The 72,089-nt window shown below is 42.2% G+C and overlaps 3 protein-coding genes across 3 annotated transcripts; 2 read left to right on the top strand and 1 right to left on the bottom strand.

Annotated features, from left to right (window-relative positions):
* Positions 1–15,591: 15,591 nt before the first annotated feature.
* On the bottom strand, positions 15,592–18,157 carry LOC137828636 (heavy metal-associated isoprenylated plant protein 30-like). The gene is made up of 3 exons (XM_068635292.1): positions 17,899–18,157; positions 16,633–16,708; positions 15,592–16,054 (listed from the first exon to the last, which is right to left on the bottom strand). The coding sequence occupies exons 1-3, from the start codon at positions 18,049–18,051 to the stop codon at positions 15,732–15,734; spliced, it is 552 nt and encodes a 183-aa protein (XP_068491393.1). The 5' UTR covers positions 18,052–18,157; the 3' UTR covers positions 15,592–15,731.
* A 10,248-nt stretch (positions 18,158–28,405) lies between these two features.
* Positions 28,406–29,062, top strand: LOC137829153 (uncharacterized). Its single transcript, XM_068635949.1, has one exon. The coding sequence runs from the start codon at positions 28,406–28,408 to the stop codon at positions 29,060–29,062; it is 657 nt and encodes a 218-aa protein (XP_068492050.1).
* Positions 29,063–37,508: 8,446 nt separating this feature from the next.
* Positions 37,509–37,817, top strand: LOC137829152 (uncharacterized). Its single transcript, XM_068635946.1, has one exon. It carries the CDS (start codon positions 37,509–37,511, stop codon positions 37,815–37,817), a length of 309 nt encoding a protein of 102 aa, XP_068492047.1.
* Positions 37,818–72,089: the final 34,272 nt, after the last annotated feature.

Below are 72,089 nucleotides of genomic sequence, written 5' to 3'. Positions count from 1 at the left end.
TCTTGAGAATTTCTTTGCAATACTTTGATTGACTCAAGAAGATCCCATCCTTCGTTTGCTTAACCTGCAATCCAAGAAAGAAAGATAGTTCTCCCATCATAGACATTTCAAACTCACCTTTCATTGCAGCCACAAATTCTTCACACAATCTATCTTGTGTAGCACCAAAGATGATATCATCAACATAGATTTGCACAAGAATTATTTCTGCATTTGACTTCTTGATGAAGAGAGTCTTGTCTACCATTCCTCTTTCATATCCATGAGATAGCAGAAAGTTGCTAAGCCTCTCATACCACTGCCTTGGAGCTTGTTTCTGTCCATACAAGGCTTTCTTCAACTTGAAGACATGGTTGGGATACTTGTGATCTTTAAATCCCGGTGGTTGATCTACATAGACTTCCTCATTGATGTAGCCATTCAAGAAGGCACTCTTGACATCCATTTGGAAGAGTTTAAAACCACTCATACAAGCAAAAGCCAGCAGTAGCCTCACAGCCTCCAATCTAGCAACAAGAGGAAAGGTTTCACCATAATCTATGTCCTCTTCTTGATTGTAGCCTTTTGCAACTAGCCTTGCCTTGTTCCTTGTGATCACACCATCCTCATCTAGCTTGTTCCTGAAAACCCATTTCAAACCCATAATATTCATTTCATTAGTTTTAGGGACAAGAAACCATACCTCATTCCTTTCAAACTGATTTAGCTCTTCATGCATAGCTTCAACCCACTTCTCATCCTTGAGAGCTTCCTCAATTGACTTAGGTTCAATTTGAGAGACAAAAGTTGTGTGCCTGCAGAAGTTTGAGATGGAGCTACGTATGGAGACAACTTCCTTTATCTGCCCTATGATGTTATCCATTGACAGATCTCTAGGAATCCTCCACTCCTTGGGCAGCTCACTCTATTGCAGAATTTCAATCGGTTGTTTCTGCGAATCAACTGGTTGTTTTTCTGCACAGATTTCCAGCTTCTCCAAACTGATGCTCTGTTCATCTTCTTCAGCACTGTTCTTTGGGGTTTGATTGATTCTGCGATCTACCTCATCAAAGACAATGTGAACTGATTCTTCTACAGTCATCAACCTCTTATTGTAGACTCTATATGCATGACTTGTGAGTGAATAACCAATGAAGATACCAAGGTCCGGTTTCTCATCAAACTTTCCCAAGCTTTCCTTTCCATTGTTGAGAACGAAACAGCTGCAACCAAAGACTTTGAGGTGACTGATGTTGGGCTTCCTCCCATTGAAAAGTTCATATGGAGTTTTCTTCAAAATGGGCCTTATAAGCACCCTATTCATCACATAACAAGAGGTGCTCACTGCATCTGCCCAGAAATACTTAGGAAGTGATGATTCACTAAGCATTGTCCTTGCAAGCTCTTCAAAAGACCTGTTCTTCCTCTCTACAACTCCATTTTGTTGTGGTGTTCTTGGAGCAGAGAAATTGTGCAGAATTCCCAACTTCTCATAGAATTTGCTAAACTTCTCATTCTGAAATTCTCCTCCATGATCATTCCTTATAGAACCTATGTTGCTGCTCTTTGTGTTTTGTAGTCTTCTTGCTAGCTTTTTGAATGCAGCAAAGGCATCACTCTTTGATTCCAAGAAAAGAGTCCAAGTGTACCTAGAGAAATCATCAACAATAACAATAGCATAATAATTTCCACCAAGACTCATAGTTCTTGAGGGTCCAAAGAGATCCATGTGAAGAAGTTCAAGAGGTCTCAAAGAAGAAACAACATTTTTAATTTTGAAAGAAATTTTCACTTGTTTCCCTTGTTGGCATGCTTCACAAATGTGATCTCTCTCAAACTTGAGTTTTGCAACCCAATCACAAGATCCTTTGAGATTAGCTTGTTCAAATGATTCATGTGAATATGAGCAATTCTTCTATGCCAAAGCCAAGATTCATCTTGCTTGGATAGAAGACATCCAATTGAACATGGTGAAGAGATATCTAGAAGATACACATTATTAACTCTCTTACCTACCAACATTACCTCTTTGGTGTTGGGTAGACAGATTTCACATGTGTTTGACTTGAACATCACTTGATATCCCTTGTCACAAAGTTGGCTAATGCTCAGCAGATTATGCTTTAGGCCTTCAACAAAAAGCACATCATGGATTACCAAGATGTTCTCATCTCCTATGGATCCTCTCCCAAGGATTCTTCCTTTGTTGTTGTCTCCATAGGTAACATGACCCTCTTGCTTAAAGGAGATACTCAGGAACTTTGATTTGTCCCCTGTCATATGCTTGGAGCATCCACTATCCAAGTACCATAGTTGCTTGCTCTCCTCCAAGATTTCCTACAAAAGAGATTTTCAAGTACAAAGATTTGGTCCCCTTATGAATGTGGGTCCATCTGGTTTATACTTATCAATTAAAGCTTTATTTCCCTTAGGAATCCACTTCATAAGCCCTTTAGGAACTGCATGTTTTCTGATTTTACAGAACCTCACAGAATGGCCTCTTTTCATGCAATAGAAGCATGTAACAATCGGTTGTTTCGATGGTCCAATCGATTGTTTTTCTGGCATTTTCGAAAATGATTTTGAAAATCTATCTTGTTTGTTTTGTGGATTAAAACCTAATCCAGATTTTCCAAAAACACAGTTTTGAGATGCTAGAACACTCTCAAAGTTGGATTGGCCTTTAGAAAGCTTATCCACTGTTTTAACAAGATAGTGGACCTTCTTTTCAAGATTTTCGCAATTTTCACAAATTAGAGTATCATACTTGCAAGAGGAGTTTTTGTAAATGATTTCCAGATTTTCAAAATCTGTTTTTGAATGTTCTAAATCCTCTTCCAGTGTCTTTACTCTGTTTTCAAGCTAGCTGTTCTTTTCTTTTAACCGATTGTTCAAGAGAGCCAATCGGTTGGCTTCTTCATGCGTTTCTTGAAAGGCTTGAAGCAATTGTCCATAATTTTCAGAGTTTGAAGAGTTTGATGAACTTACACTACTTAAGTTATCCTCCCTTCTGGCCATGAAGCAAAGATTAAGGCTTTTCTTATTTTGCCTTCTTTTCCTTCTTGCTTGACTCTTTGTCATTGCTTCCTTTGGTTCATGAGCAGCCTTGAGTGTCTCCCACATTTCCTTAGCAGTTTTGCACTTTGATATCCTGAAAAATTCATTAGTATCTAGTGCAGAAGCTATAATGTTTTGAGCAGACCGATCAAGCTGGGCCATCTTACATTCATCATTTGTCCATTTGGACAAAGGTTTTGCAATGAAAGAATTATCCTTTTTGAACTTTGGAATGAAGGACCATTCTCAATTGAATCCCAAATTCTTTTATCAATAGATTCAATAAAGATTTTCATTCTTGCTTCCCAAAACTTATAATTCAATCCACAGAATAAAGGTGGTTTGTAGATTGAAGCACCTTCCTCAAAAGATAGTTTTCCAGCCATAGAAAAAAGGTTTTTGATCAACTTGAATAACTTTCAAGAACCAAGCTCTTGATGCCAATTGTTAGAATATATGGCCTTAAACGAGAGGGGGGGGGTTGAATTGTTTAAGAAAGATTTCCGTAAACTTTTAAGCTTAGAATGAAAAATACTTCAAGAAAACCCTGATTAAGAATTCAGTTTTTCAAAACATAAAGCAAAAGCACAATACTGGAAAAACAATCGGTTGTTTTACCGAAACAATCGGTTGTTTATACCAGTTATCAATTAACAAAACTGAATTTAAAGAGATAAGGATAGAGAAATTGTACACAGTTGTTTATACTGGTTCACTCCAAATCCAAAGCTACATCCAGTCTTCTCAGAAACCCTGAGGAAATCCACTAAGCAATCACACCTTGATCACTTACACAACAGCCAAGAGAATGACCTTGAACACCTCAAGAAACACACTCTCCTTGGTCAACACACAAACACTAAGGTTGTTGATCTTGATCCCCTCAAGAACACATAGCCAATCTCAACAAACACAGAAACGAATACTTGTTCAACAGAGTACAAGGATTACACTTATTACAGAAGATAATCTGAAATCAATACAAGCATAATCCTATTTCATACACTTTGATCAATCACAAACTCTTAGTAATCTTAGCTCTTTGAAAAACTCAAAACTCTTAGTAAAAACTTTGTCAAAGATTCTTTAAATCTCAAATCTGTTTTTCTGAATATATTCAAAGATGTAGTTTGTTATCAAATCTTAACAAACTCTTAAATTGCATTAAAAGATTGGTCAAAGCATTTAATGACTGGAGCGTAAGCAGTTAAAACATTTAAAGCTCAATCAAACATAAAACAGTTTTTCTGTTATGGTCCAAAAACAAACAATCGGTTGTTTCCTCGAATCAATCGGTTGTTTTGGTACTTAACAGTTCAACCATTTTAAAAACAGTTTTCAATCTTTTTTCTCAAAACACCTAAGTATAAACAATCGGTTGTTTCGACAAAACAATCAGTTGTTTTAACTTAGTTTGAAAACATTTTACTTTCACAAAGATTGAGAATGCTAATGCTTTAGATTTAATCAAAGGGTGGATTACAACATATAAACTACCCCAGAACTAAGCTAAACTAGCACAACAACTTCAAGCACAACCAAGGCTTAAACATCCTTCAAAGGGTTTGGATTCTTCAAAGCTTGAACACCACTTGGTTCAACACTAATTTGATGGTAATCACCTTTCCTGTCAGGTCCGGTAACTTCATCTTCATGTGCCTTGTCGACGGCACCGCCCCTAGCCTATTTAGTGTTGGTCTACCCTACAACATATTATAAGCAGAGAAGGCGTTGGCGACAAGGTACCTGATGCTCTCCGTTCGTGACGTAGTGCCATCTATAAAGGTGGTTCTCAACTCCAAGTATCCCCGCACCTCTACCTGGTCTCCTGCGAAATCGTAGAGACAACTGTCATAGGGCCTTAACATGTCGAGGGATAGTTGCAGTTTGTTGAAAGTCATCCAGAACATTACATCTGTTGAGCTTCCCTGATCTACTAGCACATGATGCACCTTCCTTCCCACGGTTACCGTCGAGATTACCACCGGATCATTGTCATGAGGAATAACATCCTCTAGGTTGGCTTTGGTAAAGACCAGGTCAACGTCGAAGGCATCGTTGGTCCTCTATGCTTCCACCAACATCACTGTTCACGCGTATCTCCTTCGATGAGAGGCGGTACAGCTTTCACCCGAGAACCCTCCCGTGATGGTGTGGATCTCACCGTGTACGGGGACTTCATGCCCCGGCCCACCCCCTATTGCCGCCACGTCCTCGTTCCCCTGTTTTTCTTGCAGATAATCTCTTAGGAGATCGTTCTTCACCAACTCCTCTAGTTGGTGTCCCAGTGCTAAGCAATTGCGTATGGGGTGGTCGTACGCTTGGCGGAACTCGCACCAGGCGTTCTTGTTGGGCCTGAGCCTCTTGTCGGTCTTGGGAGGCACCTTCAGCCTCTTCGCTATGTTTGGGATAGCGATGAGGTCTTTCAATTCCACTATGAAGTCATGCCTTGGCGGCACGTTATCTCTCCCGCGCCCCCTCGTATTAGGCCTTTGATAGGGCTGCTGCTTCACCGGGGCCTTCATATCTGTCGTCGCCTCGTTGACCCTTAGGGTTTGAGGACAACCTGTCGTGCGTGGCCGCATGGGGACCACGCATGTGCGCTTTTCACTAACTTCTTCCTCTGCCGCTATATGGGCCACCACACGACGCCTTATCTCGACGAAGGTCTTGGGGTGGTTCCGAATGAGTGACTCGTTGTCCCGACACGATGCCCTTCCTAAACGCGTGCACCATCATCTTTTCTTCTGTGAGGTTCAACCTCACCACTTGTGCTCCAAAATAGTGGAGGAACTCCTTCAAAGACTCTCCTTGATACTGTTTTACATCAAAAAGGTCATAGGATACTGACGGGGGGGCTTGATTCGCGATGTATTGTGCCCTGAACAGCTTTGTGAGTTGCGGGAACGATGTTACGTGGCCATCAGGGAGGCTGACGAACCAGTCCATGGTCGTTCCTACCAAAGTGCTCATGAACAACTTACACCGCTCCGCATCGGAGCCCTCAACCAGCATCATTTGTGTATGGAAAGTCGTAAGGTGGGCCTCTGGTCTTCCACCCTGGTGAAGGTCACCTTGGGCCCTACGAGCGTGGCGGGTATCACTGCATCCATGATCTCTAGCGAGAACGGTGTTGGGAACTCTTTGGGTGGAGTTTCAGGCTCCTGATCTGCACCCTCTCGTTCAGCCGCGTGGGATTGCAGGTCTCTGCGCAGTTCCTCGTTTGAACGACGTCGTTCTTCACTCATAGCTTGCGACACTACCAAGTCAGCTTGGATGCGTTCTTGGTTTGCTCTTTACACGGCCACCTCTTCTTGAAGGGCTCGCATCATCTCCATAACCTGCTGCAGGGCCCTCACCCCCGTTTGGTGCAGCAGGTCCTTGCCTCGTACTTCTCATCTATTGGGTTTTCCTGGTTCTTGCTGGTGGGACAGTGTTTTATTTCGTGCCCCACGATGGGCGCCAAATGTTCCTGCCGGTTGACTCGAAACGCCTTCGTACGCCTACGTCACTCTTACCTCAAGAGTCCTTGCGCTCGTGTGTGCCTTTCTTGTGATGAACACCTGAAACACAAAGACAAAGGGCGCCCTAGCGGCCGTTTGCACTCCGACGCTCAAGTCAGTACTAGGGATAGGAAACACCGAAAATTGTATAATCTTGCTACTGTGTGTGTGTTTACGGCGCAAGAGAATTCTCTCTCGTCAAGTTTGCTAACTTACTATTTATAGACTGAAACTAGGGTTTCCTGTTTACTTGAAATGGGCCATTCTGATTGGCAGGCCCAACACTGTTGTTACCTTACTCTCAGGATAACCTAGCGCGTGGGGTCCCTAACTGGAGTGCAACCTCTAACGGATGACCACCTGGATGCCTCCTCGTGCACCTGATCTCTGGGGTCACCCACCTCTGGGAGTGCCCTAGTTGTTCACGTACCATGCATGCAACTCACCCCTGAACGTGACCCTTACAGGCCTATCCTTCCAGTGGCTTTTATACTTTGTGTCACACCTGAACGCGTCGTCCACTCTACACGCATGGGAACTCGTGATCTAGACTTCTCCATTACTGATGAGTGGTGTGTGATCTGGGATTTAAGAATGTTGAAAGAAGTATGTAAGTGGCAAGTCGATACATCTTGATGACCGATGCCTAACCACTCTAGGCTCCTTGGCGCACGTGCTTAGCAAGGTATTGGTCCGCGCTGCTCGTGGGTCCCGCTTACGTGGCACCAACATTACCAGTTGTTAGTCAACGCCTGGGGACTGGTCGGTACAGGGCTAAGATGATGGAAACCATTCAGCCACATACATCCACATAATGATGATGAAGAAGAAGCATTGGATTTGAGGACAAATCCTTTTCAAGAGGGAGGGGATGATGGAAGAGGCCCAAGGCCATGATAGAAAAAGCCCAAGCCCAAGCCCAAATACAAGTTCAAGCTTCAGCTCAAGCCCAACAAATAGAAGATATGGGCCAACTAAGCATCATTGGATGTCTTTCTTATGTAATTACTTTTGAGTATTTTTAGTAGAACATAAAGGGAGGTGTAGATATAAATATAAGAGGGCTTGGCTCATGTATTTGCAAGATTGAATAGAGTATCGTTATGCTGCCAATTTAGTGTCATACATTACTCCTTGCCTAACTTCTAGGTTTTAATCTTCATTTCACCACCTTCAAAGGGGCTGGCCGAACCTCCCCATTTCCACACTCTTCATGCACCTTCAAGGTCACCACACCTCTTAGGAGGACCTTGTCCATCACCTCCATTAAGCTTCCGCACCATCTTCAACAAACATCCAAGAAGAGCTCATAGGAAATCCATCATTTGGTATCATAGCTATGGTTCTTCAAAGATGAGTATCTCTTTGTGTCTTTTCTTTTGAGTTCTTCTTATTTCCTAGTTGTTCATCTTGATTCCATATTGTCTTGCTATTTTAATTTTCGTTTTGAATTGGTGTGTTATTTGGAATTTCCAATGGGTGCATCTTGTTCAATTGTTCTTGAGCAATCTTTGTGCAATTTTTGGTAGGATTCCATATAGTTTGTGTTGCTGTTTTATTTTAGGTATTTGAGTCCTCATTGAAATTTTAATTGGTTCATATTGTGTTCATTTGAGTCTTTTAATTTCTGAATCTATATGTGTTTTGTCTAGTCATGTTTCTTCCAAAAATGTCATCAAATCCTAGTAGTACTTTTTTTGGCTTATTTGTTTCTTGTTTTTGGTATAAATGCTTGATCTGAATCTGCTGTGTTTTTTATCATTTGGTGCTTTTTATTTTTAGTTTGAGTTCATATTTGTGTGTTAGATCCACACAAATTCCTTTCACTAATTCCATTGTGTTTCTTTTGGTATATCATTCTGTTTTTATTTTCCAGATTTACAGAATCCTCTGTTTTCCACCATTCTGTTTTGGCTGATTTTGCTTATGAAAATAAAAATACACATAAGAAATTTCTGAGCCTCTGGATTTTGCAAGATTGAGGTGTTATCAAGAGGACAAAAAAAAGAATCAGTTCAAAAAAACAAATAGAAAAAAAATGATAAATATTACAAAAATAGTGTGCAATCCTGACGCTACAACGGGCGAATCTGAGCACTGATTTTAGAAAATTTATTAAAAACAAATGGTGCATGCGTTTGGAGTGAAACCAACGCCAAAAATTTGTTGCGATCTTGATCTGTTTGAATATAAATTTTCAGAAGCAAATATTAAAAGGCCAGCTCAGCATAAATCTGTGAAAATCACGCTTTCTGGACCACAACAACTTGTTTCAGTGGTGCTGTTTTTTTATTTTGAAATCAAATCTAGTGCTATTCCATAGGTTCCATTTTGTGTGCCATCCTTTCTTTGAGTACCTTTTATTTGCTTGTCTTATATTTCATTGAAACTCTTTCTAGTTGTCACATTTAATTCCATTTGTGTGGTACTGTTTTTCAAATTAATTTGTTTCTTGCTTTAATTCTTTGACCTCTGAGCTTGGTGGTGGATTAATTATCAATTGGTACTTGATTGAGTGGAAATTGACTTGAGGGGAGTCTAGTTTGCTTAATAGGTGCTGGATTGAAGAATTAATTACCTAATTCCAAGAGGAACAAAGGCAAGGGGCAGAAACAAACACTTTCTAAATACACCACATACATTGGAGGGCTCAACAAAGAGGAGATAACAAAGGAAGTGCAAATAGAAAATCAACAAAGGGAGTTCCATCTAATTTCTTTGCAACTTAACTCTTGTTAATTACTTGTTAATTACTCAATTAGACGGTGAGTGTGTCTTCAAGGGCTCCAAGTGTCCAAGAAGCCTCACCTAGGGCCGACTAGCTTAAAACTATCTAGCTTAGCATTTGTTAATTGCATCTTTTTACCTTTAATTAGCTACGCTTATCAAACTGTTTTGTCTTGTTTAAGCTTTGGTAATTTTGCTTGGTTGATTAGATAGTTTGCATTGTTTTCTTGCATTAAAATTTTGATTTCTCCAACTTAATTGTGTTTAAAGTGGTTTACCAAGAGAAAGATTTGTGTGAAGACATTGAGGGATAGTTTTTGGCTAAGGCAAGACTTGGTATTTAAGTAGTCCATTGTGACTCACCTCTCTTACCTGGAAAACTACCTTCTTTAACTTCCCTAATTTTTCTCAAAGTAAAACACTTCTATACACAAAGCTCTAGTCATCTCTTCTTCTTCTCATTCTTCAAAGTCTATGGAAAGTGATGTGAAATCTATCAAATCCCTTTTAAAACAACTTTCCAAGGATATTCAATCAATTTCATCTAAACAATTGGAGAATGAGGCCAAAACTAATGTATTGACTAAAGAAAAGGATGAGAATTCTCAAAAATAAAAAAAATTACATTCTCATGCATCTAGCTCTAAAAATCATGATTCTCTTGGGGAGGAAAGTCTTAGAATAAATGAATATTATCAACCACCCCCTAGGAGGAATAGAAGGAGAGAGCAAGAAAGCCCAAGAGAGGTTAGGGTAGACCTACCCCATTTCCATGGAAAAGAAAATATAGAAGCTTGCCTAGATTGGGAAATGAGGGTAGAACAATTGTTTGCTTCCCATAAAGTAAGAAAGGAAAGAAAGATGCAAGAGAAAAGATCAAAAGAGGAAGACGAAAGGAAAACTAGTGAGAGTCAAAGAAAATGAGAAAGAGAAGAAGAAAGAAATAGAAAAGCCAAGTGAGGGGTTGTGTGAATCTAGAAAAAATGAGGAATATCTTACAACATCCCTTGCAAGCCTAGTGAAAAAGGAATCCTTAGAGAAGGATTGCCTAGACAAAAAGGTAGTAAATTATTTTGAATATGTACTAAGATATCACCAACAACTGAAGGTCAAGTTATCTATAGGCATCTACAAAGATAATTTTTTATGTGAGGTAGTGCCTAAAGAAACTTGTTATGTCTTATTGAGACAACCATTGCAAAGTGTTAAAATTTCCATGATCAATGGTTGTACCAACGAGACTACCTTCACAAATAAAAGAGAAATTCTTCATGAAGGAGAACTCATGGGCCAATTTAGAGTTGATAAAATTCTAGAGCTTTTAAAAAGAAAATTCTTTTGGTCACCCATGAGAAACGATGTTCAAAGACATTACTCTAGATGCATTTCTTGTTTTAAAACTAAAATTAAGGCAATGTTTCATGAACTCTATACTCCTTCACCTTTTGCAAATGTTCCATGGGAAGATATAAGCCTAGATTTTATATTAGAGCTTCCTAGGACAACAAAAGGGTTTGAATCTAATTTTATGGTTATGGGTAAGCTCTTCTTTAGAGAAGTGATAAGACTTTATGGTTTATCTCCAAGCATAGTGTTAGATAAAGAACCAAAATGTGAAAACCATTTTTTGAGGATTCTTTTGGAAAAACTTGGAACTAAGTTGAACTTTTCAATTTCTTATCATCCTCAAACAAATGGCCAAAATAAAGTTGAAAATATCATTCTTTCTGCTATGCTTAGAGTAATCATGAGAGACAATCACAACTCTAGGGATAGTTATAAAGTAGTTCACAAGACTACTAACATTTCTTCATTTGAAGTTGTATATGGGTTTGATCCTCTTATTCCTTTAGATTTATTGCCCCTTCCTAATACACATACCTTTGTGCATAAGGAAGGAGTTACAAAAGCAGAATTTGATAAAAAAATGCATGAGAGGATTCAAGAACAAGTACAACAACAAATAGAGAAATATTATGAGAAGTTGCCAAAAACAAAAGAAAAACAAAAGGAATGGCAACTTCCTAAAGATGATTTTTATACAACTGCTCCAACTAACTCATTTGATTTGTTTGATGACTCACAGAGATGGACCTTTGATCCTGGAGGACGAGCCTAGTTTTCAAAATAAGAATAAGACTGTTGTTCGAGATCAAACCTGTAGATCTGAGGACAAATCCTCTCAAGAAGGAGGGGATGATGGAAACCATCCAGCCACATACATCCACATAATGATGATGAAGAAGAAGCATTGGATTTGAGGACAAATCCTTTTCAAGAGGGAGGGGATGATGGAAGAGGCCCAAGCCCATGATAGAAAAAGCCCAAGCCCAAGCCCAAATACAAGTTCAAGCTTCAGCTCAAGCCCAACAAATAGAAGATATGGCCCAACTAAACATCATTGGATGTCTTTCTTTTGTAATTACTTTTGATTATTTTTAGTAGAACATAAAGGGAGGTGTAGATATAAATATAAGAGGTGCAAATGTATAAAGCTAAGCCACACCTTCCACGTGACATAAAAATAAGGTGTAGGTGTAGATTTAGGAGGTGCCAAAAAAAAGAAACCAAGTCACACTTTCCTTGTGACTAGGAATTGGCTCCAAATTCAAATGCTTCTCATTTGAATTTCCCTCCACTTTCTTTTGAATTTCCAGCCCTCTAAACACTATAAATAAGAGGGCTTGGCTCATGTATTTGCAAGATTGAATAGAGTATTGTTATGCTGCCAATTTAGTGCCATACATTACTCCTTGCCTAGCTTCTAGGTTTTAATCTTCATTTCACCACCTTCAAAGGGGCTGGCCGAACCTCCCCATTTCCACACACTTCATGCACCTTCAAGGTCACCACACCTCTTAGGAGGACCTTGTCCATCACCTCCATTAAGCTTTCGCACCATCTTCAACAAACATCCAAGAAGAGCTCATAGGAAATCCATCATAAAATGTTATGGTTCAAAGATGGAGATCGAAAAACTATTTTTTCCATGCTGTGGTGAAAAGGAGAAATAATTCTAGTGGGATTCATCGTCTACTAATTGATAATGAGGTTACTGAGGATCCTAAACTCATTGAGGATCATATTTTGGAATTTTATAAAAATCTTTATGCCGAGTCTATTTCTAATGTCCCGAATACAAGTAATATGGAGGATTTTATCGGTTCTTATATTCCTGAGCTAGTTTCATCTGAGGAGAATACAATGTTGATTAAATGTCCTGATATTTTGGAAATCACGACTGTTGTTTTTAATCTTAATGGTAATAGAGCTCCTGGTCCTGATGGTTTTGGTGGTGTTTTCTATCATTCTTGCTAGGACATTATTGGGACATATATTTGCAATGTTGTTCAACTGTTTTTTAAACAAAATTGGGTTCTCCCTAGAATGAATAGTAACGTGGTATCTCTTATTCCTAAGGTCCAGGGTGCTAACTCCATTAAAGATTGCAGGCCAGTTGTTGTTGCTAATTTCAAATTTAAGATTATTTCCTAGATACTGGCAGATAGGCTTGCGCTTGTGGTTGCTAAAATCATTTCTCTTAATCAATACGGGTTTGTGCATGGTAGAAAGATTCAAGAATGCATTGGTATTGCTTTTGAAGCTATTAACATGCTTTCTAAAAAGGTTAGAGGTGGTAATGTGGCTTACAAAGTTGATATTCATAAAGCCTTTGACACTCTAAGTTGGAAGTTCTTATTATTAATTTTGACACGCTTTGGTTTTCACCCCTCGTTTTTCGGTTGGATTAGTACAATTCTCTATTCAGCTATGTTTTCTATCAGAATGATGGCAGTTTGGTGGGTTTTTTTTCCTTCAAGTAGAGGTGTTAGACAAGGTGATCATTTGTCTCCTTTACTTTTCTGTCTTGCAAAGAAAGTTCTTAGTAGAGGTATCTCTAAGCTTGTGAATGATAGGAAAATTTTACATATGGCTAGTCCACAAGGTTATCTCATCCCCTCTCATATTTTATATGTTGATGGCATATTTGTTTTCTGTAGGGGGGATATTAAGTCTCTTAAAAATTTGAGTCTTTTTCTTAAAACATATGGTGTTTTTTCTGGTCAATATGTTAATAACTCTAATAGTAGTTTTTTCACCATGGATAATTTTGCAAGATTTGTCACCAAAATTCAACGTATTCGTTCTTGTAGTCATGGTTGTTTGCCTTTCAATTATTTAGGAGTGCCTATATTTGTTGGTGTTCCAACGTGTCGATTTCTTCAACCTTTGGCTGATAAAGTCAAATTGAAGCTAGCATCTTGGAAAGGTAAATCTCTTAGCATGATGGGTCGAATTCAGTTGGTCAATACAGTGATTAATGGCTTTCTAGCTTATAGCTTTAATATGTATAAATGACCTATTTCACTTCTTAACCAAGTTGAGAAATGGTGTCGAAATTTTATTTTGGAATGATAAATGGTGTTCTACTACCTCTTTAGCAAATATTGCAAGGTTATCTGATGGTGCTAGCATTCTAGATATAGTCTCTCAGTTTTGGACTAGTTGTGATTGGAATATTCCCCTATCTTTACATCAGATGCCTAATTTTTTTAATCATATCATGGTTAGGGAGGAATAGTATATTCCTAATTGGATTCTAGATGAGTCTGGTCGTTTCTCTCTTAAATCGGCTAGGACTTTTTTCTTGGAACCAGGAATTCCCTGTGGTTGGGGTAAATTCATTTTGGTCTTCATCTATTCTGCCTTCCAAAACTCTAGTACTCTGGAAAGTTTTTCATGGGTGGCTTCCTAAAGATCAACATATTCAGAATAAAGGTTTGCATATATGTTTTATGTGTACGCTTTGTGAAAAGCATGAGAAATCTATTCATCATTTATTTTTTGAATGTTCTAATGCTTTGCATATTTGGAGTTGGGTTTGACGGATCTTTCTTACTTCTCATTTCTCTAATAAGGATGATCTTCTTTCTTTTATTAAGAGTGATAGTAGTCCTTTGGTTAAATTGATTAAGTTTGTTGTGGTAACTTTTTCTATTTGGATGATATGTCGTATGAGGAATTATGCTAGATTTCAGGATAAGATTGAGGTTTCTAGAACTATTTCGGTAATTAAAGATTTAACTTGTCTAGTGTAAAAATTGTCTAAAGCTTCAATGAAGAATGATATGTTGGATTTCAACGTGATTAAGTTTTTTGGTATTAATACTCGTAGTGGTAAAGTTCTTTGTCCTCTTCCTGTTAGATGGGAGTTTCCTTCACCAGACAGGGTTAAAATTAACACTGATGGGGCTACTACGGGGTATCCTGGTCTTGCTACTCGTGGAGGTATTTTTCGTGGGAGTATAGGGGAATTTATTGGTGCTTTCTCTGTGTTTCTTGAAGTTCAAACTGTTATGGTTGCTAAGTTTTATGGAGTTATACATGCTATGGAGGAAGCTCAAAAGACGGGACTTACTAATGTCTGGCTTGAATGTGATTCTGCCTTGGTTTGTGCTACGTTTACTGCTAGGACTAATGTTTCGTGGATGCTTCGTCATTGATGAAATACTTGTCTTAATTACTGTGGGAAAATAGGGTTTAGGTTTACTCATATTTTTTGTGAAGGGAATGCGTGTGGTGATAAGTTGGCTAATTTAGGATTTATTCATAGAGAATCATTTCATTGGTATAATAGGCTTCTATCTAGTTTGTTATTAGAATTCTTTATGAATAAGTATAATCTACCCATGTATCGTTTTCGTTAACATATGGATTTTGGCCTAGTCCCCCCATATTTTTTCTATTTATTTTTTTAATAATATTTTTTTCTTTTTTTCATGTGATGATAGATGATTGTTGTTACTTGAGGTATCAGCCTAGCTGAGTTGCCAAGTTGCATAGTAATGCCTAACATGAAAGTATTTTTATATTAAAAAAAACTTTGTTAAGTTTTAAAATAACTTTTAAGAAAAACAATAATTAAACATGATAATTTAATAATTACGTTGTTAAATTTAAAATAATTCATAAGTTTATGCCTACCTATAAAAGTAAAATTACTTTTTAACAGTAACAATTTTAGAAATATAGTTAATTTTAATAATCATAGTATTTGTTTATTTTAATTAGAAATTAATGTTATAAATTATTATGTGCATTGGTAACCGTAGATTTTATTTTTCTATTTAATTATTAAAATATCAGTTATAAACAAATGATCATTATAAATAAGGATTTTATAGATATTCAATTTTATTTAAGTAATAAGTAATAAAATTAAGAGATAAATGTTGAAAGAAGTATGTATTTATTCTTATTTTTATTAATTAGTAATGATAAATCTGTGTGTGCATGTGTTGCGAGATATAATTGTGACATGAAATGTTGAACTTGGTTCTTTATTTGAATCTACATTATTTACAAAAGCAGGAACTAAGTTTGATGCATTATATAGATAGCAATTAGTGGAAATTTACATATGAAGTGTGATGAAAGTTTTGGCGATTAGGTAGAAGGTAGTAATTACATGACAGAGCAAGCATTGACATTGTCATCGTTGAACATGTTGCTAACGTTGTCATCTCCTCGGTGAGAGACATGAATGGTGCCATGTTTGTCTGGGAGGTTGTAGCCATGTCTGTAGTAGTTATAGCTTTCTTTGAACTCATGGGTGGTGTCTTTGAAGTAATGATCAGCAGTGGTGAAATACAGTGGTGGATTAGGGTATGGCCAGAACTCTGCTCTCTTCCCTGCCCTCCTCACGGCCTTCAGCACCTTGTTCCGATCAACATACCCTCCAACAGTCACCCTTTCCATCTCTAAGTCAACCTCCACCGAATCAATCCCTATAAATTTCAACAACCTATTATCATTCTTCTAACTCTTCCATCACTCACATTCACTCACTTTTTTTTTTCTTCTTCACAACATGTCACAAAATGACTTTTTTATGCTAACTGATTTACTCATATTATCTTCTGGGTTTTTACTTTCTTATCCCAAATTTCTATCATTTTTCAAAATTAAAATACAAATTTCAAAATAAAATAAAAACAGAGTATACTATATTATGACTTTCAATGCCATAATTTAATCAGAAATTATTATTAATTCACATTATTCACTTTAGCATTAATTATCTTAATAGTACGTATAGTCATATATATATTAAATTCCAAAAATATGTTTTTGTCCTGTCCAAATGTTCCTATCTTTTTTCCTTAGCCCATTTGAGTATTTAGGATTTTTATAGAATAAATTAATAAATTGATATATAGCTTATGTTATGAAAGTTTCTATTTATTCATTTTGACAAACTATATTTAATTATCTTAATTGATTAAAAAACTTATTCTTTCTTTTATTTTTCTTGAAAATACATATATAATCTAAAATTGTGAAAAAAAAATAAAATTAGACATACCTTTGAGCTTGTAAATGGCGTTTTTAACAACTCTCTCGCAGCCCGTGCAGCACATCCTTACTTTCAGCTCAACTGTCTGGAAGGAATAAGTATCTCACGAGTCATTTCAGTTTGCATCTCACTTTTTTCCTAACTATATTGCTCATACTTCCTATTCTGATTCTTTAACAACCAAAACCTCTCTAAAAAAGTAAATGCCATATAATTTATTTCAATCGCTATATTTTTGTTAAGTAATTACCATTTAAAAGCAAGTAAATCAAAATATGTTGACCAGTACAACAAAAAATATATGACTTTTTTCATGAAAGTAATGAACTTTTTTCATAAATTACGATTTTAGGTAAAACAGTTCTTATATAGGAAAATGGGTAAACAATTTTAAAGTGAAAGTGGTTTATCATAGATACAAGATAAAAAATACTCTACATGCAAATCGTAACTTACACTTTGTCAATTTTATTATACAAAACTTATATAACATCAATAACTTTAATTAAATCTAAAATTAATTTTAAGTGGATCATGCACGATTTAAATATAAAAATACAATCAAAGTGATACTTATGTACGACTTTATTTTTTACACTGAAATCATATATGATTTTTCACTCTAAAATGTTCATATATGGTATATGACTTGTCTATTTTTCTTAAAAAAAGGAAATTTATTAAAAAAAAATGCACTATTGCAAAAACAGAAAAAAATCTGAGAATAGGAACCAAATTCTGATGGTTGTTTTCATATATTCTCACATACTGATCTGAAAAGTCACTTTTTTCACTCTTCTACTTCTTCTGTCTGACAAGATCATTTAATCTGTCCTATAATAAATCATATTCTTACTCTCTTTTATTCTTCACCTTCAATCTTTTAATCAAAAGGGAGATGTTGTATGACATCGCTTTCTCTTGTACCGATGAAAGATTAATTTTTGCAGTAAGTTCGAATCCAAGACCTTACATAAAATTTCCAGGTTTCCAAATAATCATTAAAACCAAATTCTGATTAAATTTAACATCACAATATTGAACACCCAGATGAAATCATCGGTTTCATCGTTCCAATATTTATTTAATATATAACATCATAAGATCATGTGCTGAAATGAAAAAAACGCTGGGTGGAGAAAGATTGAAACATATAACCAAGGAGAATATATATATATATATATATATATACATATATATTAGTTATATATGGTGCTATTCCACTTTCAATATGATCAAGGAAAAGAAACAAAATAATTAACGTTGAAAGCGAACCTGCAAGGAAAGTGGTCGACCCTTCTTTGGCATGTTGAAGTTTCTGTGGACGTCTTTGTTGTGATGATGATGATCTTGATGATGATAGATAAAAAGGCGATATATAAACGAAGAGATTTCAAAGCCGAAAGCTTTCTCTAGCAAGGAAGCCATGGTAGATAAAAGGAAGCAAAGAAGAACAACTATGGAAGAAACCAGCGATGGAATATATTCCTCTGAGCCATTTTACTTGTCTTTGAAATGATAATATTTTGTAATCAAGGTGAAGCTATATAGTAGACTAACATATATAGGGAACACTAATGGCACAAAAAGAGTATCAATTCTTTTTTTTTTTTATGTGTAGATGTAGATATTTATATGAATGTTGATATGTTAACAATAATACAGCAAAAGAAAAATAATTTTTTATTGAAATTAAAGACTTTTAAAATTATATTAATCAAATCAATCATAATTATGAATGGGTATATTTGAATGTGTAGTTATTAAAGTAACATTCTTCTATTTTATATATATATATATATATATATATATATTATTTTGTGAACTCAACTAATCCAAGTGATGTTACAACCTTTCAGACAGGAATGGTATCTAGGTGTGCATGGTTGATGAAATGGGAATAACAAGTGTCGTGGAATATGGATGAGCTTAGAGAAAAGAAAGAAGAAAAAATATTCTGGTAATCTCCCTTTAAGACACCATCTTTGAAAATGGCTAAACAATGTGAGATAAATATCTAGAAGGTGAACAAAGTTATATTCCCAGATTTCATTATTTAGTTAGTGTTTCAACGCTGGCCATATTGTTTCCCATATTTTACAGGAGTTTCGAATAAAAGAATATATCTTTACCTATAGAGTATTTTCTGGACTTATCAATGATTAATCTCTATTACATAATTTCATTCATCAATGGAGTTTTCACTTCATATGCTGATTAGAACCACTCATAACGGCACATTATTCCCTAACTTCTCACTGGTAGCCACAAAAGCATGCATCAATATTTGTCATCACAACTCTTGATGCATTTACAATTAGTTACACCATATCTTTAGAATATGTTGACAAAATAATCGATCTTCTACTTTTTTATGGATACCATACTTAATTATGTATGTAATATATATATATATATATATATATATATATATATATATTTGGGCTATTAATTCTTTATTTTGGAGGAGTGATCATCCGGCCTTATGTTATGATGATAAAGGTAAGCTTGTTTTTAAAGTCTGATAAAAATCTTATTTTAAAAATATAAGAAAATAATAAGATAGCTTTCACACAAAAATAATTTATTTAATATTGTTAGAGTCAATTTAGTCCACATTAATAGGGTCAGTTTAATTTACTATAAGAGATAAAAATAATTTAGATTTATTTTTATTAAATTAAAAAATATAAAGTTATTACAAAATTAGTTTTCTTTTATTATATATAAATTCTGCGTCAACTTAATTGATATTATTTTTAAAAAATAAAAATAAAAAAGTTATATATGTTAGAGTTAATATTAGTTTAGTCCATTTTTAATCTTATTTAATTTTAATATTTATATTTATTTAAGTTAGTGTCACTTTAACTATTATATATTTTAAATAGACGTAAATGGAATATATTTTAAATATTTATTTAATAATTAAGTTGACGCTAATGAAATCTATTTTAATATTTATTTTAATTTATGTCGGTTAAATTGATGTCTATTTTATAATTTGTTTGATTTGTACGTTAGAATATTATGGACTGTAGATAACATTTAATCAAATGTAGAAAAATATTGATTTTGGCATCATACCCGGAAAAAGTAAATGTCAAGCAACAATCCACCAACATATTTTTGCATGGCATAACTTACATAGTTTTAAAAAATTTGATGGCTCAGCTACATAGTGTCAATTTGGCTAACGCTACATAAAGTCGGCATAACATTGTCTAAGTCAGAACTATATATAGAGTCGATATTAAGTCAACACTATATAAAGTCGGTCTTCAAAAATTGATGTTAGAGAATTAACATCCATACTTTTAGAGTTTACCGTGTATGTGATGCAAATTCATCGTTATTTACTACTGATACTAAATGTAATTTTCTAATAGTGAATATCATGAATATCGTAAAACAATAATTCAATTGTTTAAGAAATATATATGATAAAGAATACATTTATGTTGATATAATTTCTGATCTTGCATTTAAGAGTGTTTAAAGAAATTAGACACTACCAATCATATATATATTAAAAAACATAACACAAAGATCTGTCCCAAACTATTTATATTGTTGGTTTGTTTAACTTGTTTATTTAGAGTTTAGGGTTTAAAATAAGTATTTTTTAAATAAAATAAAAAATTAATATTTTTATCTGTTTGTTTAATTTGCTTACTTTTAAAATAAACATTTTTCTTGTTATTTTAAGAAATAAATCATATTTTCTTCTTAAGTATAACAAATAGGAAAAAACAACATATAAGACTATATTTTTTTTTAATTATATACCTTATGATTATTTATACATGTCATGGGGTCATGAGGGAGAGTTGACGGAGAGCGAGGGAGGATCGGAGGGTGAGGGAAGATCATTGGCGGAAACCTGACTTTCTTCTTCGAACAATTTCTCTACGTTCTTCTTCTCAAATTATGGGAAATATGATATGCTAAAGATCTTTGAGAGATGGGCAAGGGTGAAAGAGATGTTTATTTCAAGACGTCTCAACAGGTGGGGAAGAAGATTCGATTTTGTGAAATTCTTTAAGGTGGAAAATGAGGTTAGATTGGAGAAGCAGTTGGATCAAATCTACATAGGCAATATTAAGTTATATGTGAACATTCATAGATACAGGAGAGGAGGGGATGTACAACTAGGTGGTGCATCCAATGCAACCAGAATGGCCAGAAAACAATACATTCATAAACCCGTGAAGCAGAGAGTAAGGAGGTTTAGAGAGAAAAGAAAGGAAAGGATGTTCGAAGGATCGTTACGTGAAACAATCTTACGCTGATGCTGTTTGAAAAACCTCACAAGATTAGTGGAAAGGTCTTATCATTGAATCTAAATCTGAAGTTCTATCGTGGATGTCTTCTAGTGCGGTTGGTTGGATGTCTTCTGATCTTAACTACGATCTTTTGCGTGAAGAATTTGTAAAAGGGGATGAGTTAAAGTGAGATGTATGGGAGATAACATGGTTCTCTTAACACCTAAGGAAGGGCATAAGATGGAGGATATAATTAAGTTAAATAAAGAGTGGTTTGTAAGTGTTTTTTAGGACATAGAACCTTGGTCTGAATCATATGTGGCGGGCCATAAAATAGTCTTGGTTAGATGCTATCGACTACCTTTATCTTTGTGGAACAAGGATTGCCTATGAAAGGTGGTTGGAGATGTGGCGTCGTTGGTAGCCATTGATGACGCTACAACATCGTGGGAGAACCTTGAATTTGCTTGTATCCAGGTACGTTTACCGAAGTCCTGTAAAGTAGAGATGTCAAAGGCCTTTCAGATTAATGGGCAACTTTATAATATTTATTTAGTTGAAGAGGACCTGAGACAAGGGGGAGGAGTGTGTAAATGCTCTGTTTGTCATTATACATCTTTATAAAGTATTTCGTCCTCGAAATCCTTTGTTGAGGAAACGATTTTCTCGTCAAGATCATGTGAAGAGGGGGGCGAAAATGGTGATGCCAACGTTTATATGCGGTGTGTCGAGGAGGCCGAGGAGGAAGGTGAAGCCTGTGCCTTGCTAGAGACAAAACATAAGCTTTTGGAGGAATGTTTTCAAAGAGATATGGTGTGTCAACAAAAAAACGGATCCTCTGTCCCAAATAAGGCAATGCGTGAGGAAGTAAGGTCTGATGAAAGGGCAACTTTAGTAGTTGTACAACAGGTCAACGCAACTTGCTTGTTTATTCAAAACTCCTTGTGTAACCTAGCTGAAGGTGTACAATTGTCTTGAGTGGGCCTGAAAAATATGGCCCATTCTTGCAACAGTGAAGCCCAAAACAAAAATGCAAGGTCAGTGGGCCCAAAGAACATGGGAGGTGGGGGCAGAGAAGATGAGGGTTGCTTAGAGGAATTGATGGCAGCGGTTTCATCGACGGCGACAAATAGGCCGAAGAAGATGTCGTCCAACTCCGGTAAGGCCAATGGAGAGATGGAAGGTCGTTTAGGTGATTCGGAAGGTGCAATGACATTGTTGGGGACCAGAAGTATCAAGACGATGCAGATTGTATCCAGTAGCATGAGTGGAAAGGTGATTTTTTCGACCAAAACAGAAGAAGCCTGACCTAGCAGTTTAATGTGTAGTGGCAACAATGAGGGTAGAACGAAGTTTAGTGACAACGATTCCCATACTAGAATTAATCAAAACCTATGGGAAGAAGAAGGCGGGGGCAACTCACGGCTAGAGAGGAGGCTTGACGGTATTAGGAAGGAAGGAGAAATTATGGAAGAAGGGTTCAAAACGCCAGAGAGAGTTCAAAGGTTACGTGCTTTATGGGAATTGGGGGTGACATTTGTACGTCCACGGTGGAGGTCCAAGGGAGGTCTCAGAACTGCTCACTATGGGATTAGCTCTTCATCCATGTTAAGCCTTTGCTCTAATGCCGAATTTAATAGTGATATTGTAAAATGTAATAATCGTTTGAGGGTAGAAGAAAATGATGTTGAATCTGTCAAGTTGTGGGGGTTGGGTAAATAGTTGGGAATGAAGTGTTTAGAAGATGAGGAGGTGGTCATTAGAGAATTGGAAGGTTTGGAGGTCATGGATACCGAAGTTAAGAAGTTGTCTAGAGAGGGTGCCATGAACGTGAATTATGATTATTGTCAATTTGAATATTAGAGGTATAGGGGCAACTAAAACATGCTACTTGAAATACATTATTGCTAAGGAGGGTGCGAAATTTTTATGCTTACAAGAGACAAAAAGTCTAATATATCAGATAATAGATGATTTTTGTTATGGGGGATAACAATGTTGGGTGGGTACATAAAGGAGTAAAGGGAGCAGGGAGCATTTTATCTTTGTGGCACAAGGAAGCATTCTGATATGACAAGCATGTAGTAGGAAGTGGCTTTATGGGACAACACCTTAAATCAAACAACTTATGTATTGTGATTAATGTATATGCAACATGTAACTTAAGTTATAAGTTTGCTAAATGGGAAGCTTTGACAAATTTAAAGAGTTCACATCAAAGTATGGCTTGGTGCTTTTGTGGTGATTTTAATGTTGTTAGAAGGGATGATGAAAGGAAAGGGATCAAAGGTAGTTCTAGTAAAAAAAGGAGATTATTGGCTTTAATCGTTTTATTGGAAAGAATTTTCTGGTGGAATTACCAAGTGTAGGGAAAAAATATACTTGGTATAAATCAGATGGCACAACTAAAAGAAGATTAGATAGAATTCTTGTCTTTGAAGAATGGCTTCAGATTTGGCCATCATGCAAGCAATATATACAACCGAGGGTGGTTTCCGATCATTGTGCTTTAGTGGTGAAGTCTTCGGTCAAAGATTGGGGTCCTGAACCTTTTAGGACCATTGATGCATGGTTGATGGAGCCTGGTTTCAAGGACTTTGTGAAGGAGAAATGAAGGGTATACAACATGCAGGGGAATAGTATATCTAAATTCAAAGATAAATTAAATTTGCTTAAGGTTGACCTTAAAGAATGGAATAGAAATGTGTTCGGGTGTCTTGACTCTAAGAAGAAGCAAATTTTGAGGGATATTGAAGATCTCGATGTTAAAGATGACAATAATGATCTTGAGGTGAATGGTCAGCTGAGAAGAATGGACTTGTTTAGTCAGCTAAGGATGATTGATAAGAAGTTGGAATCCCTTTGTAAGAAGAAATCTAGATCAAACTGGTTCAAGTATGGGGACACCAAATATAAATTCTTTCATTCTTCAATCAGGTAGAGAAGACTTAAAAATAAGATCAAAGATGTTGAGGTTGATAACCAATGGTGTGAGGAGATGGAAGTTGTTCGTAGGGAAGCTAAGAATACGCTTGAACGGAGGTTCACGACTACACATGATATTGGTGTAAGTCTCGGTTCAGTGATGTACAAATCATTGCCTAAGGAGGTTAGCTTAAGAATGGTTTCTTGCTTCACAGAGGAAGAGGTGAAAGAAGTTGTTTGGCAATGTGAAGGTTCAAAGAGTTCGGGTCCGGATAGGTTCAACTTCAACTTCATCAAGAATAGCTGGGATATTTTTAAGACCGACATTTTGGAAGCGATGGAATCTTTTCGAGAAACGAGTGTTTTCCGAAGGGGTGCAATGCATCTTTTATTGCACTAGTGCCTAAAGTGAGGGAGCCTACCATGCTTGATCAGTTCAGGCCTATCTCCCTTGTGGGAGCCATCTATAAGATCATCACTAAGGTGTTGTCGTGCCGTATGAAGAAAGTTCTTCCTTTGGTTATTAACGAGAATCGATAAACTTTTTTGAAGAATCGAGGAATGTTAGATAGCGTTCTTACGACAAATGAGGTGGTTGAGGAGATAAGGAGAATCTGGAGGAGTGGGGTTTGTTTGAAGGTGGACTACGAAAAGGCGTATGACTCGGTTAGGTGGAACTTCCTATTTGATATGATACAAAGGTTAGGTTTCCACAATAAATGGATAACGTGGGTTAGAGGATGCTTGAAGTCGTCGACTGTGTCTGTTTTGATTAATGGAAGTCCTACGGAGGAATTTAAACCTTCTAGGGGGTTGAGACAGGGAGATCCCTTAGCTCCGTTTCTCTTTCTTCTGGTAGCTAAAGGCTTGGCTGGGTTAGTGAGACAAGCTTCCAAAAAGAATATGCTTAGAAGTGTGAAGGTGGGGAGGAATGAAGTCAAATGTTGTATGTTACAATTTGGTGATGACACATTATTCATGTGTAAAGATTCCTTCTCTAATGTTTTTACTATCAATGTGATTCTGAGATGTTATGAACTTGTTTCATGTCTAAAAATCAACTTCTACAAATCAAAGTTAGCAGGTATTAATGTTGATAGGTACTACCTTGATACCTATGCTAAAACTTTGAATTGCAATACTATGATGATCCCTTTTAAATAAGTGGAGTTAGAACTAGGAGGCAATCCAAGGAAGAAACAGTTCTGGGAGGCAGTTGTTAACAAAATTAATGCTAGACTAAGTTCCTGGAAGGGAACATTCTTATCTATGGCAGGAAGAATTTGTTTGATTAAATCAGTTTTTACAGCCATACCACTCTTCTATTTATCCTTCTACAAAGCTCTGGTATCAGTGTGTAACAAAATCATTAGTATACAAAGAAGATTCCTTTTGGCTTGGTGATGGAAGAGGCCCAAGGACAAGCCCAAATGCAAGCCCAGCAAAGAGAAGATCCGGGCCTACCACTAGAGTCATGGCCAAGAAGATTCAAGAAGATTGGAACACTGCTACTGATGACAGGGAAAACTTCTTGTATATGTTTAAAATGCCATAACTCTAGTGTAGATTAGGATTTCATTTTTGTCAAAGTAGAATAAGAGATTTTATTTGTAATTTTTCCTTAGATGAAATTTGGCACCTAAAAACCAACCTAGGTTAAATTAGGGTTTCTAAAACACCTAATTTAACCAAGGTCGGTTATGCTTAAGCTATGGAGAAGAGTACACATTTTCCACATATTCCATATGCTACATGTGCTAAATGTTTTCCATCACATGTTCCAAGTGCTCCATGTTCTACGTCCAAAAATAGGCGCCAATTTCAAACTTCTTTTCATTTGAATTTGGCTAGTAAAATCCAGCCTTCCTTTGCTATAAAAGGATGTGCTTGGGTCATGATTTTCTCAAGATTAATATAGAGTGAATTGCTGCCAAAATTGTGTCAATTTCACTCCTTGTCTCCTACCTCTCTAGGATAGACATTTAGTCTTTATTTTTCACCTATTCCAAGTGAGATGGCCTCACCACTCACTCTCCACACCTAGCATGCACCTTCAAGGAATCCACAAGCTCTACGTGAGTTCCTTGTTCATCTTCCTTCATTGATGCTTCCGCCACTCCACTAAAGAAATTGCAAACGGATGAAGGCACAACTCGATCACTTGGGGCAAAGACAACATGTCTATTTCTTGGGTAAGTTGGGAGAATGTATGTAAACCCCGTGAGGAAAGTGGGCTGGAGATAAGAGATATAAGAAATTTTAGCATTGCTCTTATGGGGAAATGGATTTGGCAGATGATGAGTGATTTAAAAAGGAAGTAGAAAGATATTCTTGTATCCAAATATGGCTCAGAACTAGGAAGAAGCCAAACTCGTTTGAAATATCAATCGTGGTGGTGGAAAGATTTATGTATAGTGTGCGGGGAGGGTGAAGATGATGGTTGTACTGACCAGTCCTCGAATGTCGTTGACCGCTAGTAATGATGATGGGGCCACGTAAACTGGGTCCCACGAGCGGCGTGGGCCGGTGTCTTGTAAGACACGTGAGCCAAGGTGCCGAGGAGTGGCCAGGCGTCGATCACCAGGATATACTGATGTGTCCTTGGCAATATAGTGAGGGCGATGTGACATCGGACCACACACCAGTTATCAGTTAGAAAGAACCCTAGATCACGAGGGGTCCATGCGTGCGGTGTGGATGACGCGTTCAGGCGTAACACAAGTAAAGAGCCACTGGAAGAGATACGACCCGTGATGGTCACGTTCCAGGGGTGAGTTGCATGCATGGCACATGAACAGCTAGGGCACTCCCAGGACGCATGGCCCTAGAGATTAGGTGCACAAGTTGGTACCTAGGTGGTCATCTCGTCAGAGGTTGCACTCCAGTAAGGGAGCCCTATGTGCTAGATTGCCCTAAGAGTGGGTGATAGCGGCACTAAGGCATACCCTCAGTAACCTTAATTATGGTTAGTGGAAACCCTAGAGTATATAAAGGGTAGTATCAAACCTAATAAGGTACACAAGTTTTACGCAGCTTTACGCTGATACACACACAGTTGACATAGAGAGCTCTTTACAACTTACTTTTGGTGTTTCCTAGCGCTATACTAACTTGAGCGTCGGAGTGCAAACGGCCTCTAGGGCGCCCTTTGTCTTTGCATTTTCAAGTGTTTGATCGAAGAAAGGCATGAACGAAGGCATAAATAATTGGGTGTGTGATCGTCGTAGACGTACGAAGGCAATCGAGTCAACTGACAAGAACATTTGGCGCCCACCGTTGGGCATGATTTAAAACACTATCCCATTCGCAAGAAAGAGGAAGATCCATCAAGATGAGAAATACGAGGCAATGATCTGTTGCACCGAACGGAGGCGAGAGCCTCACCCTGCAACAGATCGTGGAAACGATGCATGCTCTCCAAGAAACGGTGGCTGCATCAAGAACGGATCAAGAACGCATCCAGCTTGATCTGGCTGTGTCACTATCAAGGAATGAAGAATTGCAAAGAGCCAACGAGAAATTGCGCAGGGATTTGCGCAATTAGGCAGGGGAGCGTGAAGTGGAAGATCAAGAGCCTACGACACCACCCATGGATTTCCCCATGCCGTTCTCGCAGGTGATCATGGATGTCATGATACCAGCCACATTCGTGGGGCCCAAAGCCATGTAGAGGACATGAAGGCTCATCTCACAGCCTTCCATATGCAGATGATTGTTGTTGGGGACTCCGACGCGGTGCGTTGCAAGCTGTTCATGAGCAAGCTGGTGGGGACAGTGATGGATTGGTTCATCAGCCTCCCTGATGGCCACGTCACGTCATTCGCGCAACTTTCTAAGCTATTCAAAGAGTAGTACATCGCAAATTGGGCTCCCCCACCCATTTCTTACGATTTCTTCGAAGTAAGACAGTATCAGGGAGAGTCCCTGAAGGAGTTCCTCAATTGCTTTGGGGCACAAGTGGTGAAGCTAAATACCAAGGACGAGACCATGATGGTACACGCGTTCAGAAAGGGCATCGTGCCACGACCCTTTAGTGAATCGCTCATCAGGAATCGCCCCAAAACTTTTGGCGAAATTAGGCGTCGAGTAGTGGCCCACATTGTCGCAAAAGGTGAGGTCAACGAGAAGCGCACCAGGTCGACCTCAACCCTTAAGGGTGCACGAGGCGACGACAAAGAAGAGGGCTCCAGCGAAGCAGGGGTCGCGCAAGGGAGAACGTGCCACCAAGGCACAACTTCGTAGTAGAGTTGAAAGACCTAATCGTTGCCCCCAACTTAGCGGAGAGATTGAAGATGCCCGCTAAGACTGACAAGAAGTTAGGGCCTAACAAGAACGCCTGGTGCGAGTTCCACCAAGCGTTTGGCCACCCCATACGCAACTGTTTGGCGTTGGGACACCGGTTAGACAAATTGGTGAAGAATGGTTTACTGAAGGACTACTTGGCGGAGTCGTAGGGAGCCCAGAACTCGACAGCATCAGGAGAAGATCAGGGGCACGAGATACCTGTACATGGTGAGATCCACACTATTGCGAGGGGTTTCTCAGGAGGAGGGTGCACCGCTTCTCAGCGGAAGAAGTACGCCTGAGTAGTAATGTCGGTAGAAACGCAAGAGGCAGATGAGGTACTTGACGTCGATCTTGTCTTCACCAAGGCCGACCTCCGAGATGTCGTCCCCCACGACAATGACCCCGTGGTGATTTCGGTAGTGATCGCGGGGGGAAAGGTGCACCGTGTACTGGTGGACCAGGGAAGCTTGGTAGGTGTGATGTTCTGGACGACCTTCAACAAGCTACAATTGTCCCCTGATCAGCTAAGGCCTTATACTGGCTGTTTGTACGGCTTTGCGGGAGATCAAGTGGAAGTGCGTGGGCACTTGGAGCTGAGGACCACCTTCACAGATGGTATCGCGTCCCACACAGAGAATATCAGGTACTTCGTCGTCAACGCCCCCTCCGCTTATAACATACTGTTGGGTAGACCTACGCTGAACAAACTGAGGGCGGTGGCGTCAACGAGGCACATGAAGATGAAGTTGCCTGACTTGGGAGGAAAGGTGATAACCATTAATTCAGATCAGAAAAAGGATAAAAGATGCTACGAAAATAGCCTCAAGACCAAGAGAGGGGTGTTTACGGTCACCACCAGGGCACTAAGTGAAGAAGGGGTTGTCCCTGCAGAGATCGCTCGTGCAGAGAAGTCCTGGAAAGGGAGATTGAAGGCAGGACGTTCAATCTTGGCGAATCACTAGGCCAAGCAGCACAGGACCAGATCACTGAGGTCATAACACGACATTTGGATGCCTTCGCATGGTTCGCCTCGGACATGCCAGGCATAAACCCAGACTTCCTGTGCCACCGCCTCACCATGGACCCCAGGTCAAGCCTGTCCGCCAGAGAAGAAGGAAGTTCAACGAGGAGCTGGCAGGTCATAAAGGAAGAGACGAGGAAGCTGCTGAGCGTCGGCCACATAAGGGAGATACAATACCCTAAGTGGTTGGCAAACGTGGTCTTGGTAAAGAAGGCCAACGGGAAGTGGAGGATGTGTGTTGACTTCACCGACCTCAACAAAGCTTGATCGAAGGACTCTTACCCTCTACCAAGCATTGACGCCTTGGTGGACAGTGCCTCAGGCTGCAAGATGCTCAGCTTCCTGGATGCTTTTTTCTGGGTACAACCAGATTAAGATGCATCCCAGGGACGAGTGCAAGACAACGTTCATGACAGAGTTGTCTTTCTATTGTTACACAGTGATATTCTTTGGGCTGAAGAACGTAGGCGCCACCTACCAGAGGCTGATGGACAAAGTGCTCGCGCCCATGATAGGGCAAAATGTGCAAGCTTATGTGGACGACATGGTGATGACCTCACAGGTGAAAGATCAACAACATGTGACTGATTTAGAAGAGCTATGTACTACAATAGCTAAGTACAGACTGAAGTTGAACCCCAAGAAATGCGTGTTCGGGGTGGAAGCAAGTAAATTCTTGGGTTTCTTACTCACCGAGCGTGGGATAGAGGCGAACCCCGAGAAGTGGGCTGCAATCCTTGCGATGAGAAGCCCGATCTCAGTGAAGGAGGTGCAACAGTTAACAGGGCGGATGGCCACTCTGTTTAGGTTTGTATCAGCTGGAGGAGACAGGGGTCACCCTTACTTCCAATGTCCGAGGAGGAACAACAGGTTCATTTGGACTAGGGAGTGCAAAGAGGAATTCCTTAAGTTGAAGGAGTACCTGGCCAGTCCCCCAGTGTTGTGCAAGCCACAGCTGGGTGCTCCATTCCGCCTGTATTTTGCAGTGACGGAGCGGGTGATCAGTTCGGTCCTCGTGCAGGAGCAGGGCCAAGTGCAGAAGCCTATATACTTTGTGAGCGAAGTATTGCAAGGGCCTGAGGTAAGAGACTAGGCCCTAAAGAAGGCAGCCCTGGCAGTGGTGTTCTCAACTAGGAGACTTTGCTATTATTTCCAAAGCTTTACAATGGTGGTGATGACAGACCTGCCTATCCGCAAGGTCCTACAGAAGCCGGACGTGGCGAGAAGGATGGTAAGATGGGCAGTGGAACTATCAAAGTTCGATGTCCAGTACGAGCCCCGAGGTCCTATTAAAGGCAAAATCTACGCAGATTTTGTGGTAGAGCTCTCCTCGGCAGATGCACACCAAGAGGAAGCCAACTTCCGGTGGGTGCTCTCTGTAGATGGGTCCTCTAACCAATAAGGCAGTGGGGCAGGTGTCATCTTGGAGGGACCGAACGGGCTATTGATCAAGCAGGGCCTACAGTTCGCCTTCAAGGCCAACAACAACCAAGCAAAGTACGAAGCCCTCATCACTGGCATGCTACTAGCCAAGGAGATGGGTGCACAGAGTGACTCCTTATTAGTCACAGGTTAGGTGACTGGAGAATACTAGGCCAAAGACCCCCAGATGGCCGCATACCTAGGGTACGTCCAGATTTTGAAGGGTCATTCGTGGTGTTCAAGCAGGTGCATGTCCCTAGAGAGCATAATGCCCGAGCTGACTTGCTCGTTAAGCTCGTCAGTTCAGGCAAGGGGGGCAGGCAGATGAGAACTTTCACTAGATAACTGGGTGAGGGTGCACCAGGTCAGCACAACGAGAGGAGGGGCGAGGAGTCATCGGTCACTGACCCAGGAGACACTGCAGACTCCCAAGGTAAGCATATATCCAATCCTGGGGGAGGAATCAATGCAGGTTTTCCTTGTCAAAGGAGGAGAAACCTGGATGACGCTCTACAAGCGCTACCTGGCTGATGGAATGCTCCCATTGGAACCTGTAGAGGCCAGGAAAATTAAGAAAATTTTTGCCAAGTACACTCTCGTTAACGAAGAGCTGTTCAGACACGAGTTCACCCACCCAATCTTGGTATGTGTAAGCGGAGACCAATGCGTACGGATAATGGCAGAGCTCCACGAAGGGATATGTGGGAGTCACATCGGTGGACGATCTCTAGCATCAAAGGCCATTCGTGCGGGATACTACTGGCCAACCGTAAGGGAAGACTGCACGAGGTACACACAACAGTGCAAACAGTGTCAACAACACGCTGATTGGCACAAGGCACTGCCAGAGAAGCTCAGGTCAATTTACAGCCCTTGGCCTTTCCGTACATGGGGAATCGATATCCTGGAACCCTTTCCTTTGGCAATAAGGCAGATGAAGTACCTCGTGGTCGCCATAGAGTACTTCACGAAGTGGATCGAGGTTGAGCCCATTGCCCAGATCATGACCCATAAGATCACGCACTTCGTGTGGAAGAACATAGTGTGCCGCTTCGGGGTACCGAAGCGCTTGGTGTCTGATAGTGGCACATAGTTTGCAAGCCAACAAATGGATAAGCTATGCTCAGAAGTTGGAATAAAGTAGGTGCTCGCATCAGTCGAGCACCCCCAGACGAATGGGCAGATCGAGTCTGCCAACAGAGTGCTGCTCAGAGGTCTAAAGAGAAGGCTCGATAAGGCCAAAGAAACCTGGGCAGAGGAGGTTCCTAGAATTGTGTTGGCGTACCACACCACTCCCCAGTCCACCACCAGAGAAACACCCTTCGACTTGGTGTAGGGGTCGGACGCGATGATTCCAGTGGAGATCCAAGAGAGCTTGCCACGCTTCCAGAACTTCGTGGTTGAAGAGTGCAACGAAGAGAGAAAGGTGAACCTGGACCTACTGGATGAATTCAGGGAGGAAAAAAGAATTAAAGCTGAAGCATTGAAGAGAAGGGTGGATTACAAGCACAACTCGAAGCCCCGCCAGTTTTAGGTCGCCGACTTGGTGATGCGGAAGGCCCACCTATATCAGCTAGAGAACAAGCTATCCCCCAAGTGGACTGGTCCTTTTAGAGTGGCAGAGGCCCTTGGGAATGGGGCATACAGGCTTGATACGTTGGAGGGAGGCGCAATTCCTCGTACATGGACTGTTTTATTTCAGTTGAACTGTAGCATTGTACATAATTCTCAGGGGACGTTTTTTTCCCTCATAAGGGTTTTTTAATGAGGTCACCCAATAAATTTCGATTGAAGTATCTTCTCGAATGTTTGTACAATACAGTTATGAGCCTGTTTACTTGCGTTAGAGGTCTCGAGTGCGGGAAAGGTAGGTTCGCAGAGAACGCCTTCCCCCTCGAGTGAGACCGCCAAGGTTGAACGAGGTACACCAGTGAAATCCTCCTTTTCCTTTGAGTGAAGATGAGGTCAAATACGAACTGTTCCCTTGCGTTAGAAGTCTCGGGCGCGGGAAAGGTAGGTTCGCAGAGAACACCCCCCCCTCGAGTGAGAACGCCAAGGTTGAACGAAATAGTTCACCAGAGAAATCCGCTTTCGCCTTTGAGCGAATATGAGGTCAGATACGAGCCATTCCCTTGGTTAGAGGTCTCGAGTACGGAAAAGGTAGGTTCGCAAAGAACGTCTCCCCTTCGAGTGAGAACGCTAAGGTCGAAAGAAATGGTTCATCAGAGAAATCCTCTTTCGCCTTGAGCAAAAATGAGGTCATTCATAAGCTTTCCCTTGGGTTAGAAGTCTCGGGAGCGGGAAAGGTAGGTTCGCAGAAAACACCTCCCATTTGAATGAGAACGCCAAGGTTGAACAGTGCAATTCGTAGTTAAGTCCTCCCCTGCTTTAAGCAAGGGCGAGGTCAGTTTGGAACCTTACCTAGGGGTTAGAAACCTCAAGGGTGAGCGGGATGGTTCATAGTGAACGCCTCCCCTCCCCTTCGAGTGAGAACGCTAGGGGAAAGAAGTAAGGTTCGACAGTTAAATCCTCCCTTGACTTTGTACAACAAGGATGAGGTCAGTTACGAGTTCCTCCCCGGGCTAGAAATCTCGAGACTGGGCAGGATGGTTCGTAGAGAACGCCCACTCTCTGGAGTGAAAGCATCGTAATGGAGGCAGTGCGGTCCAGAAGGCGAGTTCTCCCCAAACCCAAGGTGGACAGATAGGGAGCAGACACAAATTTCTCCTTGGGCCAAGAAGCTCGAAGCGGGATAGCTCGGAGTGCGCTTCCCTCTTGAGCGAGAACGCCGAGGCGAGGACAGCACGACTCGCCAACGACATCAGTAAAGCGCCTCCTTGCTCAGTAAGATAGGAGCAAGGTCAATTAGAAGGTCTCTCTCTTCCATGCCTTATGAAGCTGATTCGAAGAGTGACTCTCAGAGGTTCCTGCACCTTGGTGTATGAGGGTGAGTTCAGTTACAGGTTAGTGTGCACACCCCTGCTGCCTAATGAAGAGTGTGCGGTAGGGCGGGGTTAGATAAGCATGCTACCTAAGGTTCAAGCATTCGTCAAAGGCGTTGTTAGATATGCTAGCCTAAGGAAAAATTGTTAATGGTCAAGGACGAAGAATGCAAGTTAAAGCAAGATAAAGCGCGACTTTTAAACAGATCAAGACCAAGGAAACAATTCGTGATATTAAGGTTTAAAGCAGTTAATAGTTCGGACAGTTGGAAGCAAACAAAGTGTTTATAAATACAATAGTGCATATTGTTCTTCAGAGGACCAAATACAAGCTAAGAGGGAGGGGCCCTGGGCACAACTTGCCCATCCACGACCTGGTTCAACGTCGCGAAGGGTAAGGTGTCCATCTCAGGATGCACGCAGGCAACCTGAGCTAGAGCATCCTCGAATCCTGCCACGTAGGCGTCGGCGACGTTGTCGATAAGCTCTGCCTCGATCTTCTTAAAGGCTTCAACTTGTTCGGTGAGTTCAGCCTCCACCCTACCAAGTTGCACCTCCCGATCGGTGGTCCTCTCCTCCAGTTTGGCCATCCTAGCCTTGATAGCTTCGGCCTCTTCCTCAAGCTCCACCACCCTGGTTCGTAGGGGTAGGATTTTCGCCTCCAGCTGAACAGCCTCCTGACCCTTGTCATGAAGTTGTTTGGTGAGGTCCTTCTCAGATTGGCGGAGACTGCTCAACTCTTGCAGTAGAACAGTCTCGCGAGTGGTAAAGGCACAAGCCTGCTGGGCCATCCTCTTTCTTCTTCTCCTTCGCCAAAGCCAGGTCCTCCTTAGCCTTTGCCTCCACCAGGGACATCTTTTCCTTAGCTTTCGCCTCCACCAGAGCCAGTTGCTCTTTGATCCTCACCTCAGTCTGGTTTGTGAGGGCATTTAATTGGGCAAGGAATTCGACAAGACTGAGGCCCATGCACTCCCTCATCGCGTCCTCATCCATGTTTTTCGCTATCCCTCTTTGGAAGCTTTTGAGAGCATGCCGAAGGACGGCGGGTAGCTCGGGGGCGGGAGGAACTTAGTTGTTCCCAGGGGCGCTCTCCCCAGCGCCCTTTAGAGCAAGAAGCCCACGGGGGGAAGAGGCATTGGGAGGTTGATCCCTGAAGGAGGCGAAACGGCTGCTAGTGGCAGAGTGAGAGGTCGCCGCCCTAACCACCTTTCGTATTTTGAAGACGGGCCCTTCCGCGGTGTCCCCGTCTCCAGATTCAATCTCCACGACCCCTTTGTCCTTCTCAAGGGGGGTGGAGCCGGCGAGGCCCGTACAGCAGCAAGGGGAACTGCGACGATGAGGGCAGAAGGAGTGGGGGATGGTGCGGCGGGAGCAGAGATGGGAGCGGAAGGAGTTGAGGCACCCGCGACACCAAGCGCCCCATGGCGGCAAGTGAGGGCATCGACTAGCCTAGCCCTTTTCTCTTCGTTCAGCACCATGCCTGCGCCAAGATGAAAATGCAAGAGGTCAGCAAAGCAGTAGCCATCAGAATGCAAGAGTAAAAAAAAAGGCAAAATATACGAGTATAACAGTATGCTAACAGGCATAACAAAGTAAGACAAGAGAAGACCAGTACCAATGTAACCCTTGAGGGCCCCAACATCGTACTCATGCTTGATCAGCTGGGTAGTGTTGAACATTGCCCCCAGACTTGAGAGAACCTGGCACACTTCGCGATCGAGAGGGGCCAGTTCCTCTAGGGTTTTCGGTTTCTTAAACTTTAGTTCCCTCACCCAGTAAAGGGGAAATCCGTCCAGAAGGGTGGGGTCGTGGGCGGTGCAACACACCCTAAAGAACTTCCCTTTGAAGCCCTTATAGGATTGCTGGAAGAGCGTGAGGAGGACTCTCCCCGCCACGCCACTGAAGCTCACCTAGAGGTTCTTCCCAGGGCTCTTAGCTTCAAAGAAATGGAGGAAGACGTCGACCGAAGGAGGGTGCCCAAAATGGTTGCACAGTATAGAGATGGCCCTCATGAAGGCCCAACTGTTGGGTTGCAGTTGGGCGGAGGCCATGTTGATCTCCGTCAACAACGCCCTTTCGAAACCAGTAAGGGGAAGACGTAGCTTCATCCGTTTAAAGACAATTTGGTAGAGGAAGAAGAAGGGCTCTCCTTCGTTGACCTGGTCGTCAACGCATACAGGTTCGCCCTTAGCACATGGGCGGATAGAGACATAGGCATTGCTTTCTTGCCCAAAGACGCACCCTATACAGTCAAGCTCGTCGTCCCAATGTTTCGTCACATCCATACTGGAAGTGAGTGTAGAGGTCTCGGTGAGAAGTTCGGCAGAGGCCCAAGGGTACAAGACTCTGTAATCTACGTTGGGTGGAGGGTTGGAAGTTGTTTTCGTTTGAGCCATCTTGAAGAAAGCTAAAAAGCAAGAAAGGAAAAGAAAAACAAGGACAGAGGGGGAAAGAACAGAGAAAGCTTAAAATGCAAGGAAATTAAACAGTCTCAGGCAGTTATCAAAGTGCGAAATCAAGAAACAAGGGCGATCAATGGATAAAAATCGTACCTTTAACTGATGAAAGTTGAAAGTCCTGGTTTTTCGCAAAAGAGAAAGCAAGAGCGTTCGAAGAAGAAGATGAAGCGTGCAAGAGATTTCTGAAAGTGATGGAACAGTGATCGAAACGCGCGTTTTTGAACGCTCAACGTAAACTAAGATGCGCAAGCGACATTAAGTCTTGGTCGTTGATCAAGACACGTGTGCGCAAATTAAAGCGGGCACAGAGAAGCGTCACTTCGGTGCACTGTTCACGTCCCGTCACGCAGAGCCACGTAGGTTGCCAGGGCGAGGACTTAGTCTCTTCGCTGAAAAAGTTACAACTCGAGACTGGGGGCTTGTGTACCGACCAGTCCTTGGACGTCGTTGATCGCTATTAATGATTATGGGGCCACGTAAGTTGGGTCCCACGAGTGGCATGGGCCAGTGTCTCCAAGACACGTGAGCCAAGGTGCCGAGGAGTGGTCAGGCGTCGATCACCAGGATGTACTGATGTGTACTTAGCAATATAGTGAGGGTGATGTGACATCGGACATCAGAGACTCAAACAGCGAGCTTGGCCACGAGAGGTGGATCCTAGACCACACACCAGTTATCAGTTAGAAAGAACCCTAGATCACGAGGGGTCCATGCGTGCGGTGTGGATGACGCGTTCAGGCGTAACGCAAGTAAAGAGCCACTGGAAGAGATACGACCCGTGAGGGTCACATTCCAGGGGTGAGTTGCATGCATGGCACGTGAACAGCTAGGGCACTCCCAAGACGGATGACCCCAGAGATTAGGTGCACAAGTTGGTACCCAGGTGGTCATCCCGTTAGAGGTTGCACTCCAATAAGGGAGCCCTACGCGCTAGATTGCCCTAAGAGTGGGTGATAGCGACACTAAGGCGTACCCTCAGTAACCCTAATTATGGTTAGCGGAAACAGCGAAAATCCTAGAGTATATAAAGGGTAGTATCAAACCTAATAAGGTACACAAGTTTTACGCAGCTTTACGCTGATACACACACAGTTTACACAGAGAGCCTTTTACAGCTTACTTTCGGTGTTTCCTAGTGCTATACTGACTTCAGCGTCGGAGTGCAAACGACTTCTAGGGCGCCCTTTGTCTTTGCATTTTCAGGTGTTTGATCGAAGAAAGGAACAAACGAAGGCAGAGATAATTTGGCGTGTGATCGTCGTAGATGTACGAAGGTAATCGAGTCAACCGACAGGAACAATGGTTGGTTCCAAAAAGCTATTGTTTGGAAAGTTGGGGACAGAGAGAATGTTAGGTTTTGGGAGGATGCGTGGGTCAATTACTCTAGCCTTAAGTCTTTGTTTCCTAGACTTTACTCCCTTTTTATGGAACAAGGCAAGAAGGTGGGTAAGGTAGGCTTTTGGGAGGATTCTGGTAGCAATGGCAGCTAAATTCGAGGAGGGATATGTTTTAATGGGAATTGGGTTTGGAGGAAGATTTATTTACGCACATAAATAGGGGTGACATGAACAAGGAATCCAAGGATCATCTTGTTTGGGGAGGGGATACCACAAGGGTCTTCTATGTGAAATCAGCTTATGTTCGCTTGGCTAACCAAACCAATGGTCCAATGGATGGATCTTTTTCCAACCTATGGCAAGCAAAAGCAATGCCTAAAGCCCTAATCACTGGGTGGAGAATCTTACTAGATAGAATCCCAACTAGTATTAACCTTCTCAAAAGAAGGGTGGCAATAAATTCTACTATATGTGCACTTTGTAGGGAGTCAGAAGAATCCACCCAACATCTTTTCTTGGATTGTGCCATTGCATAACGAGTTTGGTCTACATGCTTCAGGTGGTTAGGTGTTATGTTTTTCCAACATAAGGAATTGAAGTGTCACCCTGAGAACTTTTATCTTATACATATGTCAGTTAAGAAAAATCAGGTGCGGAAGGGAATGCGGGTAGCAATTGTACATTGTATTTGGGAGAAGAGGAATAGAGTTGTCTTTAAGCAAGAGGTTCCATATGCAGAAATTTTTTTCCAATCAACTCAACTCCTTGCATGGTTTTTGTTGAAATACAAGGTGCGCTCTTTTTCGTATGCATTTTCGGATTGGCACCTGAACCCAAATCAATGCATCCAATGTATACGCTGGAAAAAGGAGGTAATAATGGGTGCAGGAAGCAAGGCTGGAAGAAGAATTCATAATAATGATCTAGAAAGTATACAACAACAGGTTCAACTATGAGGAGCTCGTTTTCTAGTTAGACACAGACGTTGAAATGGAAAAAGTGTTGTTGTTTGCATGAGAAAAGGGTGTCAAGCTGGTGAAGTTTTATGAAGGGGTTATTCATGGATACTTTGGAACCTGATGAAGATGCTTTTAAATTGTTAGCAACTGCTTTCTTGGTACTTTTTCTACAGCTTTGAAAACCATGTTAGAGGGGAACTGTGTTGTCAATGACAATACTATATGAGAATTAAGAATGTGGACCACCAAAGGAAGGAAGGATGCAACTAATGGCCAAAGCCATTTTTGTCAATGTTGTCATGCTTGTTGGTGTTGCTGTCAAGGCACCAATGGCCTATGTAAGGGTTGTCTTAAAGAAAATTTAGCACTGGAGCAAGTATAAAGTCAACACATATCAGTAGCCAAGAAAGGCTCTTTAGCTAATATAGATCTGAAGTTTTTTTGCAAGTGCTCTGTCTGTATATGATGCAAAATTATGCAGTAAATGTGGTGGACCAAAGGTGTTTTCCTATAAAGAGCGTTGTTCCTGCCAGTTGACCAGATTGCCTTCGTGCGTAGCTATGAGCTGCGTATCAAGGACTCCTTTGTCTTTGTTTAAATCTTAACCCTTCGCCGCAGTGAATACCTGAAACAAAGAGACAAATGGGCGCCCTCGCGGCCGTTTGCACTCCGACGCTCAAGTCAGTAAGGGTAGAAAACACCGTTGCACCTCCGTAATAGAACACCATAAACACCGTGTTCAGGAAACGCGTAGCTGAATCGTAACTGAATTCTCTCTCCCGTTCTCAGATCACTTGTGTGTAAAGTGTGAAAACGACCTTATTCTGCTAACAACGAAAAGACTAAGGCCTCGCCCTACCGTCCTACGTGGCATTCTATTGACAAGACGTTTCTGCGCTACGACGTGACACTTTGGCACACACGGTAATTTATCAACACGTGGCCCAATTGCACGGTCGTGACTTAACGTCTCTTGCGCTTCTCAAGTTTACGTTAAACCTTTCAAAAATGCGCACTTCAGACACTATTCCATCACATACGCTCTCACTTGCTTTCTTCGTCTTCCTTCTCAAAGCTTTCTCTGATTTCTCTTCTCAAAACCAAGACTTTCACTTCTTCAATCATCAAAAGGTATGAATTTTCTGCATTGATGCCTCTTTATTCTTGACTTTATGTACTGATGTTACTGCCTGGGACTGTTTAAATTCTCGCATTTACGCTTTCCTCTCATTTCTTCGTTCCCTGTTCTCTGGACTTTTCTCGTGTGGGTAGGGTTTTTCTGGGTTTTATTCCACTTTCACACCATAGCCTCTGTTTGCTAAACCTTTGTTCTTCTTCTTCCCAGCTTCCCTTGTTGAGACATGGTGCGAACCAAAACCACCGCCAATCCACCACCTCCCAGCGTTAATTACAAACCCTTATATTCTTGGGCTTCCGACGAGCTGCTCGCCGAAACCTCGACCCTAACTTCCTTTTCTGATTGGAGGGACCATTTAAACAACGAACCCGGGTGCAAGGGTAGAGACTTTGGGAGAAGGCACGACGCTTATATATCTGTTCGTCCCTGCACAGCGGGCGAACCTGTCTGCGTGGATAATCACTCGAATGGTGGGGAACCATTCTTCTTTTTCTATCAGTCAGTATTCCAGCGCGTTGGACAACGCCTTCCCTTTACAAGCTTCGAAAGGGAGCTTCTGACAGAGATAAACGTGGCCCCAGCCCAACTACACCCCAATAGCTGGGCCTTCATCAGGGCCTTTGGCATTCTCTTCAGCTATTTCGGGTGTTACCCCCAGTGGACGTCTTCCTCCACTTCTTCGAGGCAAAGGGCCCTAGGAAAAATCTGAGTCAGCTTCAGTGGGATTGCTGGGAGGATAATTTTGACTCTCTTCCAGCAATCATACAAGGGGTTGAGAGGAAAATTCTTCAGAGTGTGTAGCTCTGAAGCCGACCCTACTGCCCTGGATGGTTTCCCCTTGTATTGGGTAGGGGAATTGAAGATGAGGAAAGCCAAGACTTTGGACGAGCTAACCTCGGCTGATCGCGAGATATGCCAAGTCTTGGCTAGCTTGGGGGTAGTGTTTAATACTGCTAAGCTGATCAAACATGAATACGACCCCGTTGCACTGAGTCGCTGCATCGGTATAGGAGTACTCCCTTCTTTACTAACCCCAACTCTCTATTTCTGTTTATGCTGCTTCTTCTTGCGTATTTTACAAACTGTTCTTATACTATTTTCATGGTATGCTTGACTCACAACTCTTTCTCTTTGGTGCAGACATGGCGCTAGGTGATGAGAAACGGAAGAAGCTGTCCAAGGTCTTGTCCGCTCGGGGCAAGGCCACTTCTGGTGGGGCTGGTATCTCTACACAACCAGCCCCTGGCACTTCCCTTGCCACCTCTCCAATTTCCCCTGCCCAAACCGTACCAACACCTGCACCTGCTCAAACCACCCAAAACCCCCTTCTCCTCATACCATTCCAACCCCTACCTCTCCACTTCCAATCGCGGCCATCCCATTGGCCGTGGTCGGGACTTCATCTCCACCAGCCCCCCTGGACAAAGGAAAAGGGGTGGTGGTTGTTCCCTCGGATGACGAGGAGGATACTGCTAATGGACCTGTCTTCAAGAGGAGGAGGACCACCACAGTGGCTACATCCCACTCCACTTCCAACAAAAACGTTGAGTCCCTGAGGGAGCATCCTCCAAGTGCCTCCACACCTCCTAACTATATGGCTCTGGGGAGGGAGTTGAAACCGCCCCAGAGCCCACTCTTGCATCTGCTCAAGAGCTTCCTCGGGTCGTCCAACTCTTGCTAAAGGGTTTCCGGCAGGTGCCCCCGGAAGGCCCAACTGACGAGGCTGTAGAGGAGAGTGTTGCTTATTCCCTTAGGGAACACTTTTCTCGTGCCAGCTCTTGGCGGCACCAAACTGAGGCTAGGGCCAGGGAGTACCAAGCTCTTGTTGATGAGCTGGCCCTGGTAAAGGAGCAAATGAACGACCAAGCCCGTCGTTGGTTCAACCAAGAGGCTGCTCTTAAAGAGGCCCTGAAAGTGGTGCGAAAAGCTAAGGAAGCAGCTAACAAGAGGCTTCATGAAGCGGCCAGACATACACTGAGCTTCTGGCCAAGGTGGTGGAAATTGTTGAACTGAAGGCAGCCGCTGATACCTCCAAAACCAAAATAACCACCCTTGAGGAATGTTGTGTTACTCAAGAGGTGAACCTGGGCAAGGTTGAGGTTGATCTTGCTGCCAAGAATGAAGCTTTTGACATAATGAAGGCTGAACTTACCAAGCAGCTTGCAGAGAAGGCTGGGACCTTGGCAGACATGGGGAAAGAGCTGGCTTCCCAAGCTGAACACTCCCAAAAGGTCGAAAAGGAGCTCCTCGACGACGCTGCGGATGCTTTTGCTGCAGGGTTTGAGGAAGCTTTGTCTCAGGTAGTCTACGAACACCCTGAGATGGACGTCTCAAACTATGCCCCTGTCAACCACGTCGTCAAGGGGAAAGTCGTGCCAAGGGACTTCTCTGAAGACAATTAGCTTTCCCTTTTTGTAACTTTATAACTTTGTTACCTATTCTGCACATTCTGAATGGCTTGCACTTTTTGACTTTAAATATTTGCTTCTGCTTGCGCTTATTCACTGCTTTCAAAGATGTTTCCGCTATTTACCTTTGTTTTTCTTCGCTTAGCTTAATTTTCTTTCTCAAACTATAGGTAGCACGCGCTTTTCCTTCTTATCTTTTCTACTAAGACCAACGTGCATACCTTTCTCTTGTTCTCGATTCCTTCTTCTTCCTAACTCGTGGGAATTTCTTAACTTAATCTTCGCTTGACCTTCATGGCCCTGAGGCGCCTACCCCCGAAGGCGTTACTGGCCTCGACATCGCTCAAAGGCAAAGAAGGACTTATCTTGGCCGAAGCCTACTTACTCGTACTCGGTGCCCACACTTGAGGAGAGGCCTGCTGAAAGCAGGGCCGTTTCGTCCTCAGTGTGTCTAAACACTGGGACAAGAGTTACACTTGGTGCCCACGCCCGAGGAGAGGCCTGCTGGAAGTAGTGTCGTTTCGTCCCCGGTGTGTCTAAACACCAAGGCAACCAGTCCTTATCTCTTGCACTTGGTGCCCACGCACGAGGAGAGGCCTGCTAGGAAACAGAGTCGTTTCGTCCTCAGTGTGTCTAAACACCAAGGCGGTCAGTGTACTTGGTGCCCACGCCCGAGGAGAGGCCAGCCGGGGAGCAGTGTCGTTTCGTCCCCGATGTGTCTAAACACCAAGATGACCAGGGACTTGGTGCTTACGCCCAAGGAGAAGGTGTCCCGAAGGAAAGCGCTACTCCTATCTGGTGTGTATCTGCACCAAGGTACCTGGCTCTCTACTGCTCCGAACTTCCTTTCTGTCCTTGGCGCTCATGCTCGAGGGAGGCGCCCCCACGTCTCCCCTCGAGATGTCTGAACGCCAAGGTGGTGGGTTCATTTCTTACTGAACCGCGTTATCTCTTGTTAGCATTTCTCTGCATCGTAATAAGGAAAACTTAAGACAATGTATGCTCAAACTGGTTTTTACTTGGGTGACCTCATTAAAAAACCCCTGAAAGGGGAAAAGAGTGTCCCCTTAAACTATACACTTCATAGAGTTTTTAACTGAAATAAAACTACAAGTTTGCCGCGTTCCAAGTGCGCGGGATAGGGCCTCCCTCCAGAGTCTCAAGCTTATACGACCCGTTCCCCCGAGCTTCGATTACCCTGAAGGGCCCGATCCACTTGGGGGACAACTTGTTTTCCAACTCATATGGATGAGCCTTCCGCATGACCAAGTCAGCCACTTGGAACTACCGGGGCTTCACCTTGGAGCTGTACTGATGCTCTACTCTTCTCTTTATGGCTTCAGCCTTTATTCTTGCTTCTTCTCTGGCTTCGGGTAACAGATCTAGATTCACCCTCCTCTCCTCGTTGGACTCTTCAGCCACAAAACTCTGGAAGCATGGTGAGCTCTCGTGAATCTCTACTGGGATCATGGCGTCCGATCCGTATACTAAGCTGAACGGCGTCTCCATGGTGGAAGTTTGGGGCGTGGTGTGGTAAGCCCATACTATCTTGGGTACCTCCTTCGCCCAAGTTCCTTTGGCTTTCTCAAGCCTCCTCTTCAACCCCCTCAGCAAGATTCTGTTGACGGACTCCACCTATCTGTTCGTCTGGGGGTGTTCAACAGATGCGAACACTTGCTTGATGCCTACCTCTGTAGACAGCTTACCCAGCTGCTGGCTTGCAAACTGAGTACCATTATTTGAGGTAAGGCACCTCGGTACACCGAAGCGACACACAATGTTCCTCCAGACAAAGTGTTGTACCTTGTGTGCGGTGATCTGCGCCACCGGCTCTGCTTCTATCCACTTTGTGAAGTACTCAATAACAACTATCAAGTACTTCATCTGCCTTATTGCTAACGGGAAGGGTCCCAGAATTTCAATTCCCCATGTGTGGAAAGGCCATGGGTTGTAAGTTGACCTCAACTTTTCTGGGGGCGCCTTATGTCAGTCGGCATGCAGTTGGCACTGCTTACACCGTTGGGCGTACCTTACACAGTCCTCCCTCACTGTTGGCCAGTAGAAGTTTGCGCGCACTACCTTGGACGCCAAAGACCTTCCTCCTACATGGCTCCCGCAAATCCCTTCATGGAGCTCAGACATTATCCTCGTGCACTCATCTCCACTCACGCATGTCAAGATCGGGTGCGTGAACCCGTGTCTGAATAGTGCTCCATCCACGAGAGTGTACCTCGCAGAATTTCTCTTTATCTTCTTGCCCTCTTCGGGCTCCGCAGGGAGGATCCCATCTGCGATGTAGCGCCTATAGGGCGTCATCCACGTGTCCCCTTCTTCCAGAGCGCACACCTGCATGGGGTACTTATCTTCTGGCGAGGCCGGATAAACACTTATACTGGGGGCTCTTGCCGTGTCCTGAGTCAAGGACTGTGTCCTGATCTGAAGGATGTCCACCCTGTTATCCACCACAAACGTTCACGGCGTTTTGAGGGTCTCCTGGATGACCGTCCTCTGCCTTCCCCCCTTGCCTGTGAGCTGGCCAGCTCAGCATGGACATTTTGTTCTCTTGGGACGTGGACCAACTCGAACGTCACGCCCCTTTCAGCACTTGGACATACATCAAATATGCTGCCATCTGCAGATCCTTGACTTGGTACTCCCCGGTCACCTGCCCCGTGACCAGCTGCGAATCACTCTTCGCCAACAGGCATCACACACCCATCTCTTTGGCTAAGAGCATCCCAACTATTAGGGCCTCGTACTCTGCTTGATTATTACTTGCCTTGAACGCAAACTTCAGGGCCTGCTCGATCAACAAACCGTTTGGCTCCTCCAGGACCACTCCGGCTCCACTCCCTTGCTGATTCGAGAACCCATCCACCGAGAGCACCCATTGGGAGCCAACCTCTTCCTCTTGTCGTGTGCTCCCTGGCGAGAGCTCCGCCACAAAGTCTGCGTACACCTGTCCCTTGATGGACCCCTGGGCTCATACAGAATGTCAAACTCGGAGAGCTCCACCGCCCAGCAGACCATCCTCCCTGCGACGTCTGGCTTTTGTAACACCTTCTGGATGGGGAGGTTCGTCATTAGTACCACCGTAAAGCTTTGGAAGTAGTGACAGAGCCTCCTGGCCGAGAACACCACCGCCAGAGCCTCCTTCTCCAAAGACTAATACCTTGCCTCCGGCCCTTGCAGGACTTGTTTATGAATTATAAAGGTTTCTGGGTTTGGTCTTGCTCCTGAACCAGCACAACACTGATCGCCCACTCAGTCACCGCAAAGTATAACCGGAGGGGCACACCTGTCTGTGGCTTACAAAGCAAGGGAGGAGCAGCCAGATACTCCTTGAGCTTAAGGAATGCCGCCTCGCACTCCTCGGTCCACACGAACCTGTTGTTTCTCTTCAAGCACTGGAAATAAGGGTGCCCCTTGTCTCCTCCAGCGGACACGAACCTGGACAGAGCGGTCATCCGCCCCGTTAACTGTTGTACCTCCTTCACCGTGGCGGGGCTCCTCATTGCCAGGATCGCTGCACACTTGTCGGGGTTCGCTTATATCCCCCGTTCTGTGAGCAGAAACCCCAAAAACTTACCCGCCTCAACACTGAAGACACACTTCTCAAGGTTCAGCTTGAGGCGCTATTTAGCTATCGTGGCAAACAACTCTTCCAGATCAACTGTGTGCCGCCCCCTCTCTTGGAATGTCACCACCATATCGTCGACGTAGGCCTGCACGTTCCTACCCAACATGGGTGCAAGGACCTTATCCATCAATCTTTGATAGGTGGTTCCTGCATTCTTCAACCCAAACAACATCACCTTGTAGCAATAACAGCACGTCTCAGTCATGAACGCCATTTTGCCCTCGTCACGGGGATGCATCTTGATCTGATTATACCCCGAAAACGCATTCAGAAAGCTTAGCATCTTGCAGCCCGAGGCGCTGTCCACCAATGCGTCGATGCTGGGCAGGGGATACGAATCCTTAGGGCACGCCTTATTCAGGTCAATGAAGTCCACGCACATCCTCCACTTCTTGTTCGCCTTCTTTACTAAAACCACATTGGCCAGCCACTCAGGGTACTGAATCTCCCTGATGTGGCCAGCGCTCAACAGCTTTTTGGTCTCTTCCTACACGACGAGGCGCCTTTCCTCGTTTAACTTCCTCCTCCACTGTCGCATAGGTCAGACCTTGGGGTCCATGGTGAGATGATGGAATAAAAAAATTCGGGTCAATGTCGGGCATGTCCGAGGCAGACCATGCAAAGGCGTCCAGGTGACGTGAGATTACTGCCGCCACCTGGTCCTGCTCTTCTCGACTCAGCAGTCGTCCCAGTTTAAAGGTCTTACCACCGATCTGCCTCTCCACCACATTCTCGACTGGCTCGGGCATCCTCTGCGCAAGAGATGTCTTCGCTGCCTTCCCTTCCAGGTATCGCCTCGGCAGGCGCTTTCCCCATGGGCAATGCCTCCGCGGGCGTCTCCTCCATGGGTACTGCCCCTGCAGGCGCCTCCTCCGTGGGCGTCTCCTCCACGGGCTCTACCTCCATGGGCGTCTCCGTGCTGGGTGGGCGCTCCACCACCATAAACACGCCTCTTTTTTTTCAGGCTATTTTCATAGCACTTATTCGCTTCTTTCTGATCGGACTTAATCATGATCACTCTGCCACTAAGATCGGGCAGTTTCAGCTTCATGTGTCGTGTAGACGACACCCCTCCAGTTTGTTCAAAGCTGGCCTCCCCAGCAAAATGTTGTACGCCGAATTAGCGTTCACAACCAAATACCTTATGTTCTCGGTGCGTGACGTCGTGCCATCCGTGAAAGTCGTCCTCAACACTAGATAGTCGCGCACCTCCACTTGGTCCCCCTGTGAAGCCATACAGGCACTCGGTATATGGCCTCAGCAGATCAGGGGACAATTGCAACTTGTTGAATGTGGACCAGAACATCACGTCCGTCGAGCTACCTTGATCCACAAGCACTCGATGTACTCTCCTTCCAACCGAGATCACCACGGGATCGTTGTCATGGGGGACAACATCGTGGAGGTCTGCCTTCGTGAACGTAAGGTCGACGTCCAGCGAGTCGTCCGCCCCCTGCTCTGCCACAGAATTTACTGACCACACGTATCTCTTGAGCTGAGAGGCAGTGCATCCTCCACCCGGAAAACCACCAGAGATGGTGTGTACTTCCCCATGGATAGGCATCTCATGGGCCTAGTCTTCTACTGGCGCTGCCAAGGTCGCGGCTCCGGATGACCCCACCTGATAGTCATTCAAGAATCCGCTCTTCACTAGCTTGTCCAACTGATGGCCCAGAGCCTAGCAGTTGGTGATCTGATGGCCGAACGCCTGATGAAACTCACACCACGCGTCCTTGTGTGGTCCCATAACCTTATCTGTCTTCGCAGGGACCCTCAGCCTATCCGCGATGTTGGGCACAACAATGAGGTCCTTAAGCTCCACCACAAAGTTGTGCCTAACCGGCCTGTTCTCCAATGAGCGCCCCCTGGCCTGCGGCTTCCTTGCCTCATAGGGGCGCTTCCTCTCTTAGCCTCTCTTCCCTGGCGCGACCTCATTCACCCTCGTGGGCTGTGCGCGCGACTGTGCTCTAGGGCGTGCGGGTGTGACACTTGCACGTTTCTCGCACACCTCACCCTCCGTTGCGATGTGCTCCGTGCAACGCCTGATTTCTGTGAAAGTTCGGGAGCGGTTTCTGATGAGTGACTCGCAGAATGGCCCAGGGCAGATTCCCTTCCTGAATGCATACACAATCATCGGCTCTTCAATGGTGCCAACCTTCACCACCTGCACACCAAAACGGTTGATGTATTCCTTCAACGTCTCCCACTAGTACTGCTTCACGTCGAAGAGATCATACGACACTGGCAGGGGAGCCCGGTTCAAGATATACTGCTCCCTGAACAACTGTGAGAGTTGCGCAAAAGAGGTCACGTGGCCATCTGGAAGGCTAATGAACCAGTCCATCGCCATTCCTGCCAACGTGCTCATGAATAGCTTGCACCTCACGACGTCAGAACCGCCGACAAGCATCATCTGCGTGTGGAACGCAGTGAGGTGCGCCTCTGGATCTTCCATTCTCGTGAACGTAACCTTCGGGCCTACTAATGTGGGTGGAATTACTGCCTCCATGATGGACTGCAAGAAAGGCATAGGGAACTCCCTGGGTGGTGTGAAACACTCGCGATCCTCTGCTTTGTGACTCCCAGAGTGGTTGCGCATCCCGCGACGCAACTCTTCGTTCGCACGACATAGCTCTTCGTTTCTTGCCTACGGCGCTGCAAGATCCAACTGAATGCGTTCTTGTTCCACCCTCGACGCCGCCATCGCCTCTTGAAGGCCTTGCATCACCTCCATGACCTACTGCAAGGTCATGCTATCACTCTCTGCGCGCGTTGTTGAACTCTGCCTAGTAGTCCTCATTCTTCACTGTTTCTTGGAGAATCTTTAACTGTTTCTGCGAATCTTGGAACTTTCTTCGATGAAACTGAGTGAATCTTGAGGATTTTCGATGAATCTTCCAAGAATCTTGAAAGCCTCCACAAACTTCACTGTCGCTACTGAAACTTGAACTTCTTGTGGTGGGCCTGCTATTTTAGATCAGGCCCCACGGTGGGCGCCAAATGTTCGTGCCGGTTGACCAGATTTCCTTCTTGCGTAGCTACGAGCTCCGTATCAAGGACTCCTTTGTCTTCGTTCAAATCTTCACCCTTCGCCGCAGTGAATACCTGAAACAAAGAGACAAATGGGCGCCCTCGCGGCCGTTTGCACTCCGACGCTCAAGTCAGTAAGGGCAGAAAACACCGTTGCACCTTCGTAACAGAACACCGTAAACACCGTGTTCAGGAACGTGTAACTGAATCGTAACTGAATTCTCTCTCCCGTTCTCAGATCACTTGTGTGTAAAGTGTGAAAAGGTACCTTAGTCTGCTAACAACGAGAGCTTATATACCTTTTTGGTGCTTCTGCCGCGTGTCTCCTTCTAACTTATGCGTAACTCTGTGTGGGTGGCCTTACGACACTATAACCCAACTTAGGGAAATCCCAGTGTGTAAGTCTCCCTTCCCGAAGTGCATCCTCCGCGGGGGGTGACTACGTGGGTGCCAACTCATGCGTCCCAGCTTCTAGTCACTCGCCCTAAGAGTGTTTCTACCCTCCTCACGTACCATGCATACAGATTACCCCCTAGGACGTGGCCCTTTCGTGGGTCGTCTCTGTTCAAGTGGTTCTCTAACGGTGGCGCGTACTGCCGTGTCCCGACGCCTCATGCACAGATACGCCTTGAGTTGGGTCTCTTCCTACTGGTACTGGGGGTGTGGCTTGGAAACCACCTTTCTCGCCTATTGCCACTCTTCGGGGTACCGAGACCCGAGGCCTCCACGCCCCTACCGTGCCGCCTCCTACTGTGTCGCCCCCTCCATGGTCACTCCCACCCGTGGGTACCGAGGGGTGGCACCACCTTGCTACGAGCACTTCTTGGTTCGAACCCAGTCAACTCCCGAGGTCGGTTAACGCCCGAGGCCTGGTCAACGCCCGAGGCCTGGTCGACCCCCTTTCTTACCTCATTGCACCCCTGATGGGTCCTCCCAAGTGTTGACTTTGGTCAACGCCTGAGGGCGGGTCGGTACAAGCGTGAAGACTTAAACTTGTAGTAAGGAAATCGATTTCTGAACTGGTTAAAGAAGAATGTTGCAGACCCTTGTTTTTTAAGCTACTTTGAAGCTGCTAGCATTCCTATGTTACTTGTGACTGCTTTTGTAAGGTTTGAGTATTATAATATGCTGCCAAATCTTTTCAGGGTTGTGGAATTTACAAGGTAGAATGAAGCTTGATGGTTACTAGAAGGTGCTAATTTGTTGAATGTGATTTTTTGGCCCCTGTTTGGTGTTTGTAAACTTTATTTATACACTTCTTAGGTTCAGCGGCTGGTGTTATGCTTTATGAATGAAAAGGGTTAAGTAACCATTGTGTTTAGGCATGGCAGCTTAGAAGGATGCAGTGTTACTGCACTTTTTAGCAAGTTTTGTAGCACTTGGCCATCTTAAGACCTTTTGTTGGGCTTGGTTGGTTTGTTGTTTTATAAGCAAAGTAGGTATGCCTTAGTAGTAACTATCTATTGATGGTAATTGTTTCTAGATTTTTTGTATATGGGTTGGGACACCCCTTATGTGTCTCCTCTTTTAATTAATTTAATTATTTGCTGATAAAGAAAAAAATATACCTTATGATATAACATTGGAATAATTTGTTCTAATTTCACAACTTCTTTTTAGAAAGATTCATATCTTATATCAAATACTATTAATAATTAATCATAAAAAACACTTTAGGTGATTTTAATTTAATTTAATTTGTTGAGTTAAAATATTTTTTCACATAATGCTATTTATTTCAGAAGTAATAACTTCTTTCAATTTTACTATATATTAATCTATATGATTTCAATTATTAAATATCACAAATCAACACTCTTAATAATAATATGTGACAATATCATTCCCTCACACATAACACATTTTATAATTAAAAATTATATATTGAATCGTCTGATACACATCAAAATAATATCTTTGTATCTTTTAGAAGAAAAGGAATTAGTTATGTTTCTTCCATACTTAAGCATCCAAATGAGTATTTGAGTGTCCAACTCTCAATAGAGAGAATCAAAACTAACTCTCACTCCCCAAACTACAAACATCTAAAGTCCACCTCAAGTTACCTACTTTTATCGATGGAGTAACCACTTGTTAGATAGTCGATGAAAGCTTCTAATAAGAGAAATTTATTTTGGCATTCTTTTAGCTCAATCTTCAAGTCATAGCTTGAGAAATGAACATGGTCCTTTGAGTAACCAAAGTGGCTCTTGAGTGAGAGTAGTTTGTCTTAACAATAACTCACTACAAGAAAATCATTAAACAAAAACCAATTTTAGAGACAAAAAATAATTAGTTACTGTACCGCCCTGGAAGTCGGAAGTGATGACGTGGCAACAAGCTATAGAGTAGGCGTGTGGGTGAGGCGCCAGAGTGGCAGAAGGGAAGGAAGTCGGGTGGTTCGTGTAATCGCCAGTTATTAAGTTGGCGTGCTCCGATCTTCAACATACCAGGCGATCGCCCAGTTGAATATAAAGTCGCCAGATGTGAACTCAGGCGACCAAGTGATTGGAGATCGCCGGAACAAAGCACATCGCCGAAGGTGAAGGTGGTACAGATTACGAAGGCGGCCGGCGAGACCACAGGGAAGGTGTACGAGAGCACCCTAACTCGCCCGTTCCAGTAAAGATCGCACTCTTAAGATAGCTATGCATTGGGCAGAACCATGCATAAGTAACTTAGCCAAAAGGAGAGTCAGAAGCAGCGCCCAAGTCAAGGAGGCTCCAGATGATGACACGTGTACGACTGGATGCAAGCCACGTGTCCAGGTCTGTAACTGCCAGGAGAGAGAAAGTGACCAGGTATATAAGAGTTCTCAATGAACTTTCTGAGGTACGCGCGTTCAGATTACACTCTTTACGCTTGCGAGTTCTAGAGCTTACTGTGAGAGAGAACATTGCACGGTTCCTTGAGATTTCTTGAGTGTTCTTGCTCGTAGTATTTGGTGGTTCTGTCACTGACTTGGGCGTTGGAGTGCGATCGGCCGCAGCGGCGCCGCTCTGTTCTTTTGCAGGTTCTTGAGGTGGATCTCGAAGAGGAACGGAAGCTTGAAGCGGTGCACACGTCGATCCTTTGACGAGGCAGTTTCCAGCGTTCTGGTCAACAGGCAGGATCATCAGGCGCCCACCGTGGGGCCGTGTAAAACTTGCTCCCATCCACAGCGTCAGTTCTTGGAGGTTTTCGAAGTTTCTGCGTGGAAGTGTGCTGGTGCAACCATCGTTCGCTGTTTGTTTGAGATTTGTTCGGTGAATTCGCGTTTTATCCCGTTCGTTTGGGTTTTCGATCGGTGAAGTGAGGTTTTCTTGCTGTTTACGCGTGATTTGTTCGGTGGAGTTGAGTTCTTTCAATCGTCTGGTTATCCGCGAGAAAAGCGGTGGTTTCTGGTGGAGTTGTAAGTTTGTTGGAAGGTTTTCGGTGTTTTTGAGTTTTGTTGCGGAGTTTCGCACAGTTTTTCCGATTGATCGCTGAGTCGATCGTAGCTGAAGTAAGTGTCGTTCGCTGCATTCTGTGATTCGCTGAGTTTCATGAGAAAAATGAGAAGCAATCGTTCAAGTCCAGTTGCGCCCGTCGCTGCTGAAGGCGCCGCCGCCATGACCATGGCGCAGATGGCAGATATGATGCGTTCGTTGCAGGCAACTGTGGAAGCCTCGCGCATAGAACAGGTGAGAATGCACGAGGACCTGGTCGCCTCTCGCGCCAGGAATGAGGAGCTCAGCAAGGTGACTGAGGAGTTGCGTCAAGCCCTTCAGGAGCAACAGGGGCGTTCTTCTGCTGAAGAGGTTGCGCCGTCGTCGCCACCTCATGTTTTTCCCATGCCTTTTGTTCAGGCGATTACTGACACGTGTATTCCCGCGAGTGTGGTTCCTGTTAAGGCTGTTTTCACCGGCGTGGAGGATCCTGAAGCTCATCTCACCATGTTCCATACGCAGATGATGCTGTCAGGGGGATCAGACGTCGTGTACTGTAAGATGTTCGTTAGCACGCTCCAGGAAACGGCGCTGGAATGGTTTGTGAGCCTGCCTAACGGTCACGTAACCAGTTTTCAACAGTTCTCGAAGATTTTCGTCGAGCAGTACATCGTGAATAAGGCACCGCCCAGGGTGTCTTATGATTTGTTCGATATAAGGCAATATCAAGGAGAGTCCCTCAGAGACTACCTGAATCGCTTTGGGGCGCAGATGGTCAGATCGCCGGCCAAAGATGAAGAAATGCTGGTCTATGCATTCAAGAAGGGCGTGCTGCCGGGACCATTCTGCGAGGCGTTGATCAGGGCACACCCCGCCACGTTTGCTGAGGTTAGGCGACTTGCAGTGGCTCACATCGCCGACGAGAGTGAGGTCGCCGAGAAGAGAGGGAGCGTGGCTCCCGCTAGGCCACGCGCCCAGACCAGGATCCAGCCGCAAAGGGTGCTGGAGACAGCAGCGGCGGCCAGGAAGGACCAGAGGACTCGCCATCCTTATGATAGGAGGAACAAGGGGAGGGGCCAGGGACGCCAGCAACCAGCACGCCGGAATACAATCGCCCGCCTAAGCACAAGTTTGTTATGGGATTGGCGGATCTGATCGCCATTCCCAATATATCTGCTAGGTTGAAAGCGCCTGAGAAGGTGGGCGACAAGGTGCTGGGACCAAAGCCAGACGCCTGGTGCGAGTTTCACCAGGGCTTTGGCCACACTTTGGACTCGTGTTTGTCCTTAGGGTATCAGCTCGATGATCTGGTTAAGAGCGGGTTCCTAAATGACTATCTGCTGGACAGGAGGACGGGGGGAGCGTCGAGTTCCCAGCCAGCGGGTGGAGAAGCCCAGCAACACGAGATGCCTATCCACGGGGAAAGCCACACCATTGCAGGAGGCTTCTCAGGTGGTGGATGCACCGCATCGCAGAGGAAGAGGTACGCGCGGTCGGTGATGTCAGTGGATATGTTTGAAGATCACTCGCCGGAGGTAGACATTACGTTCACCAAGCAGGATCTTCGGGACGTTGTGCCCCATGACAACGATCCCATAGTCATTTCGTTGATTACAGCGGGAAGGAAGGTCCACAGAGTTCTGGTGGACCAGGGAAGCTCGGCAGACGTGATGTTCTGGCCGACTTTCACGCAGCTGGAGTTGCCCCTTGACTAGCTAAGGCCCTATGGGGGGTGCCTGTATGGGTTCGCTGGTGACCAGGTGGAGGTCAGGGGGTACATTGAGTTGAGAACCACGTTTACAGATGAGGCTGGTTCGAGAACGGAGAAAATCAAGTACCTCATTGTAAACGCTCCTTCAGCATACAACATCCTGTTGGGAAGGCCCACGCTTAACAGGATAGGCGCTATACCGTCGACTCGGCACATGAAGGTGAAGTTGCCGTCTATGGAAGGGGTGGTGATCACGATCAAGTCTGATAAAAAAGAAGCAAAAAAGTGCTATGAGAATAGCCTGAAAAACAAGAGATCAGTGAGTTATGTAACAACCACCCCACCTCCCGGTGTGAAGCCCAGATCGACGGTAACAGAAGAGACCGCCGGAAGGGACGTGGAGATGGTGGACGCTGAGCTGAGGGAGGGGAACACTGGTCTGGAGGAGGAAGAGGCGCGGAATCGCCCTGAGGAAGCGAGAGAGCAGGGAATCGCCAGGGCGGTGATCGCCCGAGAATCCAGGCCAAAACCTGTCGAGCAGTGGCTTGAGAAAGAGATCGGGGGAAAGATCTTCAAGCTGGGAAGATCTCTAGAGGTCGAGCTCCAGGACCAGATCGCCAAGGTGATTGAACGGCATCTGGACGCGTTTGCATGGTCCGCTTCGGACATGCCCGGGATTGATCCCGACTTCTTGTGCCATCATCTGGCGATGGACAATTTGGTGAGACCAGTGCGACAAAGAAGAAGAAAGTTCAACGAGGAGAGGAGGCAGGCGATCAGGGACGAAACACAGAAACTCCTCGCTGCAGGCCACATCAGGGAGGTCCAGTACCCTGAATGGCTGGCAAATGTCGTACTGGTGAAGAAGAGTAACGGGAAATGGCGCATGTGCGTCGATTTCACCGACCTGAACAAAGCTTGCCCAAAGGATTCGTATCCTTTACCAAGCATAGACACCCTGGTCGATAGTGCTGCAGGGTGCAAGTTGCTGAGCTTCCTGGATGCCTTCTCGGGATATAATCAGATCAAGATGCATCCCATGGATGAAGAGAAGACAACCTTCATGACGGAGAGATCGTGCTATTGCTATAAGGTGATGCCGTTTGGGCTGAAGAACGCCGGGGCCACGTACCAGAGGCTGATGGATCGTGTACTTGCACCAATGCTGGGAAGGAACGTGCAAGCGTACGCCGATGACATGGTCGTGACCTCGCCGGAAAAGAGCAAGCACGTTGCAGACTTAGAAGAATTGTTCACGACGATCGCCAAGTTCAGATTAAAGCTCAATCCAGAGAAATGCATTTTCGGCGTGGAGGCTGGAAAGTTTTTGGGTTTCCTCTTGACTGAAAGAGGCATAGAGGCCAACCCTGATAAGTGTGCCGCCATCTTGGCGATGAGGAGCCCAGCTATGGTGAAAGAAGTCCAGCAGCTAACAGGCCGGATGGCAGCCCTGTCTCGCTTCGTGTCAGCTAGCGGAGAGAAGGGCCATCCCTATTTTCAGTGCCTGAGGCGCAATAGTAAGTTTGCTTGGACGAAAGAGTGCGAGGAAGCTTTCGTAAAACTGAAGGAGTATCTGGCGAGCCCGCCGGTTCTATGCAAACCACTGGTGGGAACCCCTCTCAAGTTGTATTTTGCTGTAACTGAGAGGGCGGTGAGTGCGGTGCTTGCCCAGGATCAAGATCAGGCTCAGAAGCCTATTTATTTTGTGAGTAAGGTGTTGCAGGGCCCCGAGACGAGATATCAGGCCCTAGAAAAGGCTGCGCTGGCTGTGGTATTTGCGGCGAGGAGGTTGCGCCACTACTTCCATAGCTTCACAATACTGGTGATGACTGACCTGCCCATCCAGAAGGTCCTGAAGAAGCCTGACGTTGCGGGAAGGATGGTGAAGTGGGCAGTAGAATTGTCAGAGTTTGATATTAAATATGAGCCCCGAGGCCCGATCAAGGGGCAAATCTTTGCAGATTTCGTGGTCGAGCTCTCATCTGAGGCAACGCGAGTTGAAGGGGACGATTTCCGTTGGGTACTCTCGGTGGATGGATCGTCGAACCAGCAGGGCAGCGGTGCTGGAGTCATTTTGGAAGGACCCAACGGCGTGCTGATCGAACAATCTTTGAGATTTGCCTTCAAAGCCAGTAACAATCAAGCAGAATACGAAGCGCTGGTCGCCGGGATTTTGCTGGCCAAAGAGATGGGAGCCAGGGTGTTGATGGCTAAGAGCGACTCGCTGCTAGTCACGGGGCAAGTAACAGGCGAGTTCCAGGCTAAAGATCCACAAATGGCGGCTTACTTGGCGTATGTGCAGGAATTGAAGAGTTCCTTTGCCTCCTTTGAAGTAGTGCATGTGCCCAGAGAGCAGAATGCCCGAGCTGACTTGCTAGCTAAGCTCGCCAGTTCAGGCAAGGGGGGTAGAGAGAGGACAGTGATTCAAGAAACTCTGAAGACGCCAAGAGCATTTGTGGCAGATCACTTGGTTCTTCAGATAAGCAAGTCGACGGAGAAGGCAGCAAGAAGTCATAAGTCCCTGACGCAAGAAACTCTCAGATCGCCGAGAATTAGAGCATGTCGAGGAGAGAAGGTGAGCATGACGCAGGTATGTGCCATCCATGAGCCAGATACCTGGATAACACAGTACAAGCGATGCCTGGCAGATGGCCTTCTCCCACTGGATCCGACAGAAGCTAGGAAGGTAAAGAAAAATTCTAGCAAGTACACGTTGATTGATGGCGATCTGTACAGGTTTGGGTTCACTCACCCACTCCTGGAATGTGTACATGGCGAGAAGTGCACGAGAATCATGGCAGAGCTCCACGAAGGTATATGCGGAAGCCACGTCGGAGGTCGAGCTCTGGCCGCGAGGACTCTCCGTGCAGGTTACTACTGGCCATCGATGAGAGAAGATTGCAAGAAGTATGCCCAATGTTGCAAACAATGCCAACAGCACGCTGATTGGCATAAGGCGCCTCCTGAGGAGTTGAAGTCGATCTGTAGCCCTTGGTCGTTTCATACTTGGGGAATCGACATCCTGGGGCCTTTCCTGCTGGCGATCCGGCAGATGAAGTACTTGGTGGTGGCGATTGAATATTTCACCAAGTGGATCGAAGCAGAACCAGTGGCCCAGATCACCGCACACAAGATCGAAGGTTTCGTGAGGAAAAACATTGTGTGCCGGTTCGGAGTGCCTAAGCGCCTGGTGTCGGACAATGGGACTCAGTTTGCAAGCCATTTGTTGAAGAAGCTTTGCGAAGGGGTAGGAATTCAACAAGTGTTTGCATCCGTCGAGCACCCTCAGACAAATGGCCAGGTAGAGTCAGCTAATCGGGTGTTGCTGAGAGGTTTGAAGAGAAGGCTAGAGAAAGCCAAGGGAAGCTGGGCTGAGGAAGTGCCCCGTATAGTCTGGGCATACCACACCACCGAGCAGTCAGGAACCCATGAGACCCCGTTCAGCTTGGTCTATGGGTGTGATGCGATGATTCCAGTAGAGATTCAGGAGAGCTCGCCGAGATTCCAGAACTTCGTAGAGGAAGACTCGAATGAAGAGAGAAGGCTGAACCTGGATCTACTGGATGAGGTCAGGGAAGAAGCGAGATTGAAGGCTGAAGCAGTGAAGAGAAGGGTTGAACGAAGATATAACTCGAGGGTGATGCCAAGGCAGTTTAGAGAAGGCGACCTGGTGATGAGAAAGGCCCACCAGTACGAGATGGAGAATAAACTGTCGCCCAAGTGGACTGGACCGTTCAGAATAACCGAGGCACTCGGGAACGGCGCCTACCGCTTAGAGACATTGGAAGGAGGGGCGATTCCTCGCACTTGGAACGCCACGCACTTGAAGTTGTATTACAGTTGAGAACTTTGTAAGTAAAGATAAACACGAGTTACACTACAATGTCTCTGTTAAAACAGTTGAAGGGGGCACTCTTTTTTCCCTAAGGAGGGTTTGTAATGAGGCCACCCAATGAAAGAAGAGTTTTCAAAATACAAGTTGTTCTAGATTGCGTGCCCGTTGTTTTTAGAAAGTTTTGAAGAAAGACCTTGTCACTTATATGCGACTCAAGGCAAGTTAAAGAAATATAGCATGCTTTCTAAAAAGTTTTAAGTCCTCATCGTTTTTCGGCGATTGGAGGCATCAGTTAAAGTTTTTAAGTCCTCATCGTTTTTCGGCGATTGGAGGCATCAGTAAAAGTTTTTTAAGTCCTCATCGTTTTTCGGCGATCGGAGGCACCAGTTAAAAGACCTCAACGCCCTCGCGGGTCCTGAGGCAAGTTAAAGACCTCCTCGTCGTCAAGCGAGTGCAGGCAAGGAAGAGTGAAAAGTCCTCAGTGTTTCTGGGGGCGAGAAGATGTAACCCCTGGGGCAATGTAGAGGCACCAGTGAAAAGTCCTCAGTGTTTCTGGGGGCGAGAAGATGTAACCCCTGGGGCAATGTAGAGGCACCAGTGAAAAGTCCTCAGTGTTTCTGGGGGCGAGAAGATGTAACCCCTGGGGCAGTGTAGAGGCACCAGTAAAAAGTCCTCAGTGTTTCTGGGGGCGAGAAGATGTAACCCCTGGGGCAATGTAGAGGCAAGTAAAAGACCTTCTCGCCTATGAGCGAGTTCAGGCGAGTTAAAGACCTCCTCGCCTATGAGCGAGTTCAGGCGAGTTAAAGACCTTCTCGCCTATGAGCGAGTTCAGGCAAGATAAAATCCTTCTCGTCTCAAACGAGTTCAGGTATGGTGTTAAGGGTGGACGAAGTTTGGAAGGTGGCTAAGGCAGGCTCGAAGAGAGCGCCTAGCCACCCGGCCTGTGGTCCTGAAGTTCAGGAAGGTAGAGGAGGATCCGAAAGGCGCCTCTACCCCCAGATCAAAGAACAATGGCCAAGGCGTGAAGCCAGAAAGAAGCTGATCGCCAAGAGTCTCTGGCGACCAGGAAAAGTTCAAACAGTGGCGAGAAAGTTAAAGGACCCGTTTTGATGGAGCAGATCGGGTGAAGCAGTGTTTGAACCAGTAGCTGAGTCAAAGTTTGTTGCTTAAGGAATGTTTTTACGATAAGGTTAATTGCCTTAAGTTTACGAATTGATAAAGTGATTGTTGCTTAAAGGTTGAAGTGGTTCGAAGCAGTTAAGTCAAATATCGTGCCTACGGTTTTGCTAAGTCATTTCTTTGAGATTAAACACGCAAGGAAAGTTGAAGCGATTGAAGAAGTCATAAGAGGAAAAACGTAGACTTTGTCATTAACAGTGAATAACAGTTCAAAACATATATACGAAAGGACATAAAGTCTATTACAAGTTATATACAAGGGGGAGTATAAAAGCGATGGATGAATTAAATTGATCAGTCTTCGGCGGGCACCACTTTTCCATCCACCACTTCATTATTCAGCGACACCATGCTGAGATCCAGATCAGGGAACAAGCAGGCGAACTGTTCCCGTGCAGCCTCGAATCCGGCAGCCAGAATTTGGGCGAAACTCAGATTGAGATCTTCAATTTGCTTCTTCAGCTCTTCAATCTGTTTCTCGAGTTCTTCAGCTTGTTCTTTCAGCCCCTTATTCTGTTGCTCCAGCTCTTCAACTTGCTTTTTGAGTTGTTCGTTGGTTTCTTGAGCTTGGAGAAGGTCTTCAGCAACCTTCTTGGATTCCGCTTGCACTTGGCCCAATTCAGCAGCTATCTTTCCCTTCTCTTTGTTGGCCTCGTCGAGATCAGCCATGGCGTCGTCCCTCGCCTTTTCCACCTGTCCAAGGAGTTTCTCCCGGTCGGCTGACCTTTGCTCTAGTTTCTTCACCTTGACGGCGTCAGTTTTTATAAGAGCCTCCAGGTCAGCCACCTTGACGCGATAGGGCACGATCTTGCTCTCCAGTTCAATCTTTTCTTGAGCAAGTTGTTGCACCTTGTGGCGAAGGTCAGTGGCCTCCTTGCGCGCCAGCCTGAGCTCGGTGCTCATTGCGTCCTCCACTCGGGAGTGTTCAATTTCCGCGAGCGTCAGGTTGAAGGACAACTTCTCCACCTCGACCCTCATGGTGCTGTTTTCAGTTTTGAGGTTGAAGAGGTCGTCCTGGAGTTTCCTGGTGGAGCCCTCCACGGCTCTGGTTATGACGGCGGGGATGTCATCTGCTATCGTCTTCAGCTTAGCAGATAGAGGCTCTCACATCCTTGTAACCTCGAGAGGGAGGTTTGCTGCTTGTAGAGGCGCTGTGGGAGCCTGTTGTTGGTTCTCGTCGCCACCTTCCTTAGCAGGTTCTTCAGTAGGCGCTTGTTGGCGTGGTGACGGAATCGGGGATTCAATGATCAGAATCGGAGAGGTATGAGCAACCTCATCCCCGATTGGAGCAACCTCCGCAGCTGAAGCATTTGAAGGGGGACCCCCTCCAGCTGATACGTATGGTGTGGAGGCGCTCGGGGGGTCCTCCATGAAATTTGGCTCTTGGGCCTCAACTGCAGGTGGCGCAGTGGCCAGCGGGATCGCTTGGACTGGTGAAGCAGGAGCTTGTGGGGGTGGCGATGATGGAGGAGGGGCAGGCGTGGATGGTGGCGTTGACGTAGGAAGAGGGGGTGGTGCAGGTGGTGAAGAAGGTTCCACCCTCTTCCTCTTTGTGATAAGGCCGTCTTCAGTGGCCTCGTCGTCCTCCTCTTCCTCTTCGTGGATCACTTGAGGAGCTTTCCTCTTGGGCCTCTTGAGGACTAGTTTCTTGCGTTGGGCGGCGGGTTCCTTAGGTGGCGATCGCCCGTGGACGATGGCTTTCTCCACCACCGAATTGGGCACTGTTTGAGAACCCGTCGCCAACCCGTGGGTTCGGGCGAGCGCCCTCAATTCCGTGAGTTTGCCTTGGCCCAACATGTTATCTGCACAGAGCGAAAATGCAGGAGTTAGTTCAAAGTCAAAGCCAGGGCGCGAAGGCAGTATGAAGCAGCAAAGCAGATAAAGAATGCAGGAAAATAAAACCCAAGTCTTGCGCGCAGCGCACAAGACGCCCAGAAACAGGTTGACAAAAGCGGTATTGAAACAACAGTTTAAATGTTCTAACCTATCCGAATTTCTAGTTGGTCCTCGTAGAATTCGAAGCATATCAGGGTGGTGGTGAGGAAAGTGATGTTGGCCTCCGCCACACTCTTCCAAAAGAGACAGAGGTCTCTGTCCAACGCACCCATGCTGTCAGGACTTCTGGGCCTCCTGAAGCAGCTCTTGGACTCTTTTTTCCCCTTGTCCACCCAGTACAAGGGGAAGCCGTCAAGTAGGGTGGCGTCCTTGTCGTTGGAGCGCACTTGGATGAACCTCCCTTTCCAATCTTTATAAGATTGCTGGAAGATGGAGAAGATCGATCTCCCAGCAATCCCATTCAAGCTAACCCATAGGCGGTCTCCCGGGTGCTTGGCTTCGAAGAGAAATAAAAACACGTCTACGGATGCGGGCAACCCCAGGTGGTCGCACATCACTTGGAATGCTCGAACAAACGCCCAGCTGTTGGGGTGAAGCTGGGTGGCGGCAATGTTGAGCTCGGTAAGGAGTTCCCTCTCGAATCGGGTGAAGGGAAACTTCAGTTTCACCTTCTTGAATAGCGTTGTGTAGACGAAGCAGAAGGGCCCGTCAGCACTCACCTTGTCATCAGCACAAACGGGCAGATCGGGGGGGCAAGGTAGCACTATCATCTTCTCATCGTGCTCCTTATGAAACGTTTGGTTAGGTTCATCCCCCTTAGTCAGTCGCAAAACTGCCCCAGCAGTGTTCACGGAAGACGTTTCCTTCAACAGGGTCGAGTTGGCCCAGGGGTAGAGTTTTTTGAAGTCTGGTGGGGGAACGGGGGCTCCTCCGGTGGTAGGTGGAATCGCCTGGGCCAGGTTCGGGCGGGAGGGTGCAGGCCTCTCAGCCTGGGAAGATGAAGCACCGCGCGCTCGCGGTTGCGGGTTGAGTGCTTGAGAAGAAGGGTTTCGCGATGAAGGAGGAGGATTCGGGGTGATCTTTGAGCGAGTCATTCTCGAAGCTGCAAAGGAAGAAGAAAAGGAGAAACGATCAGGGTTCGCAAAGGCTGACTCGATCATGGGAGGAGGGTGAAAGACGAACGAACGAAGGTTCGTTGTAACGATAGACGAAGCCCTAAGTAACGAGAAAGGAGAAATGGAAAAACAACCCACAACGTATGCACCAGACAGTTACAGGATGATGTGAATCGGTTAAAATGCAAGAAAAACCAGCAGAAGAAGGAAAGTAGGTACCTTTTGATGATCAGGAAGACGATGAAGGATGATGATGGTTCAGGATGTTGAAGAGCGCTGAGAGAGTTTTTTGCAGGAGAAGAAGGTGAGAGCGTTTGAGAACACGAAGAAGAGTGATGGAACAGTAGAGTGAAAATGGGTTTAAGAGTTTTTTCGAAATGGGTTTGGGAAGCGCAAACGGTAACTGAAGGAAACTGTTGATGAAGCCACGTGTCGAGTGATGGACGAGGGGTTTGGTGGAGCGTCAGAGCAGCAGAAAGTACAACCGCTTGGAATTCTGCGTCAGTGCCACGTAGACCGGTGTTGACGTGACTCTTTCAGTCTTTTCGCTGGGCAAGTCTTCGCTTAAGACTGGGGGGCTTGTGAGTTCTAGAGCTTACTGTGAGAGAGAACATTGCACGGTTCCTTGAGATTTCTTGAGTGTTCTTGCTCGTAGTATTTGGTGGTTCTGTCACTGACTTGGGCGTTGGAGTGCGATCGGCCGCAGCGGCGCCGCTCTGTTCTTTTGCAGGTTCTTGAGGTGGATCTCGAAGAGGAACGGAAGCTTGAAGCGGTGCACACGTCGATCCTTTGACGAGGCAGTTTCCAGCGTTCTGGTCAACAGGCAGGATCAGTTACTATATTGACTAAATTAGACACTAAAAAGTTAGTATCTAAAGTAGTTTCTATTATTAATAAATTTTATAAACTAGTTTCTAAATTGATATCTAATTAGCTACTAAGGTTTTGGCTACCAACTTTAGAATCTAAATTAATTGGTAGATAAAATATTGGTAGCTAATTAGATATCAATTTAAAAACTAGTTTGTAAATTTTATTAATGATAGGAACTACTTTAGACACAAATAATTTTTTCAGTCTCTAAAATATGATCTAATTTAATTAATATATTAACTAATTATTTTTTGTGTCTAAAATTAATTTTTATTTAATAATTTTCTTACCATGATGATTGTTGTTTGAATATAATTTGAACTACCAACTCAATAATATATATATATATATATATATATATATATAAACTAAAAAAAATAGACATATGAAATACATTATAAAAAATATGAAATCCTAACTCATGTAGCAAGTTTTGAAATCAACCATTATACAACTAATTTTCACTCCAACTTGAAGTTATTATGACGACCGAAACACTAAAATTAAATAACAATAGCAAAAAAGTAATATCATCATCAACAACTCTACTACTCTAAATTTACAGAAATATTAATCTATCTTCATAATACCTAGCAAATTTATTGTGCATTTGAACAAAAAATAGTCCACAGTTTGTAAATTAATTCGCGTTAGATAAAAATAGTTTAGTGCTTGAGAAATATTTATAATCAAAATCTTCAACTCTCAAGATACACAAATTTCGTCATAAACTTTCAATAATCTTTCCAAATTCTACCTATATAAAATGAATACATTCATTTATTCAAATCACTAAGAAATTTGTTCTCATGAATTGATTAAAACAAATGAAGTATAAACTTTCATATAAAAAAGGCAAAAAAAAAAAAACTAAAAACAACTGTAAAAGGATGAGAAACTTACCTATATAAATTTTTTTATTCAATCTATTTTTATTTCAAACTATCACATCAAGTCGGTGATCTAATACTGAAAAAAAAGGATAAACTATAAGGTTATAAACGTCAAATACACAAAGTTTGTAGTTTTTGGAAACATGAAATTTACAAATGAAAAATAAAATATTTTAAGTTTCTTATCATTCTTTATCAATAGGTATAATTTATCAAATGGGTATAGTCTACTTATGTATCGTTTTATGTATCGTTTTTGTTAATATATGGATTCTGATCTAGTTTCTCATATTTTTCTGTATTTTTTTTCTTTTTTTTAATAATATTTTTTTTATGTGATAACAAATGATTGTTATTACTTGATGTGTCAGCCTATCTAAAATGCCAAATTACATAGTAAGCTTTCATCAAAAAAATATTTTAAGTTTATTTATATTTTTTTAAAACATATCTTCTTTATTCTTCAATTAATTTAAACTATTATTTAAATTTAAATAAATTAAGTCTTTCATTATACATAAAAATAATAATTAAAAATACAATAGAATATTAGTTTCAAACCTACATGAACATTGATTTAAATAAACTAAGTCTTACATTATAAAAGAAAATAATAATGAAAAAAATAGTAATTAGCATCTGTGATTAGTTTCAAACCTACATAGACACTGGCATAGGTTAATTCAAAATTGATAAATAATATAATAGTTTATATTAAAAAAATATTAAATAAAAACAAATTATAAAGACACAAAATAATTAATTACTATATTAATTAAATTAGATATTATTTTAAAAAAATTTATCAATATTTAAAATAATTTTTATTATCATTAAAATTTATAAATTAATATTTAATTAACTATCAAAATTCTAAAATGTTATATAATTAATTAATATAATAATTATTTATTTTTTATTATTTATTTTTTTTATTTAATGAATTTTTTTTGTTACTTATACTTATACCTTGATACTTATACCTTAAAAATATGCATTTTAGATCATTGTTATTTGGCCAACAATTTTGACTTGAAATTTTGTCATTTAGTAGTTTTTTGGTGACCTACTCTTTGATGACTATATGTATAGGTTGTTAAAAATGTTGCTAAATCAATAGAGAGACTACACACATATGGTCTTGGTCACAAGAGCCATAAGTAAGAGATGCCATTCAATTGCTCATTTTCATTTCTAATTGCATTTTTTTTCTTATAGTTTGGTCCTTCATTTATGAAAGCAGGGTCCACACATAACACATTTCATAAAATATGATTTTACTTAATATCGTTTTATTATCTATAAAGACAAAAACGCTAAAAAGATAAAATCAAAAGATTAAAAAAACCTAACTAACTTACTGTTATTACTATGCATCTTAAAACTTGATTGATGTGGGCAGTTACTTAACAATTATAATTTAAAAATATTAATTCGGTAAAGTTTATTGAGTTATCTAAAATAATCATTCAATATGGAACACTAGTTGAGTCGGCCAAGTTAACTTTAAAGTGACACAAAATTAATTAAAAAATAAAGTTAATTAAAATGAATCTAAATCAATACTGATTAAAATAAATAGTTATAACAATTCAACAGACTTCTGAGATGCAAATGTGAAATCTGAGATTTAATTTTGTAATAAATAAATAAAATCTAATGTAGGTCTAGTTGACAAAAAAGATGTAATTTAAAAATTATAATTGAAATAAAAAACTAAAAAGTGATATGTGGACTTAATAAGGAAATATTTTTTTTTTATGTTAGCGTTGATTAAATGATAGTTTGTCTATTTTATAAAAAGGGTAGCGTCAACCTGAACGATACTTATTAAGATGATGTAAGCAAATAAATAATTAGTTTGTAAGTAATCTTAGGAATTCTAGCCTCCTGTTTGTGTTGTTAAGTAATATTAAGAAACTATAATACAAAGAGGTGTTCGAAATCAAATGGTCACTAGGAGGCACAAATCACTTCGTGTTAGGCTAAGGGTTCTTTCGTGGAATTGAAGCCCTTGACCATCATTTTTGTAAAGGGGAGTTCTATGGTGATTTTTTTTATTTTAATATTGTCTTTTGTATTATGTTGTCTTTTTTGGTGTTGTATATCATGGCCGAAATGGTGGTGGGAGGTGGAAGTTTTAAAATTGAGTAGAACATTAGATATGTGAGCATTCTCAACAAACAAATGTTATTAATATATTATGTTAATAATTTATTTCATCATTAGGAACATTTTTTCGATCGAATGTTTAATATATAACAATAGTCATAATTAGTAACATTCCAATTATAATATAAAATATATATTAATTTAATCAAAATTTAAATATTATTGGTGATGCATCAAATATAGCAAAATCATGAGGAAAATCTTCTAGGTAATTTTGCACAAAAAAGTCATCATTTCTTTCATTTAATTGACTTGTGATGCCAATATAAACTTCGTTTAGAATACAAAATCAATGAAATTAATCAAATTTAATATTAAAACTAATGGGCCATATACAATAATGATAACACAATCTATACTTATTAAGATAACTAACCACCTCTGGTCTAAATTTCATCATCATAAAACAAAAAACTCATTGTAAAATTTGACTATTGACTACAAGTCTCAGTTTTAAATTAAAAAAAAATGATCAAAAGTAAAAAATAATGAACCTTATTTTGTAAATGTGTATAGGAAGGCAAACTTGAAGATGCCCCACAATACAAATGAGGATACTTTAGATGTGCAAGGACCCAAACCTAAACCCCTAACACGTCCACAATGTTCTCGGCTTACGAAAACATAAGCTAAGGAATTAGTAGTTTATATTTTTTTTATATGAATGATGATGAGGTTAATTAATATGCTTGATTTTTTTCGTACAAAGAACACAAGAAGAAACTAATTAAAATTACATTAAGTGTGATTGACAATTATAGACTTTATTAAAATTGAACTTGCTCCAACTTCCTTCGCTTCATCACTTACAAAAGCTCCATTAGTTTGCTTATGTGTAGCTATCCATACACTATTTTTCCTATTAAAATGAAGAAAAATTACATGACATAATGTACGAGAGATTAAAACATAAATTTCACATAAACATATGTATTATTGTCACCATTTCATCATTTTTCCTTGCAATGCTTTAGATCCACTTGTGTGAGCTCTTTATTTTTTAGAGCATTTCTTAATCATCAACATATAAAAATTAATAAATCTGAATGTAAATGCCTAAAAAATATTTCAATTATACCTTCGTTTTTGAATTTAGATGGTAATTCACATAAGAAGCTCAATCATCTATGTTTATTCCTTCTAGAACCATTGCAACCAATTCATCTTTAGTACGTGTTCCATCATTCCTTTGTTGCCACAATTCTTGTTAGTAGTCTCTCCATTTTGTGTTAAGTAATTTAAGGACATGATTTATATGAACATCAGAATGGACATCAAATTTAGCCTTCAAACACAGTCAACAATTAAAATTAACCATAATTATAATATATTTAAATTACAAAAATTTAATTATAGTATAATTTTATACATGATTTACCTGAATAGTGTTTTTAAGTATATCTTCATTATAAACTTTAGGAATATTCCTCCAACTAGAATAACTAATAGGAAATGCATTATAATTTCTTGTAATACTACGTAAGAACCTATTCAATAATGTTCCACCATCTACAATTGGTTGGTCTTCATTATTCCATTGCATAAAAATCCTTTCACTTGGAGGTAGAGGCCAAACATCATTGGTTCTTAGTTGTTTTGTGTTTCTCTTTTCTTGCTCATCGAAATATTAAAAACATTTGTGTTTAAGGGGTATAAGGCTAAACCAAAAAAAATAATGCAAATTATATAAAACATTATATGCTTTTGACAAATTGATAGTGGTTTTATACAAATTTCCATTTTGAACTTCATATATAGTGACTTACCAATGACATCAACGATCCTTGCTCTTTTGCGAGTTGTAGGCCTTTATTGACGTGCTTACAACTCAACTTCCTCGTTTTCTTCCTCTTCATTTTCTGAATATACATATGATGTACCAGGTCTTGTTGGTACTAGTACATGTACATATTGATGTGGTGGCTAAGAATCAGATTGAGGTGCAATTGGGGGTTGAACAATGAATGTAGGAGAAGAGTTTGTCTAATTAGTTGAACATATCCTCACTCTCAAGGTTATTGAAAATAAATCAACTCAATGGAAAAAAATAATTGTGTCCATTGATGTGATGATTAATAAATTTGAAAAACAAGTGAACACAAATTACTTGGGTGAGATACAGTTGGAGGTGGAAGGGGAGCACATTCAGTACTTGGTTGAGGTGTCGTTAGAGGTGCAGGGTGAACATGTTTAGTACCTTCTTGAGGTGCATATCGAGGTGGATTGGGAAATGGAGATGGAATACCTTTAGGATTACTTCTTTCAGGTGTAGTCAGGGATGGAGTTTGTACTTGAAGCCCTGCATCAATCACAAAATTACAAGTGAATAACAAATGAATCAATATATTGAATAATGCAATTTATATATGATAAATAAATTGTATGAAAAATCAAACATCTAACTAGGTTTATAAGTGCATGATGAATATACTTTGGTGTGGGTAAGGGTAAAGAAAGTTGAGTATTAGGTCTTGAAGGATGACTACTCAATTGAGTTTCTAACTTAGACTTAACATGAGGTTGAAAATTTCATATGAAAGATTCCTAACAATCAATAAAACTCTTGAAGATGTAATATTACATATTAATGAAAAAATAAAACTTAATTTTTTTAATTGAGCATATTACCTAGATAAGATGGATGAATAGTTGCAAATGAACTATTCTTATTGATTGATTTTTCTTCATCTTTACATGGTCAACCAACAATAAGATAAACACATAAATTTATACAATTTATGTTGGATTTCTACTAGAATTGATAAACATTTTGAATACTTACCTTGCACAATAATTTGTGCAATCACGTATATAAAACAAGATATTCTGTTATTGAAGATCTTCATATTTTTTAAAAAAATGCTAGAGAAAATTATTTTTTCAGTAGAAGATTGTTTAAATTTAATATTTTAATTGGAAGATTTTATAATAATAATAATATTTTAAAAGATTAAAATTATGCCTTCATTTTTAAAGATTAAGAAAAATCTCTTTTAGAAATTCTGTAGAATCACAAATGACACATGCCATTAAACGATAAACAAGATCTGGTTTGACATACATATGCCAGCATGCATACATCCGTTTTGATTTTAATCAACCTATATCATCACATTTTTTGCATGAAGAAATTGGGCTTGAATTTGTTTTCTTATTCTTGTGATGCATGCACGATTATTAACTTAACAGGGAAAAAGACAAGCATTTATTGACTTATGTATAAAGTTTCGCAACTAAGTGGCCAACCAACATACCTGCAAAGGTAATACTGCTCACATGCATCGTAAGGATAATTGTTATATAAATTCAAAGTTCGAAGGATAATAAATTAAAATGAAATAGTAAAAAAAAAACCTTGTTAGTTGTATATTTTCTTTCACATATGGAAATAATGTTTCCAAGTTTTGTTGTTCAAATGGTTCAGATTCATGAAAATTGTCAACATGATCTTCAACCATGTTTTACAAGTCTTTAGGCTTTAAATTTAAGGTATGCACAATTTTTTTTTTCAAACCCATTTTCTACATAATACACCATTTGAACTTTTAATGGCTGGATGTATGCCTCGTCGTCATCGTTATCATCAATATGGATCAAGCGTGAAAAGCTTACTACTGTAAATCCATACTCATCACTCGTAATCCCTCTAGAAGTAGTTGTATTAGTCCACATAAATTGGAATAAAACAATTGAGAATTGACCATGGTAGTTCATCTCAATTATGTTTATCAATTGACCATAATATGAAACACCTTTAAACCACATTTTATTATCACTACTAGCATAACTCCTTGTCTCAAATGTACCAAACACTTCACTTTTTTGTGTTTTAAGCCAAAGGTCATGCTCTAATATACGAAATTTGAATCCATTAACATTGTAGGCACTATCGCTTTGCACAATCAATCGAACCCACAACTTAGAAATGTAAATCATCTAAATGGATACCAATTGATTCATTTTCCATCTAAGACATAAAAAAAATAAACAATCATATAAATTGTAATATATATATATATATATATAGGATCAAATATCATTGGAGTAAATTTACATACACGATGTGAAAACCACTATATAAATTCTCTATGAACCCTCTTGTCTATAACAGAGGATGATCGTGTGCGACTTCTTAGTTGTCTTTGTAGAGTATCTCTAAATTCCTTATGTGAAACATATAAATTATATAATTTAATACTAAAGAGAAAACCAATTATTAAAAAAACTATGGTTCATAAAATTACTACATAAATGGGTCAACTATGGTGTAGTTAGTTATCACATGATGATGTGCTCGCAACTTTTCCTTTGCAAATAGAGTGAAATAAGTAAAACCCCCAACTGATTTTTCGATTGGTAGGAATAATGTATTTTCATTAGAAGGCACAATATCAGGCTCATCATTAACACGGTGCAATCAATTGAATACAATCTCAATTGCATCTAAATATCTCGTATAAAAAGTTAAAACTTCTTCAACCATGTATCCTTTAGCTATTGACCCTTCTGCTTGTGCCTTATTACGAACATAAAACTTTAATTTCCCTGGATACCTCTCAAGGGATCCATTGATATTGGATGGGTATTCCAAGCTTGGCATCTTCTACTAGATGCACAATTAAATGAACCATGACTGTAAAAACAAGGAAGGAGGAAATAACATTTCCATGTGACACAATGTGAGGACCATTCTACTTTCTAGTTGGTCAAGTTCATCCATTTTTAAAACTTTATTACCCAATTTTCTAAAAAATAAACATAAACCAACCAAATCACAGCAGACTTCCTTAGGGAGCGTCTATCTCATTACTAAAGGTAGAAGCTGCTCCATCAAAATATTGAGTCATGACTCTTTAATCCTTCAAGCTTACGTTGTTTCACATCAATGCATCTACTAATGTTACTAGAGTAAACATATGGAAAAATTATGTTTTTCAAAGTTTTGAAAAAGATATTTTTATTTACATTTGTCAATGTGTATATAAGAGGGAGATATCTACCATTTTCATCAGGCCAAAGATTAAGTCTAATACCCCAAAGTTATAAATCCTTTCGTGCCTTTAGATTGTCTTTGCATTTATTTGAACTATCATTCAATAATGTAAACACCACATTATCACATACATTTTTTTCAATGTGCATAACATCCAAATTATGGGGCAATAAGTTGTCTACCCAATAAGGAAGTTAACAAAATATACTATTTTTTCTCCATTGTTGAGTGTCTAATTTTGCATGATTAATTCCCGCTATCTTTTTGCCCGCTCTTCAAGTATTGGTTCATTCCCAAATTCAACATTAAGATTCTAAACTTGTTGTAAGACATTATATCCTGAGAATGCCAAAGGTGGATTTCTATTTTCTATAGTTCCATTTATGCCTTCCATCTAACCATCAATGATGACTCATGAAACAAAATTTACCACCTTTAAGAAACTTCTTAGGAGTGGTGTCAAAATTATATCTAAGACATGCCAACCCAGTATGTGTGTTCAATCCAGATAAGGTTCCGAAACCTGGAAAATCACTAATTGTCCACAATATGAATGCCTGCATATCAAACACTTCATTTCCATATGAATCAAAAGTTTTGACGCTAGTGTTCCATAACTCTTTCAACTCTTCTATTAATGGTTGTAAATAAACATCGATATCATTTCTTGGAGCTCGCTTTCCAAGAATGATCATGGAGAGAATGTATGATCTTTGTTTCATACACATTGAAGGAGGAAGGTTGTATGGTATGAGTACAACTGGCCAAATACTATGACTAGTGCTTAAATTTCCATATGGAATAAACCCATTTGTAGCCAAATCAAGTCGTACATTTCAAGGGTCTAACGAAAATTAAAGATGTTTAAAGTCAAATGTATTCCATGCTTCAGAATCTCTTGGATGCCTTAAGATGCCTTCATCTATACTTCTCGATGCATGCCATCGTATATGCTAAGTTATTTTAGAAGACATAAACATCCTCTGTAAGCATGGTTTCAAAGGGAAATACCTTAAAACCTTTGCAAGAATATTTTTTTCGTCTGCTACCTATAGCACAAGCTATTGTACTTTTTTTTAGCCTTCCATCTAGATGTTTTGCATTTCTTACAGAAATCCATATTTGTGTCTTCTCCTAAGTACAACATACAATCATTTGGACAAGCATAAATTTTGGTGTAATGAAGACCAAGCTTGTTAATGGTTTTCTTCGCCTCATAGAATGAGTGCGAAATTTTAGCATGTTCAAAGACATCTGCTAACAACTCTAGTATCATAGACATTACCTTGTCACTTATTTTGCATATACATTTTATGTGATACAACTCGATTAAGAAAGAAAGTTTAGAATATTTATCACATCCTTCATATAAACTCTCTTGACCATCTTGTATTAACTCAAAAAAATATCCAATATCATCATTCATAATATGACTTGACTCTGTACCCATTTCCTTATCATTCACCATGTCATTTCTATATTGATGATACTCAAATGCATCATTAACCATATCACACATCGATTTATTAACAAGAATTCTTTCATTATCTTTTTGTAGCATTACACGTGCTTCATTTGTCACATTTACTCCTATTCTCTCCCCATGTAGAAGCCAAACT

Source organism: Phaseolus vulgaris, chromosome 7 (genome assembly GCF_000499845.2).
Source record: "Phaseolus vulgaris cultivar G19833 chromosome 7, P. vulgaris v2.0, whole genome shotgun sequence".
NCBI lineage: Eukaryota > Viridiplantae > Streptophyta > Magnoliopsida > Fabales > Fabaceae > Phaseolus > Phaseolus vulgaris.
The sequence above is the reverse complement of the archived record's forward strand: the minus strand, read 5'-3'. Positions and strand labels throughout refer to the sequence as shown.

Bases quoted from the DNA above. Each gene is read 5' to 3' on its own strand.
- LOC137829152 (XM_068635946.1), top strand. From the start codon at position 37,509: ATGAACAAGGAATCCAAGGATCATCTTGTTTGGGGAGGGGATACCACA.
- LOC137828636 (XM_068635292.1), bottom strand. From the start codon at position 18,051: ATGGCTTCCTTGCTAGAGAAAGCTTTCGGCTTTGAAATCTCTTCGTTT. The intron at 16,709-17,898 runs GTTCGCTTTCAA...TATTCCTTCCAG, and splicing joins GTCGACCACTTTCCTTGCAG to ACAGTTGAGCTGAAAGTAAG. The intron at 16,055-16,632 runs GTATGTCTAATT...TGAAATTTATAG, and splicing joins CGCCATTTACAAGCTCAAAG to GGATTGATTCGGTGGAGGTT.
- LOC137829153 (XM_068635949.1), top strand. From the start codon at position 28,406: ATGTCGGTAGAAACGCAAGAGGCAGATGAGGTACTTGACGTCGATCTT.